We start from the raw sequence: 72089 nt of genomic DNA, 5'->3' as shown, positions 1-72089 counted from the left end.
CTCAACGTTATAGATTATTGATCAAAAGTGATAAGGATTCGTTTAGGACTTTAGTGAGGCAAAGGTGAGTGCAACTTACTCATTTTAAAATTCGATATGAGGACAACTTGCGATAAGCCAACCTTAGAGTTTTCGATCGAAAACCTTTGTATTTATTTTATGTTATATTTGTACAATGTTTTATTCAAGTTATATTTCTTAAGCTATGTTTTGATGCTTATATGAACATGATTATGAAATTGTGATATGTGAATATGTGTATACGAAAATATTCGATATGACAGTGCCTATGTGAACAAGATACACTCTTAATAATGAAATGATAAATAATTATGTGGTTAAAATCCCAAGGTATATGTATGAGTATTAGAGGTATAGTTGGCATGTGCCAAGAGTCGAGGGTTCTATGTGGTCCTTCGGGATAAAACTATGTGGTCATTCGGGACAAAACTATGTGGTCATTCGGGACAAATATGTGGCACTTTGGTGCAAATTATGTAAGTTATGGTGATAACATTAGTGCACAACCTCAATGTACTCAAATACATAGAGTTCTCAGTAGTATAAATTATGCATTTGAAAACAAAGTTATATAAATCTAACAATGTATAAAATTATACATTATTGTTAAGAAAAATAATTTGAATTCCTTATGAAATGTTTCTATGAAATGAATAAAGATTTTGTTTACAAAATTTTATTTAGCTCGTATTTGCCTCACTAAGTCATCGACTTAGCGTGTGATTGTTTCACACGTAGGTTTGAATAAAACAGAAGGTTGAAGCTAGTTGAGGACAACATACTCCCGAGAAGATCAGATCAGAACAATTTAAATGTAGGTTTCTTGTTATTTTGTAAACTGCTGGCATGTACTACTAGTTTAAATTGAAATGGTCTGATCTATTTTGTAAACTCATATTTTTTGTAATTGTGTGAATTATTAAGTGTTTATTTAAATATTAATGCGAGTTTTTATTATTTACTTTAATTCAAAGGTAACCCCATTTTAATACAAATAAAATTTTAAATTTTCTCCTACTTTTTAAGAGTCAATGTGACACCTCGGATTCATATCTGGGTCGAGTACAGGTTAAGAGTGCTACATATTTCTTCCAAAGATATTTTATAGAGAATTCGTAAGTCTTATGCTAAAATTACAGAACTATTTACCTATATTTTAGTGTGTGTTGAGATACTTCTACCTTTTATTGGCGTAGAGATATTTTGCTCATTGTCTAAACTTCTTTGGAATACATTAAATTGCCTCATCATTGGTCAAAAGAGTTTAGATATCTTCGCTATGACATTAGGAAATTATCCACTATCATTATAGAGCATTGAGATGTCGATGTTATTGAAAACTATTGAGAGATAGTTGTTATATTTTCCGCTATAAGTCCTGAATTAGGACATTTTATGACATTACCTCATCCAAGGGGGACAAGTGTTATACCTCTAGATATATCCTCCAAAAACAATATCTCTGCACACGTCAGAGCCTCGATCAATGCAGGTACACCTTGAAGCCATGTAAAAATATAGTCAGAAATAGACCAAACTGATACAGATATGTCATCTTCCGCTGATGCGACTCTTTGGTTGTCATCCCCTGACTACGAATATTTCATTCGTCGTCCTAGACGCATTGGATCAACGAAACATGGACGTTATCTAGGCGCAATATATATTTTCAGATTTCCATTTTTCGAGATTTTCGTATAGCGTATGTTTTTTTTAAATTTTTTTAGATTCAAGATTTAGTGAAAAACTAAAACCCTATTTATAGCCTTACCCCCAACATATATAAACGACTAGTATTTTGAAATCCCCGGTCGAACTCGTCACCTCGAGGTGACGAGTTCCAAGTGATCGTTGATGCCCGTATGCTCGTTGAACAACGACTTTTTTTTAATTCAAAAGAACTCATCACCTTGACGAGTTCTATCGAATATTTTTTTAATTTGATTTTATAAATTTTATTTTTTACAACTTGACGAGTTCCACATGAGGGGCCACTATGCGTGTAACACCCCTAACCTGTACCCAACCCGGATACGAGTCCGAGGTGTCACATCAACCAGTCAAAGCGTATACTTTTATAAAAACCATAGAAAATTTAAAACTTCTATTCTATAAAGTAATTATTTTACATAAACATATTTAAAACCTTAACAGACTCCATCAGAGCGTACATATATAATGACTTAGTTACATGCCAACATACTAAATTATAAGACAAGACATACTTTACAAAATATTTCTGATCTGAACTTTGCGCGGAGATATGCTGCTTTACGGATCCGAAGCTTGATCTTCTGACTTATCCACACCTACGTGTAAGACACTTACACGCTATGTAACATCACAACCTATGGGTTAGTGACTAAATTGTAAAATTTTAGAATTTGGTAATTAAAGTTGAATAGTTCAATGATTTATTTGGGAATATTTCTGTAAAGTTTTTAGTAATTATTCAAGGAATTAAAGGGTAAAATGGTCATTTATCCTGAAATATATTTTTTTCCTATATATGAATGAATCACGTGGGGAAGGGGGAAATTATCTTTTTCTTCTTCATTTTTTCTTCTCCATCGTGAATAAGAGAGCAAAGGTAAAATTTCTTAATTTTTGATTATTAGCTAATTTTTAAGTTGGGTTTTGATCATTAGATGATAATTAAGCTTAAGGAAAGCTTAGTTTGTTCTAAAACAATAAGATGAAAAGTATAGGAGAGATTAAAGATTTTGAGTTCTTGAATGAAATCTTGAAATATGGTTGAAAAGTTGAATTTTAAGTTGAATTTGATTTGTCATCTATGAGAATAAGAAGTTAGAAGTGTTAGAATTAAGTTTGGATAACATGAAAATTTAGTATGATTATTGATTTCTATATGGAGAATAGAATTTTGAGGTTTAAGATGAAATAAATTGATATAAATTAGTAAGTATGTATATTTGAGTTAAGAATATAAAAGGGGATGAAATATGAAGAATTGAAGCAAAAATAATGAATTTTCATGTAATGAACAGTGATTTCTGGGCTTGAACAAAATTTCCAGATTACGACGGAGGTATAGATTCCCCCTAGGGGATATCGATTCCCTCCTAAATGAAAAAATGGAATTTGGTTCATTAAACCGGTTTAAGTTATTAACATCAAGTTTAAAGTTTAGGCTTCTGATAGTTGTTTTGAAATGTTATATTTATGTAGATATTTAGCCTAAACAAGTTCTGGAATAATCAAAGGATTAGGATTGAATCAAAGCAAGACTAAGGTGAGTGCAATTTAATTGTACTTATGTTATCGAGAAACATTGGCTTGCGATGAGCCAGTGACGGAGTTACTATGGTAAGAAGTGATTCCTAAAATGTTATATGATTCTTATAAGTGCATTTTAGTTTATAGGATTATAAGGAAGTGGACTTGTGATAAGTCTATTTCCAATAGTTATAGTGTATGAAGTATTGATTATAAGGATGTGAATGACATGAAATGTGTGTATACTTGATTATATGAACTGATATGTGCTATGTGATTTATGTGATATGTCATATGTGAAAATAAAATATGAAACTATAGGAAAGGATTATATGAGTATGTGAAAAAGATGATTCAAAGTATATGTGACATATATATATATATATGAACATATGTGGACAAGATATGACATACGTACATGAATAAATGAGAAATGATATAACCATATGAAATGATTTACAATATTACATGTAATACGTAATTACATGCACTCGTGATACATGTTAAATGATATGAGATATATGTTTACACATACATGTGGTATGTGACAGAAGAGAAAGAACAAGTGATATGAAATGAACAAAATGATAATGCCCATGTTATATGATACGAGAGCTATAGGTGTAGTTGGCATGCCAAGAGTCGAGGGTTTCATAGGTCCTTCAGGACAATACAGTGGTCCTTCAGGACAATACAGTGGTCATTCAGGACAAATTTCATATGCCACTCAGTGCGACTTATACGAGCTGTGGTGACAGCATTAGTGTATAATCTCAATGTACTCACATACCTTCAGTTCTCAACAGTGTACATGGGCTAATAATGAAATTAAATAAATATATTAAATGTGATATGTATATGTGAATTGTTATATGAAATAAATTATGGGATTCATGTATTGGTTATATGAAAGAATATATGTTTTTAGTTATATGAATTGTATTACATGAGGTTAAGTGTGTTTCTTTATGAAATGATATATGATGGGTATAAATGATAAGTATATGATAATATGATAAAATATATTAATGATAATAATAGGATAATGATAAGGGAATAAGATAATTATATATGTACATGTGTGGATTTGATATATGAATAGAAATATGATGGAATATGTGCATGTATGCATTTTGATATATGAATTGTTTTATGGGTTTTATTACATGTTTTTATATGCCTCGTTAAGTCATCGACTTAGCGTGTAATTGTTTCACACGTAGGTTTGGAAAGTAAAAAGAGAAGTAAAGAGGAACAAGACAATCTGTCCTTATCTAAGATCAATCAGAAATGTAAATCGAATTACATGTATTTTGTTAGAAAGAATTTAGTTGGCATGTAATATAAAAGATTTGAATCCGATATGTTTTAATCAGTTTTGTAAAATCTTATGATTGAGTTTTATAATGTTTTGAATGTGAATATGTAAATGGAAATTTTATACGAATGAAACCTCATATTTTTATTAAATTTTATATTTTACAGAAGTACTGTAGCAATACTGTAGCAGGGTATCGATTCCCTGTAGCAGGGGAATCGGTTGCCCTTTTTGAATTTAGAAAATTTTAACATTCGGGTACTGTAGTAGGTATTGTTCATCACTGTTCATATGGTATGTTCATACGCATTTTACTGTTTATAAATACATTTTTGATTGGAAATTTTATACGAAACACAATTTAATAGAATATTGTGGTATTTTCTTAAAATGAGTTCAAATGTTTTGATATTTTGTAAGAAAAAGGTTTTGAAAAGTCAATGTGACATTTAGACTCGTATTCGGGTCGGATACGGGTTGGGTGTTACATTTAATGGTATCAAAGCTACGGTTTAGCCGATTCTAGGCTAAAACGAAGTCAAAAGTGTTTTAAAAAGTATACATGCCAACATAAAGTGAAAAATTTTATGATCTGATAGTGTAAGGAGTATATTGTCTTGTAAATAGAGTTAAATTATTATGTTATATTAGATGTATGATTCTTATCAAAAATTATATTAGATGTTTGATCATAAGAGTTTCCAAAGTGAAGCATAAGGCAATAGACTGAAGGTAATAGCATTCACCTGCCCTGGCAAGGTAGGGAAAGAGCGAAAAACCTCAGGGAGTGTCTGTATATGATTAGAGAATGTTTCATGATATTGAATGATATTATGATGTGTTTTCAATTTTACACTTCTATAATTCATAGAATAATGTATCGCAAAAGAGTTGAGAACACCCGAGTTCAAGGGTGATTTGAGAAATGTTCCATGGTTATGGACATTTGATTAAATGATAGGAAGATAATGTTAGAAGGTTTTCATTTCTCCAAATTGGAGAAGTTAAATTGAGTAGTTTTGTTACTAAGTGGGCAAGCTAGAAGTATGGTGGACAAATGTCACCATGAGAATGTTAAAAGACTCAGTGATGTAGGTATTATTTGTAAAAGAATTCAAGAATAAGTACATGGATGACCAGTGTATAAGACAAATGAAGCTCGAATATATGAGCTTGAAGCAAGGGAATTACACATGCATGTGTATAAGTTTAATAAGTTAAGCAGAATTATTGTTGGGTTGATTCTGATTAAGAATTATAAGAGGGATACACGTGATTGATTGTTTAAGGCTTGTGCCTTAAATTAAAATAGTGTTACTGGTTTTGAATTTGTTCTCGTTTAAAAAAATGGTTAATCGCGCTAAAGCTCTAGATAGAGCTCCGAATGAAAGGATTGGAGAACAAAAATATCAGATGATTAAGAAAATTAGTGCTTTATAAAGTTAAGCACCATCAAAGAAATGTAGAGATTCTGGTTTTCAACTTTAAACCAGATATGAATTAGTTGTATTCTCCGTCAGAGAATCAAATTAAATGAGAGTTCGACAGACTCCAGCAGTTTGGTTTGATCTTGAAATATTAAACAAGGATTTAATTGATAATAAGTCAGGGTTAAAGACAACCTTTGTGAATTGGGTTAAAAGCTCTGTTAAAAGTTATGAAAATTTAAGCATAATTTTTTTTTAAATGGATGAGATGAGTATAAAGATCTGGTAATTGTTGAAACAAGTGGAGAAAACATAAGTGTAAGAATGATAAAGAATAAGCTTTGGTGCAAGTAAAGTTGACTATTAAAGTCATGAAAATGTGATAAGGAGTGATAGTTAAGGATAAATATATGTGATATAAAAGAATATGGGAGTATGAAGGACATGATATGGTTTAGTTATATATAAGACAAAGGTAAATGAATGGTTGAATTCGAACCAAAGGAATTGTATTATAGATAAGTGAGAATGAAGGTTTGATAAGTGAAGGAAATAGATAATGAATTGTTTTGACTGAAAAGAATATGTATATGGATAATTTGATGAAAGTTTATGTTTTGATTGAAAGAAATAAGTTGAATAAAGTAGTGTGATAGTGAATGTATTAAAGATAAAGGATTTGTATGTTTGACGGAAACTAATGATTGATAGAAAAGTTAAAAGGATAAAGAATGAAAAGTATAAGTAATATGAAAGGAATGTAAAAGCATAAATGAAAAAGGTAATGAAAGAATTAAAGTAATGAAGTGAAGATTATGATAGCACGAAAGATTTATTGAAGAGGTGATATGTGAAAAGGAATATTAGAATTGTAAATAGTATTGTGTATAAACAAGAGTGTGAATATGATAAGGGATTTGCATTATAGATAGAAAGAGTTAGCAATGGCTAACAAAATTATGTGATGGAAATGTATTGGAATTATAAGATATTGTCAGGTTGATAACCAAATATAAAGTGGATTCAAATACAATGTATATGTTAATTATATAATGTGATGTAGTGAAGGAGATAAGGATTTGAATGTTCAAGAGAATATAAAGAGTAATAGAAAAGTTTGAGAATGAGTATGTCGGTGAAAAAAATTTATAAGATAAAGGAAGTTGTAACGTTTGATTTTGAAACAGAGGAAAATTTCGATGGAAAAGAATGTATATGATCAAGTTGATAAGGATTGTGTTCAAAAATTAAATGTGCAACTGAATAATGTTAGAGGATCTCCACTATCCTAAAGTGGAAAAGTTAGATAAAGTAATTTAATTGCTATGCGGTTGAGCTAAAATATGGTAAACAAATGTTATAATGGGAATAATGGAAGATTCATTGATGTGAATATTGTTTGGAAAAATATATATGATTAATTGATTAGGGCATGTGCCCTAGATTGAACAGTTGTTATTGACTAGCTGTAAGAGTAAAGGTGATAGAGTAATAAGATTGGAAGAAAATATAAAGTGAATTAATCAAGTATAATATAGATTTATATATGGTTATGTATTTTAACCATATAGATATGATGAGAAAAGTATTTATAGGTTTTAAAAAGGAGCTTTGAGGAAGGAAAAAATACAGAGTACAAGAGATGGTAAAGAATGAGGTTTTGTATAAGTGAAGTTGCTTATCAAAATTATTAAGATGCGATGAAGATTGATAATCAGGGATAAGTATAAGTAAGATAGGAAAAGAGTATGTAAACATGAAGGAAAAAATATGATCTGAGTATAAGGAGATTTTGACTTGAAGAAATAAAAAGGAAATTAAAGGGTTAAGTATGTTAAAGGTTATATGAAAGTGTAGATTATAAGTTCGATGGAGAAATAAGAAAAATGTGCAAGATAATATGAAAGATTGTTTGATTCTGTAAAATATATATGTTTAATCACAATTGAAGAAGATGTAAGGTTATGTTCTTAGTCAAACGATGATGGAATAAAAGTTTGGTTATTGTTGCAAGGTAATTAAAATTTTATAAAAAATTTGATTGATTTATGATGTTAAGTGGTGAAAATAAATGTTATTGTCTACGTGATGAGTGATATTATATGGAATTTTAGAGAGATCAAAGGAAAATGTAGAATCGAAGGAAAGAAAAGACAGAAATGGATAAGGTTACCGGTTACTGTTTATATGATAAATGACAGTAGATGAATGCATAAGGGAAACAGTTAGTTGAAGAAATAAAAGAATGAAAGATCAACTAAAGGAAACAACATGAGAGTATTAAAAGATATGTTTTTGTCAAATTGTGCAATGAAAATTCGAGGATGAATTTTCTTAAAAGGATGGGAGATTTGTAACATCCCAACCTATGGGTTAGTGACTAAATTGTAAAATTTTAGAATTTGGTAATTAAAATAGAATAGTTGAATAGTTCAATGATTTATTTGGGAATATTTCTGAAAAGTTTTTAGTAATTATTCAAGGAATTAAAGGGCAAAATGGTCATTTGTCCTGAAAGATATTTTTTCCTATATATGAATTAATCACGTGGGGAAGGGGGAAATTATCTTCTTCTTCTTCATTTTTTCTTCTCCATCGTGAATAAGAGAGCAAAGGTAAGATTTCTTAATTTTTGATTATTAGCTAATTTTTAAGTTGGGTTTTGATCATTATATGATAATTAAGCTTAAGGAAAGCTTAGTTTGTTCTAAAACAATAAGATGAAAAGTACAGGAGAGATTAAAGATTTTGAGTTCTTGAATGAAATCTTGAAATAGAGTTGATAAGTTGAATTTTAAGTTGAATTTGACTTATCATCTATGAGAATAAGAAGTTAGAAGTGTTAGAATTAAGTTTGGATAACATGTAAAATTTAGTATGATTATTGATTTTATATGGAGAATAGAATTTTGAGGTTTAAGATGAAATATGAAGAATTGAAGCAAAAATAATGAATTTTCGTGTAATGAACAGTGATTTCTGGGCTGATTTCTGGGCTTGAACAAAATTTTCACATTACGTAGGGGGTACAGATTCCCCCTAAATGAAAAAAATGGAATTTGGTTCATTAAACCGATTTAAGTTATTAACATCAAGTTTAAAGTTTAGGCTTCTGATAGTTGTTTTGAAATGTTATATTTATGTAGATATTGAGCCTAAACAAGTTTCGGAATAATCAAAGGATTAGGATTGAATCAAAGCAAGGCTAAGGTGAGTGCAATTTAATTGTACTTATGTTATCGAGAAACATTGGCTTGCGATAAGCCAGTGACGGAGTTACTATGGTAAGAAGTGACTCCTAAAATGTTATATGATTCTTATAAGTGCATTTTAGTTTATAGGATTATAAGGAAGTGGACTTGTGATAAGTCTATTTCCAATAGTTATAGTGTATGGAGTATTGATTATAAGGATGCGAATGATATGAAATGTGTGTATACTTGATTATATGAACTGATATGTGCTATGTGATTTATGTGATATGTCATATGTGAAAATAAAATATGAAACTATAGGAAAGGATTATATGAGTATGTGAAAAAGATGATTCAAAGTATATGTGACATATATATATATATGAACATATGTGGACAAGATATGACATACGTACATGAATAAATGAGAAATGATATAACCATATGAAATGATTTACTTGATTACATGTAATAAGTAATTACATGCACTCGTGATACATGTTAAATGATATGAGATAGATATTTACACATACATGTGGTATGTGACAGAAGAGAAAGAACAAATGATATGAAATGAACAAATGATAATGCCCATGTTATATGATACGAGAGCTATAGGTGTAGTTGGCATTCCAAGAGTTGAGGGTTTCATAGGTCCTTCAGGACAATACAGTGGTCCTTCGGGACAAATTTCATATGTCACTCAGTGCGACTTATACGAGCTGTGGTGACAGCATTAGTGTACAACCTCAATGTACTCACATACCTTCAGTTCTCAACAGTGTACATGGGCTAATAATGAAATTAAATAAATATATTGAATGTGATATGTATATTTGAATTGTTATATGAAATAAATTACAGGATTTATGTATTGGTTATATGAAAGAATATATGTTTTTAGTTATATGAATTGTATTACATGAATTATATGAGGTTAAGTGTATTTCTTTATGAAATGATATACGATGGGTATAAATGATAAGTATATGATAATATGATAAAAGATATTAATGATAATAATAGGATAATGACAAGGAAGAAGATAATTATATATGTACATGTGTGGATTTGATATATGAATAGAAATATGATGGAATATGTGCATGTATGCATTTTGATATATGAAATGTTTTATGGGTTTTATTACATGTTTTTATATGCCTCACTAAGTCATCGACTTAGCGTGTGATTGTTTCACACATAGGTTTGGAAAGAGAAAAGAGAAGTAAAGAGGAACAAAGACAGGTCAGTTCTCCTTATCTAAGATTATATCAGAAATGTAAATCGAAATACATGTATTTTGTTAGAAAGAATTTAGTTGGCATGTAATATAAAAGATTTGAATCCGATATGTTTTAATCGGTTTTGTAAAATCATATGATTGAATTTTATAATGTTCTGAATGTGAATATGTAAATGGAAATTTTATACGAATGAAACCTCATATTTTTATTAAATTTATATGTATTTTACGGAAGTATTGTATCAGTACTGTAGCAGGATATCGATTCCCTATAGCAGGGGAATCGGTTCCCCTTTTTGAATATGGAAAATTTTAACATTCGGGTACTGTAGCATGTATTGTTCATCACTGTTCATATGGTACTGTTCATACGTATTTTACTGTTCATAAATACGTTTTTGATTGGAAATTTTATACGAAACACAATTTAATAGAATATTGTGGTATTTTCTTAAAATGAGTTCAAATGTTTTGATATTTTGTAAGAAAAAGGTTTTGAAAAGTCAATGTGACATTTCAAACTCGTATTCGGGTCGGATACGGGTTGGGGTGTTACACGCTAAGTCATAGACTTAGTGAGACATATAAATGCACAATGCAAACTAATAAATGCATACATATATCATATAATACACATCATAATTACATACCTATTAAACCAATCATTAACATATTTCCTTGTCATTAAATCTATTCCATCATATGAGCATATATTTGACATAAACGTATAATATAACTGCAAAATACAATAATACATGAATAAATACTAATGTCATATCATACATAATTACATATCATCTCTTATCACAAAACACATATGCACTCATTATCATTATCTTATTTTATATTTTCATATGATTCTGAGCTTATCATTTATACCTGTCATATAGCACCAATATCATTTCACAAAGAACACATACATTATCATAACACATATTTATTATCTTTAAAGCCCATGCACTCTTTTGAGAACTTAAGGTATGTGAGTACATAGAGGTTGTACACAATACTGTCACCACAGCTCGTATAAATCCCACTAGGGGCACGTAGAATTTGTCCCGTAGGACCACTATGTCCCGAAGGACCACTATGTCCCGAAGGACCACTCCTTAAGAACCATATACATAATACAATGGACCAAATAAGTGTACCGAAGTACCACATATACGTTCCACAGAATTATATACATTCCACATATACAATGGACCAACTATACCTATAGCTCTCATAACACATGACATGGGCATTACTTTTTATATCTTTTCACATATTTACGTAGGAACATAGTTCACTTTCACATAGCATATTTTCATGTAATTCATATTCATTTATCACATAGCTTTTCACTTTTACTTGTATTCTTTTCACATAGTTCATAGTCATGATTCTTATCTCATAACACATGTTCGCATATATATGTTCTCATACAATCCCTTCATTCAATTATAACATTTAACCTAGCTTATTATACTAACATGTATTCATATAATTCATTTCACATACATAACATATCATATAACATTCTAATAGAAACATATGAGTCATATTACTTTCACATATATTTTATCATGTATCTCATGATCACATGACCTATTATCATAAATACACGCATTTACATAGTTCACACATAAAGATGCATTCAACAATTAGACATATGCATTTACTCATATACCATACATCTAACACCATATCACTACATGTTTATGCTTTAGTACTTATATCATATAATATTAAAATTAGACTCATCGTAAGTCTTAATTCCTTAACATAACGTACACTTACTATCATGTACTCACCTGGTCTTAATGAACACTCTTAAGCTCTTGTTTTCTTTGTGTATCTTACTCTGCCGACCTATCTAAACTTTGCTTTCGATCGATGTCTACACAATCATATATTTGTACTATCAGTATCCCATTGATATACTATAATCTATAATTTCTTAGACTAAAAGAAAGATTTATTCCATTTCCCATTGAAGTGCATCGGTACATTCTACAGTGTATCAATGCATTCTTTAACATGTGCATCAATGCACTATCCATGCATCGGTACACAAATCACCTTCGATGTTCTAATCTTAAGGGGGTGCATCGATGCACTCCTTATACATCGATGCACTAATTGCATTCGATATTCATTTATTCGAGAGTGCATCGATACACATTGAAGATGCATCGATGCACATAACCCAGAATTTCCATTTTAAGCAAGAAATTCACTCTCTTTTCATCTCAACTCTTCATCTTTCACCTCTTTAATATTCCTAACTTTCATAAACACACTTAAACTCGTTTCTACTCAATAATGATTTCTTTAAACTCAACATCCTATCCTTTATATGGCATTCAAGAATCACACTCAATTTCCAACATGTTCTAAATCTAATTCTAACACTTCATATTCCTTAATCAAGTTGGTGACAAGTCAAATTCAACTTCTAATTTCATTTAAACCCTCTTATTCTAATTTTCACTTGATCACCCCTTATATTAAATCTTCCATAACTTCTTTATCTTTAGTTTTCTATCTCCTTTTAAGTTCTCTTAATCTTTCATAATACTCCATCAATAAAAATCATTCTTTTAATTACAAGAAAATCAATTGAAAATCAAACTCACCTTAGCCATGAAGAGCTCACGTTGAGAGGAAGAAGAAGCTGAAAAGACTCTGGAGAAATTATCTCATTCCCACGTGCTTATTATCCTTTATAAAGAGAAATAAAAATCCTCCCTGTCAAATGACCATAATACCCTTATTACTTTCAAACTTTGATATTAAGTTCATCATCAAAACTTTTCATTTAAGTCCCTAAACTTTCCATCTTTTCTGAAATTGGTCACTAAATTTACCAAAATTATATTCTGGTCATTGACCCGACTTTTGAGATGTTACAAATCTCTCATCCTTTAAAGAAAATTCGTCTCGAATTTTTCACTGCACACACAATAAGAACATATCTTCTAATGTTCTTATGTTATTTTCTTTACTTAATCTTTCCTTCATTCATTAAAAATCAAAATCTCCTTTTACACAAATCATATCTTTTCTTTTATGCTCACATGCTCTTCTCCTATCACTTATGATCATCTTTGATTACTAATCTTTATCACCTCTTCATAACTTTGATAATTAACACTCTTTGCATAAATCTTATTCTTTGTAAAGTCCTTGTTCGCATCACAATACACATATCCTTAACTTCCTTCAAACATATTAATCCTTATCTCTTTCACTACATCACATTTACATAATCAAATACATAACCATTTACAAATTTACACCATACTCTGTTAGTTTTACCTAAAATCATCTTTAATCTTTTAACTACATTCTTCATCACTTAACCTTGTCAGTCCGTAACAGTTCTTCCAATCATATACACTCTTTCCGGTCCAAATTAACTCAGTATTAATTTATTTGATTCATTCAACTCACATTCTTACTCATTCACAATGCAATTTTCCTGAATTCAAACTCAAACATTTCAACTTCCTTTATCTTATAAACCAATCATCAATGTACCCATTCTTAAACCCTTGTAAAACAGTACCTATATCACTTGATCCTTTGATATGGAATGCAGCTAATTCCAGCCAAGGTTGTATTTGACACCTAAAATATCAGTTCTCTTAATGCTTCTGAACTCTCTCCTTAAAACTTTAACACTATAACACTTATTCTATCTGGGCACAAGCCATTCACAAACCACTTACATACCTCATTTTCATTTAATTTAGCCTAACAATAATTCCTTCAGCTTATCAAACTGCACTCTTATTCATACACGTTAGAATTCTCTTGTTTTAAATTCATAAACTATGTTCTCATATTTCTGATGAACTTACCACCGAGATACGTATTATCGAACTTTTCCAAACTAATAACCACATCACTGAATCTTATATCATTCTTATGATCATATTTGTTCACTATACTTCAACTCATACATATAGTAGCTAAACTACTTCATCCCACTTCTCCACTTCCAAAACAGTGGAGACCCTATAACATTATTCTAACATGCTTTCAACTTTTTGAAAAACAACCTTTATTGTTCCAAAGCATTTCCTGAGGTGTTCGCTCTTCATCCTGCCTGGCCAGGGCATGTGAATTGCTACTACCATCAGGTTCACCTCTCGTTTTCTTTGAAATTCTCATAATCAGATTTTTACTATATTAAAATAATCTTATTCTATTAGCAAGACAACATACTCCTTACACTATCATATCAGAAATTTTTTTTCACTCTGTGTTGGCATGTACACATTTTAAAACTCATTTACCTTCGGTTTAAGCCTAGAATCGGCTAAACCTTAGCTCAGATACCATTAAATGTAACACCTCCAACCCATACCTGACCCGGATACGAGTCTGAGGTGTCACGTCGACCAGTCAAAGCATATACTTTTATAAAAACCATAAAAAATTTAAAACTTCTATTCTATAAAGTAATTATTTTACTTTAAACATGTTTAAAACCTTAACAGACTCCATCAGAGCGTACATATGTAATGACTTAGTTACATGCCAACATACTAAATTATATGACAAGACATACTTTACAAAATATTTCTGATCTGAACTTTGCGCGGAGATATGTTACTTTACGGATCCGAAGCTTGATCTTCTGACTTATCCACACCTACGTGTAAGACACTTACACGCTAAGTCATAGACTTAGTGAGACATGTAAATGCACAATGCAAACTAATAACTGCATACATATATCATATAATACACATCATAATTACATACCTATTAAACCAATCATTAACATATTTCCTTGTCATTAAATCTATTCCATCATATGAGCATATATTTGACATAAACGTATAATATAACTCTAAAACACAATAATACATGAATAAATACTAATGTCATATCATACATAATTACATATCATCTCTTATCACAAAACACATATGCACTCATTATCATTATCTTCTTTTCTATTATCATATGATTCTGAGCTTATCATTTATACCTGTCATATAGCATCAATATTATTTCACAAAGAACACATACATTATCATAACACATATTTATTATCTTTAAAGCCCATGCACTTTTTGAGAACTTAAGTTATGTGAGTACATAGAGGTTGTGCACAATGTTGTCACCACAGCTCGTATAAATCCCACTAGGGGCGCGTAGAATTTGTCCCGTATGACCATATGTCCCGAATGACCACTATATCCCGAAGGACCACTCCTTAAGAACCATATACATAATACAATGGACCAAATAAGTGTACCGAAGTACCACATATGAGTTCCACAGAATTACATATATGTCTCGAAGGACCACGTAGAACCCTCAACTCTTAGCATGCCAACTATACCTATAGCTCTCATAACACATGACATGTGCATTACTTTTTATATCTTTTCACATATTTACGTAGGCGCATAGTTCACTTTCACATAGCATATTTTCATGTAATTCACATTCACTTATCACATAGCTTTTCACTTTTACTTGTATTCCTTTTCACATAGTTCATAGTCATGATTCTTATCTCATAACACATGTTCACATATACATGTTCTCATACAATCCCTTCATTCAATTATAACATTTAATAAAGCTTATTAAACTAACATGTATTCATATCATTCATTTCACATACATAACATATCATATAACATTCTAATAGAAACACTATGAGTCATATTACTTTCACATATATTTTATCATGTATCTCATGATCACATGACCTATTATCATAAATACATGCATTTACATAGTTCACACATAAAGATGCATTCAACAATTAGATATGTGCATTTACTCATATACCATACATCTAACACCATATCACTACATGTTTATGCTTTAGTACTTATATCATATAATATCGGAATTAGACTCATCGCAAGTCTTAATTCCTTAACATAATGTACACTTACTATCATGTACTCACCTGGTCTCAATGAACACTCTTAAGCTCTTGTTTTCTTTACGTATCTTACTCTGCCGACCTATCTGAACTTTGCTTTCGATCGATGTCTACACAATCATATATTTATACTATCAGTATCCCATTGATATACTATAATCTATAATTTCTTAGACTGAAAGAAAGATTTATTTCATTTCCCATTGAAGTGCATCGGTACATTCTACAGTGCATCAATGCATTCTTTAACATGTGCATCGATGCACTATCTATGCACGGGTACACAAATCACCTTCGATGTTCTAATCTTAAGGGGGTGCATCGATGCACTCCTTATACATCGATGCACTAATTGCATTCGATATTCATTTATTCGAGAGTGCATCGATACACATTGAAGATGCATCGATGCACACAACCCAGAATTTCCATTTTAAGCACGAAATTCACACTCTTTTCATCTCAACTCTTCATCTTTTACCTCCTTTAATATTCCTAACTTTCATACACACATTTAAACTCATTTCTACTCAATAATCATTTCTTTAAACTCAACATCCTATCCTTTATATGGCATTCAAGAATCACACTCAATTTCCAACATGTTCTAAATCTAATTCTAACACTTCATATTCCTTAATCAAGTTGGTGACAAGTCAATTTCAACTTCCAATTTCATTTAAACCCTCTTATTCTAATTTTCACTTGATCACCCCTTATATTAAATCTTCCATAACTTCTTTATCTTTAGTTTTCTATCTCCTTTTAAGTTCTCTTAATCTTTCCTAATGCTCCATCAATAAAAATCATTCTTTTAATTACAAGAAAATCAATTGAAAATCAAACTCGCCTTAGCCATGAAGAGCTCACATTGAGAGGAAGAAGAAGCTGAAGAAGACTCTGGAGAAATTATCTCATTCCCACATGCTTATTATCCTTTATAAAGATAAATAAAAATCTTTTCCTGTCAAATGACCATAATACCCTTATTACTTTCAAACTTTGATATTAAATTCATCATCAAAACTTTTCATTTAAGTCCCTGAACTTTCCATCTTTTCTGAAATTGCTTACTAAATTTACTAAAATTATATTCTGGTCATTGACCCGACTTTTGGGATGTTACAACGCGTGGACTGTAGCATTTACCGTATTTTGCTAAATAAAGTTTGGATAGCCAAATACCCTAAGGGTGCGTTTGGCTCACGGAATGTAAGATTACCAGTGGGAATAAAAGATTACCAAGGAATAGGATTACTGGGAATGTTGTATTTTGTGTTTGGTTGGTTTAGCATGAATGTAAGATTACCGTGTTTGGTTAAAGGAATAAAAGATTATTGGAATGTATATTTGACCAAATTGTTCTTATTATATATTTGTATAATATTACAAATTGTAAAATATTTATATATTTTCTTTAAAAAATTAAATTCATAATATTTATATAATTTTTTTACAAAATTAAAAATATAAAAAAGGTTTAATGAAAAGGTAAAAAAAATTTAACCCCTAAACTTCATATAAAATTTTAATTATAGACTTTTTTTGTAAATCTAAAATAATTTAAGGATAAATTTGTAATTTAACATTCGTAGAATTTTTATTATTCAATGACAGAAGAATGATATTTTTGAAAAAAAATAAAAATTTAAGGGCATTTTAGTCCAAAACGCCAGTAATGTTACAATACCTAAGGGAAGGGAGGTAATGACATTCCCGGTAATATACCCCAAAAATCTACTATTGGTAATAAAACATTATCGGGAATGAGATTCCCGACCAACCAAACATGGGAATGTGGGATTCCCATCCCATGAAAAATCCCACAATCCTTGAACCAAACACCCCCTAAATATTTTACCCGCCTGGGGTATTGGGCCAAAAATATCACTTTCTTCTTAACTTATGGGGTATTGGGTTTGAATCCTACCTTCTCCTTAAATGCGTTGGTTTGTTTTCTTTCAACCCGAGGGTGATATGTGTCACCCTCTGGTTGGAGGAAAGTAATTTTGTAAATTAAAAATAAATTAAAATAAATTTAGTTATCTAATCGAATGATTACACGTCATTTTTTAATTTATTAAAATGAGGGCCAAATTGAAAGAATATATAAGTAACATGGACCAATTATGTAATTATATCAAAATATTTTTCACTTTCACGTCACCTGTTCTGTTAACTACTGACGACAGGTGGCTTGATTGAAGCATTTAAATAGTTGAATGGTCTATTTGATCAAATTGAAACATCGGTGGTCAAAATGATTTTCGATCATAGTTGAGTGGTCACCAATGTAGTTTACCCAATATAATGTTAGACGTCATGGCGTACGTCGAACTTGGATCCTCGTAAACCTAGAGCTAGATAGAGGATAAGATAGAAAAGCACAAAAAGTTTTACGCACTCGCGTTAAATTAATAAACATGATTTTTTTAATAAAAGTGATAATTTGAAACACGACATAGATGGTGATGTTTTGACTCATAGTAATTTGGTTGAGCAGAAAAAGGAGAAAACAAGAACAGGATCTTTGAAACTGTTCTCACCTTATGAATGCAATATTAACATCGGATCAATCTTTCATATTCATTTCAAAAAATCGAAAACCCTATCCTCCATTTTGCAAGTGATGGATTTCATGGTGAAGCTTTCAATATTGTTCGTAACCTCCGTCAGCCTTTACTTGCTCATAGTTTTACTCAAAGTCCTCCATGAATGCTGGTGGGTGCCTCGCCGTATACAGCGTATGTTGAATTCGCAGGGCATCAAAGGGCCACCTTATGAGTTCATCCACGGCAACAATAAACAAGTTAACAAAATGAGGAAGGAAGCATTAAGCAAACCTTTGGGGTTGACACATGATATATTTCCCAGATGTTTTCCTCATGTTCGCTCCTGGCTCAACTTATATGGTGAGACTACAAAAAAAATGCATGCTTTTCGTTGTGAATTATATTTGATGTAATATTATAGATTTGAGATTTTTTGTTTTTACTTGATTGCGCATAGGGAAGAATTATCTTACCTGGGACGGTGCTCAAGCTCAGGTGGTGACTGTTGACCCAGAACTAATCAAAGAGGTTCTCAAAAATGGAGAACAAATTTTTCCAAAAAGGAAGCCCAAAATACTTGTTAGCATGCTAGTGGGGGAAGGGCTTCTTACAAGTTTTGGAGAAAAGTGGGCAAAGCAGCGCAGGTTGGCCAATTATGTGTTTCACGGGGAGAGCTTAAAAGTAAAATCTCGATCTTATTAGTATGGAGTGATTATAAGATCATATTGTTTAAAATCTTTCTTAATTTTTGACACCGTTAACCAATTGAATACTTTAAGGAATACCGGGTCCACTTAATGAGTTCAACTGGATGTCGTGTTTTTACTATATGATTGCATATGAACAGATCAAATTATTATTGTTGGCTACATTTAACAAATTGGGGCATGGTTTTTGGCTGCAGAACATGACTCCAGCGGTAATTGCTAGCGTTGAGACGATGCTGGACAAGTGGAAAGACATGGAAGGAAAGGAGATCGAAATATTTGAAGAATTTAGATTGTTAACTTCAGAAGTGATATCGAGAACAGCTTTTGGTAGCAGTTATTTGGAAGGAGAAAAGATTTTTGACCTGTTGAAGAAGCTGTCAGGAATTGTGGTCCAAAATATGTACAAATCCAGGATTCCCATTCTCAGGTATGTTTTAATTTTATGTTTTATCCGAATTTTACGTTTTATTCGATATATATATCCTTGACATCTAAATAGTATTTATTCTTTTGAACTTTATCGAGAAATTTTATAGTGATTCTTAGTGTAAGTGTCGGCTGTAGGACCATCATGATTATCAATAGATTTGCAAGCTAGATGGATACCATCATATGGCCATATATTATGTTTTACTATGTTACGAGCACCTATCAAAAGTCACAATTTACGAAAGAATGTTAGATATTCGCTATCATTTTTCAGACATCTCTCATTATGTCTAGAATTCTCTGTGTGTCAAAGATTTAGAGATACTTTTGAGTCCTCCGAAAATTATAATATACGAGAATGAGGAGAACCTTTGGCGAACAAGATTATGAATCCCATGGGTTTTAGATACAACGAAGCTTAATCTTGCAGCTTTGGGTAGTTCTATTTTGTCTTCTCCAATATATACATTGTGGTTTGATTTTGCAGCAAGTTGTGGAAAGATACTGATGAGATAGAGTCCAAGAAGCTTGCCAAAGAAGTAGAAGATTCAGTGATGGAGATTGTTAAGAAAAGAGAAAACAAAGTTGGGAGTGGAGAAGCTGAGAGCTTAGGCTGTGATTTTCTGGGATTACTAGTAAATGCCTTTCATGATTCGGATGAAAAGACGAAGATCTCATTGCAGGATTTAATAGATGAGTGCAAAACATTCTATTTTGCTGGACAAGAAACTACAAATTCTTTGCTTGCTTGGGCAGTTTTGGTTTTAGCAGTCCATGGTGATTGGCAAGAGAAAGCAAGAAGAGAGGTGATTGAGATATTTGGTAACCAAAATCCACACTCACAAGGCATTGCCAAACTCAAAATCGTAAGCAAATCTTACAACTCTTCCAAGCATTTACTAAATTCAAAGGCTTAATGCCCAAACTATGCTTTTTTTTTGCCAAATAAGTGCCTACGGTTTTTTTTTTATTAATCCGGGTGTCTAACGTTACAAACGTTACCCTTTTAGGTGCCCATGTCATCAACGCCGTTAGTTTTCCCGGTTAAATGTCACGCGTCAACATCTGGTAATTTTTAAATTTATTTTTTATAAAAAAATATTAAAAATATTATTATGCTTATAAAAAACCTTAACTTTTCGTATATTATAATACAACACAAAAATACTAAATCCTAATCTTAATCCACCGTCGGGGCCTTCTCTGGCCACCACCGCCATCGCTGATATAGTCATTGATATCATCCTAGTTATATATTGTCGTATTGTCGTCGATTCAACGTTGAAATCGTGTGGGATCACGATTTTCATCCTATGGTTTATGAGATTTAAAACATCGATTTGTGGCCGATTGATTGTCAGTCGGTCACGATTTCATAGGGGTTATGGTCGTCGGGGGAGGGGAGGTCGAGTGGGTCTTCTTCGACGGTAAAGGGTGGCGATCGATGTGGGTTTAGGGGTTAAAATAAAAAATTTTAAAGTTTAGGGGTTATTTCAAAAAAAAATTCTTTTTTAAAAATATATAATTTTATTTTTAAAATTTTAAAAATTACTAGGTATTGACACGTGTCACTTAACGAGAAAAACTAATGACGTTGACGACCTGAGCACCTAAAAGGATAACATTTATAACGTTAGGCATCCAGATTGGTAAAAAAAAACGTAGGAGCATATTTGGCACAAAAGGGATAGTTTGAGCACTTTTTTGGGAATTAAGCCAAATTTAACTTGGTTCTGTTTTAATCATCTATGTATAAAAATAATAATGATATTGACGTGTCACTATAAGATAATGTCACGTCAGCATTGAAAAATAATTTTAAAATATCATGTATGTGTCATTATTAATTTTTTAACAGTAGATAAGTGATCAAAATAGAACCAAACCATAACATTAAAGATGGTTTAAAAAATAAAATTGTGTATCCAAAACAAAAATTAAATAATAGGTGAAACAGGTAATTTACCCTTTATATTATGTAATGTTTCTAGTTTATTCGGATAATTTCTTTAAAGAAGTACTTAGCTGTAATTTTCTATTTTTTATATTATTAAATTAAAGGTATAATGTTAAAATTAGCCTCCAATTATTAAAATAGTTATTTTAACTTTTATTTGATTGAATAGTCACTTACTCTTGTTCTTTCTTTTTGAAATATTTTGACCCCAACATTTTATTTTAGGATAAAAAGATTTACATTCATATAAGAGCCTTCTTGCCTTCAAAAATGAAACGTTAGGACTAAAATAGTTAAAAAAATAAAAGTCAAAGTGATTATTTTAATAAATATTAGAGGGATAATTTTAGTATTATGCCTAAATTAAACTGATATGTGATCTTTGTTATGTGTATCTTCGCAGATGAGCATGATCATTTATGAAACTCTCAGATTGTATACTCCCGTAAATGGGCAAATTAGAAAAGTTGCGAGCGATACTCAAGTGGGAAAGCTAGTCGTGCCGGCAAATATAGAGTTTTGGATCCCAAACATGGCACTTCACCATGACCCTAATCTATGGGGAGAAGATGCCAATGCTTTCAAACCGGAGAGGTTCGAGGAAGGGATTGGGAAAGCAACCAAGTATAATGCTGCTGCCTATATCCCATTCGGAATGGGACCGAGAACTTGTGTCGGGATGAGCTTCGCAATCAATGAAACAAAGACGGCTCTTTCCATGATTCTGCAGCGATACTCCATTGCTCTCTCCCCCGCCTACGTCCACTCCCCGCTGCCTCTTATCACGCTTCGCCCACAACATGGGATTCAAGTCCTACTCAACTCGAATCCGTCAAGTAACCTCAATGATAAAAATAAATGTTCTCCATAGAAATTTTAGATTCGAACAACTATGTTTACAAGGTGTGTATACTTTATCAATTAGTTGAAAATTCTAAACATATATTATATTATAATCACCGTGTCTAATGCTTGTAATTAGATAAATATTTGGATATGAATACGAAATTATCTTCTAGTATATGAATTAGTTAAAAGTATTTTTTATCGTAATAAACTTAATCGGGATACGGTATTCATCTTCCAATTTTGTAGCATGACAAGAAAGAAGTAGCGTAGATAATAAAACTATAGTCGATAAGTTTTAGGTAAACTACACCACTTACCATTAAATTTTGACCGTTGCTCGTTTATATTATTGAACTTCTAATTTATCAAGTATAGTACTAAAATTTAGTTTTCAAATGTCACTCCAACATTGAGTCAACAACAAAACGATCACATAACTAACGATTGCTAACGTGATTGGCACACCAAAATGACGTTTTGCTCGAGAAAAATGGTTAAAATGTTAAGTTTGAGAGGATTCAAACTCCAAACCTTTCAAAACAAGAAAATGCCCACATAAATGTATCAGAACAAACGTTGAAAACTTAAGCAGTAACAACATAGGTTTTAAACCTACAAACTTAGTAAGTGCACCAAACCGTTTTATTCATCTCTGCGATATCATGCCATCGTCATATCTGCTCCAGAATAACCTCGGCACCAGAAACCTTGAAGTCCGATGGGGCACCCTCCACGTTAAATGCTTTAACCTTTCCATCAACTACGTAGGCTGACCATCTGTATTAAACCGGCAGATAAATATCCAAGAAATTGTTAGTTTCTTTAATATGGAAATGATAACGAGACAGGATCGGTTCGTTGTCTAGAAGAATATGTAAAACAAAATATAAGTATATTCCAAAACAACGCCCGGGACAGATTCACAGATTAATTTGGTCCAAGACAATGATCTATATGAAATTCTAATAACAAAAGCTTAGTTCTGCAAGTACCTCTGAGAGCGAGGCCCGAGCAAAGCAGCAGAGAGATCTTTTCCCAATTCCAGGCTCTTGTGGAAGCTTCCGTCGAAGTCGCCATAAAAATCTATCTGTAAAGAGGATTAAAAGGTGAAAATGTGATGCTTACAGACACAATAATGCACTTCAATAGCAAAAAGGCGAGTGGGGAATACTATCTTTCTAGCGCACAGAGAGAATCACTACATCACCACTGAATGATATTTAGTAATCAGTTGTACGAAAAAAAATTGATAAATCCTAACAATGATGTAGACCTGTCAGCAATAAACTGAACGGCATAAGGAAGAAATCATACAATACATTGTTAATTTGGAATGACTTACCACATCTTTAGCTGTCAATTTGCATGCCCAGGCATTCATAACATAAGGATCATTAACGGCAACACAAATGACAGAGTCGATTCCTTTCGCCTTGAACTTATCAATGTTCTTCGAGTAACTAGGCACATGCTGTTGTGAACAAACACCTGTGTATGCTCCCTATACGCAATGCCAAATACAGTATAAATCCAAGTTTCAATGAATTTATACTCCAGACAATAACATCAGAAATAGCAAACTAAACAGATCCACACTCCACTTTATTTTTTCTTATTTTTTTGTTTGATTTTGGAAACCAGGTTTGATCTTTGCTATTTAAAATACGAAAATCATGCACCTTATATTACCCAGACTTTTGATTATCGTACTCATGTTGGACACTTACATCAGACACATATTTGGACGTGAATATGGGATCATGATCATCTAAACATATGTGAAAGCTTAAAAAATCAGGTATAACATACTTCATATCCGACACTCAATACGAATTCCAAGCAACACAGCATGTTGCAAACTCTAAACCAAATGCAAGGGACCATCCACGTTCTTCTTTAGATGCTTGTAAACTGTTTTTTTATTAAAAAGATATAGTGAAATATTCTGCATCTGAAAAGCTTTCAAAATTTTCATTCTCTAGACATAAACTAATTACTCCATTGCTATTTTCAGCATTACAGGAAATAAGAATCATAGAGAGAAATCCTCCAGAATTAATTAATATACATTTTTAAGCTCTGGTTTTTCAAACACAATCTCATAAAATCAAATTCCATTTCTTAATTTGCATATATAGAGAAATTCAAACAGTCAAAACAGAGAACATGCTTTTTGAAGAAAAAAAAAGGGGGACTACAGAAAAACTTACGGGCAACCCAAAGATGACAACTTTCTTGCCCTGAAATGAAAATTTCAAAAACAAAATTAATAGACTGATCAAATATTTTTCCCAACAGAAAACTATGCAACCAAACCTTGAAAATGTCTTTGACAGAAGTAGTGGAGAAATTGGAAGAAACGCCTTCGTCCCAGCTCCGAGCTTTCTGAAGACTGACACCGTGTGCGGCCGACACTATGTCAATCCCCACCGCAACCGATGCATAGCTTCTTCTCGACGTTCCGGTGAGGAGACTTCCGGTCTTTGACGTTATAACGGATGAGGCAGCGCGCCTTAGAATATTGGTCGCCATCGGCTTACGGTTCAGTTGTGGGTATGGGATTCTTGGTCGCTTTATCTTGCAGGATGAAGAATTTTTCTACAGTGGGTTCGCAGAATTGTAGGGCCTAACCGGGTTTAACCATTCTCTATTGGGCTAATTTTTGGTGATAGAAACAGCTTTTATTGATATTCAAACCATTCTCTGCATTTATTTCCCGGTTGGGGTCGAGTATCGAATCAAGCGGAGTCCAATTTCGACTGTTCCCTCAACCCAATCCATGAAAACTAACTGGATTTGAACTAATAAAATTATGTTCGTTTCATCTAAAAAAAGGTTATGTTTGTGTTTTTTTATTGATTTTTGAAGGCATTCGTTTTCGGTTTGTGTCCCTTTATTTATTTTTGAAATTGTTCGTGTTTGGTTAATTTAAATATTCACAAACGCGTAAATATGTTCGAAACCCTTGACAACAAACACTCTCTTTTTATCTTTTTATTTGCAAGCCAAAGAAAAATATTGAGACTGTGTAACTAGTTCATAAGCTCCTTAGGCTTTAAAGTTTGAACCCCTAAAATTTATCGTATGTTCAATTTAGTCCATACCTTCATCAATATTTAAAATATATACAAAAAAAACAACAATCGATTGGTTTAATAGGATAAGACACTAAATCCCTTAAGTAAGGTCAGGTTTTCAAATCTTGGCATTTGTGAATGGGGCAAGCTTAGTTGGAAGGGTTGCCCCCACTTTGCAATACTCAATACAATAAATCATATATGGGTGATTATACTAAAAAAATAAAAGGAAATAAGGAGAATCGAGTAAACGAGTCAACACACGAGCTTTCAAAGGAGTTTGTTCGTGCATATAAATGAACCGAACACACCTTTATTCGTATTCATTTATTTATTAAATGAATATAAAAAATCTTACATACTCATTTGTTTAGCTTAATAAGCAAACATAAAAAATGTTATACGAATGATTCAACGAATAATTTATCAAACACCTTATTTATTTACGCTTTTAATAATATTATTAAGTCGAGAAAGTAAAATCCGGGAATAGTGGTGTGCCGTGAATTGTGGGACTGAAATTATCAAGTTTTAACAATTTTGGGAATGCATGAAAAAGAAAAAAAGGAACACGTAAAAACATATGGTGGCATTGGAAGGCCAGGAGAAACAATGGTCCACTGCACTCAATCTCTTAAATTAAATGCATGGATTTAGCCTTTCCCACAAACCGTTCATTTAATTCTTTTGCAGGCTACCCATCAAACCAACACCATGCATTCAACATATTTTCATTTAGGATAAGTTACGCATTTAGTACTTAAACTATTACTTTTATTATGCTTTGGTACTCAAATTTTATTTTTTAAATCATGCATAACGTTTAGTTTAGATTTCAATTTAGTACCTCATCATTAAAAAATTAACATAATTGCTGACGTTATATGTTTTTTAATGATGATGTGGCATTCCTTGTATCAACACATCAACATCGCCGTTAAATTTTTTTAACGGCAGAGTATCAAAATGAAACCTAAACTACACGTTAGGTATATTTTTTAAAACAAAAATAAAGTTTAGATACCAAACGAAATAAAAGTAATAGTTTATATACTAAACGTATAGTTTAGCCTTTCATTATGTCTTTTCTCATTCTCAAATTATTCATTATTCTTAATTAATTTAGTGATTCTACATATAAACTGGATCAGATTAATTTTGGACTGGTTTTAGGTAGATATCATTCTTCACATTTCTCCAACTTCGACTAATCTTAACGATTTAAACCTGAATTTATGTCCAATATTACTTATTTTAAAACATGCTTTTATTTATATAACTACGCATGAATGCTACGCTAGTGTACTTATTTTTTGCTTATTTTTAAGTCTAATATCATTATTCATTTATGACTTAGTGTTTGCCTAACATATAATTCAACGTATCATTATTTATACTATTTATATATTAATAGCTTTAGGAGCATTTAAATTTCGGTTTTAGCCGAATTAATCGATCGAATTAACTAAAAATATTAAATATTTAATATATAATATATAACGTTCAAAAGTTTAGATAATTCGGTTAATCGACCGATTAACCGAACTTTGTTTGGGTCGGTTAATTATTTTTCAAAAAATTTCTAGGAAACATAAGTTTTGAGTGCAAAAATGACCAAGTGAGTATTGAGGGAAGTCCGACTGAGTTTAATAATATTTAAAATATATTTTTCAAGTTGATTTCGAAATTAAATTATTTTTGAAAAATTTTAACAGATTTAATCAAGTCTAACATTATTTACAAGCTGAACAAATCTCGTATTCCTCTCGTGGCTGTGCCTAACAATTTGCCGATAATTTCTCTCCTTGGAGTTGAAAGAAATGTAAATTCTGACGCCGTAATCAGAACCCCCCACTAAAATATCAAAAGAAAAAGTGGTGTCATCAATCTAAAAACGAGGCTTGAAATTAAAGCATACTTATGAGTTGGATTTGAACTGAAAATAAAATTGTTACCAAAAAACTATAGAATAAAATGTCTAAAACAGCTGGGGAAGTTAGCAAAATTCAACGAACTCCTACCCATAGTTGAAATATATCACAAGTAGCCAAAACCAACCTTTGCCCTTTCTATCCATTCATTAACCTCTCGTCCACTAAATTCCTTAATGAGCTGAAAAGATGATGCATTAATGATTTATTTTAAGGCCGGATATTTGTACAGAATTAATATAAAAATATTTGGATCGACATCAAATAGCTTGAAAATTTGGTTGATTTCAATTAAGGATGGTAGTTTAGATTGAGACGGGTGATGTTGGATGGGCCATAGATGTGATAGGGATGTTTCATGATAGGCATACAGTTTACTCAGATAATATAAGTAATAAATGCCTTTTTTGTATTGTAATATATTTTGAATTATAAATAAATTTGTCCTATTCTTTTAGTACTAATTCAAATTCTTCCGAGATTGCAAACAATTCAAATCTGAAATCTTCACCTCCAATTCCCACCATTCTATCTAGGGGTGTATTCGGTTCGGTTCGGTTTGATTTTTTACTAAAAACTAAACCGAACCGAAATAAACAGTTTTTTAATATTTAAACCGAAATCGAAACCGAATAGTTAAAAAACCGAAAAAACCGAAACCGGTTTTTTCGGTTTGGTTCGGGTTTTTTAACGGTTCGGGTTTTTCGGTTCAGTTCGGTTTGATTTTTCGGTTTTTCAATGAAAAAATCACTTGAAACTATAATTTTTTTACAAAAATTGCCTATTCGGTTCAATATGAAACAAATGGGTTCTATATGGAAAACCCGAACCGAACCGAATCAAAAAAATGAAGCCTTTAAACCGAACCGAAAACTAAACCGTTTAAAGTCAAACCGAACCGAACCGAACCGTTTTACTCGATTCGTGTCGGTTTTTCGATTTTCTCGGTTTCGTTGCTCACCCCTAATTCTATCCCATTGGAAAAAAATAAAAGTTTCTAATTTGTTTTCTTTCAATCTTTTAATATTATGTTAATATTTAAAAAAAGAATAATTTTTTATATTCAATTTTATTTTTTAAATTAGAAGTATAATTATGAGGGTAAACTACCTATTTAGTCACCCACTTAGTTTTTGTTTCTTCACTCAAGTATTATTTTTTTCAAAATTACGTCTAACATTACATTTTAGTTCTGTTTTGGTCACCCGATGTTAATTAATGGTGATATTAACGTGTCACCATAAAATAATGTCACATAGGGATGACGATTTAACTCAAAATCAACAGATTCCGAACCGACCCGAAATGGTCATTTAAAAAAAAATTGGGTTCGGGTCAGGTCAAATTTTATAAAAGGAGTGAGGTCGAGTCGAGTTCATGTAGAGGTTGAAAAACTCCGACCAAACACGACCTGAAGGTAATAGTGTAATTTCTTCAAACAAATTTATGGATAATTGTCATAATACCCCCTATCTCTATAATTTTTTAAATTAAGTCTTTATTTTATATTGGGTCGAGTCGGGTTAGGTAAAATTAGGGTCAAGTCATGTGAAGGGTATATATTTTTTGGGTCGGATCATGTTAGGTGGAGTGTATATGTTTTTGATCATGTCAGATTCGGGTGGAGGGTATATATTTTTCGAGTCGGGAGGTATTGATAAAAAATCTAACCCAACATGACCCGTTGTCATCCTTAATGCCACATCATTACTGAAAATTAATAAAAAAAATGTCATATCAATATCATTACTAATTTTTTAACATTGGATGACTAAAACAAAATAAAAACTTAACATTAAGTGTGGTTTTAAAGAATAATAATAATTAACAAAAACATTAACTAAATAATAGGTGGGGATACTAAATAGGTAGTTTACCCTAATTATTATCACAAGTAATGATTATAAAATACAAATTCAAATAATTATCACAAAAATTAATACTTATAAAATATAATCCAAGTAATATAGAGACCAAACCTGGGGTTTGGTGAAAATAAAAAGAAATGTATTTGGTAAGGATGGGGTTAGGTAAACTATTTGTCTTTTGATTGATTAAAATGTGATTCCTTCCTTATATCTATTTTTTTTTCTAATTTTAGTTGAAATCTATTTATTGTAACATATAAAATGAAAATATCATTAGCTGACCTTATTCTCATATGTAATGGGGTAAAGGGAGGTATGATAGTAGGTTGCTCCCAACGCCAGGTTGAGAGGAGCTTCCGTGGGAGACATCCAACAATCAGAATTATGAATTGCCCACCGTGAGACTCGATCCCACGATCACAAGGTTAAGAGCATTGCGCTCTACCAACTGAGCTGGACATGCAATTCATAAAATGAAAATATCATTGCCGTCATCAAATCATCATAAATTTATTTTCAACGGTTTGGTATAATTGCTTCATCAACTTAACTAAGATCCATTTATTCCATTAAAATTTATTTTTTTGCTCCAACTTTCTATTTAATTCAAATGTACTACCTAAAAAAACTTTTTCAATGATGAAATTATGTATCATACGCATATCATCCAATTAAAATATATACCTACTATAAAAGTAGGGTAAACTATATTTGTAGTACCCCCCAACTATACATCTTTGTTTATTGTTGGCCACTTAACTATTTTTTTTTCAAAATCATACAAAAATATTTAGTTTTTATTTCATTTTGGTAGCACGCCATCACTGAAACAAATAAAAATGTCACGTTGATAATTCTATTAATTTTTTAACGTTAGATAACCAAAATGTACTGCTAGGTATGATTTTGAAAAAAATAGTTGGTGACCAGAACAGCACAAAAGTGACATTTGAGGTACTAAGCTTGTATTTTATCCAAAAATACAATTCATATATTAGTAATATTGTTTGATTAATATTGGCTTGATGCTAATGTGAACCATCCAATCCAAGTAAAATTGATGACGTGTTGATAACGAGAAGTTTTGGATACAACCGTCACAACAACAGAAAACATCCTTTTCCGTTAACAACTCATGCTTTGTTAGATTTATTTGTATTAATACCAGGCGTACACGAATCGAATTACTTGATTTTATAATAGAATTCAAACTTTCATATTTTTTTTTATTTAAAAAAAGGTTTCATTTTTTATCTATTATAATTATTTTTAATATTCAATGTAAGGATGAATAGAAGTTTGTCAAGAAAATTTTAAATTATTATATATTTTTTATATTTATATTCAAAATTATTTTATGTTTTTAAGAATTTTATAGGTTCGAGTATTTCTAAAATTTTAAAAGTTCACCAATTATAAAATTATGTCTTCATTTTTGTTTAATACTGGGTTATAATTATGAATTATATCTAATATTAAAGAATAAATTTATCATGGGGTAACTAACTTAAGGCGGGTTTTAACTTAAAATTCTATTATGTTCAGACTAAAAAATTATAAATTTATAATTTTTACTATAATTGAAAATATTATATTACGGTGGTTTTAAGATTTACAACTTAAAATTATATAAATTTATAGCATTTTTTGTTCAATCCAAAATATTATATTGTCTAATCTAATAAGTTACGTTGTATTTTCAACTACAACCAAATTTTATCAATTTTTAATCTTACATTAATAAATTATATTTTAGACTCTCCCAATATTAATTAAAAATATATGAATCAGCCGAATCCAAAAAGATGGTATATTTGAAAGATGGAAGAGGAAGAAAAAGATAAAAAGGACATTAATTGCAATTAAACTTATTTGGGGGACAAAAGTCAAGATCAGCAATAGTATGTAGTAGCCCACTAACATAAGGGTACCCACTTATACTATTAATATACAGTTAAAAAAATATTATTAGTTTTATTATTATTTAAATAGTAAAATCAGTAAAAAAATTACTTAAAATATTATTATTTCTACTTAAAAAATTAATATTTTTAATATTTTTGGTAAAATGTCAAATAATAACAAAACCGAAACACCTAATAATAATAAAACAAGTAGAAATAATAATATTTTAAGTAATTTTTTTACTGATTTTGTTATTTAAATATAACAAAACTAGTAATATATTTCTTCAAAGTAAATTACCCACATCGCCCACCCTTTATCATCCTAACATTCTTATTTTTTAATAATTTAAATATATCCATTTTAATTATTAATAATGTATTATACTCTACATAAATAGATACCTGAATCTATGACTTTTAAAGAGAATAACATTCTCTTTGATCATTAAAATCAATAGTTGTTTTATGATTTCTATGATTTTTTAGTAAATATTTTACTAATATTATTTTTTTAATATTTTTCACTCTCAATTGTCAGTGTTCCTGGCCATGGGGAAGGTATCCTCTGCAAACATTTAACTTCAAAACTATCTGAAATAAATTTCTTCACCAATTTTCAACATTCAATTCCTATAAAATAAAAATTAACTTTGTAAAACAAGTAAATTTATCTGTGTAGACACTCATTTTCGTCCAAATTGTTTATTATTTTATTTATTATTTTTTATATGTACATATATTAATATAGTATAATTTTTGAAAATACTTTTGAAAAATATAATATATAATTTTTTAAAAATGGTTTTTGAAAATATATATTTATTATATAGTTTGCATATGATTTTTGAAAAAATATATATAATATATAGTTTTGAAAATATTTTGAAAATATATAATATATAATTTTGAAAACATTTTAAAAATATATATAATATATAGTTTTCAAAATATTTTTTGAAAAATATATAATATATAGTTTTTTAAAATATTTTTAAAAAAAGTATATATAATATAGTTTTTGAAAACATATGATATATAATTTTTAAAATATTTTATTTTCTGAAATATAATATATATTGTTTATTTATTTATGATTATTTATGATTTTTATATTACTACTTATTTATTTTTATTTTTTTGTTTTTTTACAGGTCCAAAGTCCAGGTTCGGGTCAAAGCCCAACCGAGCCGACAAGCCTGACCCAGCAAGCAGACTCGGTGGAAGGCCCAAAGCGTGCAAGCCTAGCAGAATAGAGTCCATTAGAGTTTCATCTTCAAGTCACTTGCGCAGCCATATCTAGATCGTTGGATCTAACCAAATCCAACGGTCGAGATCAAATCCAGTAAGGTTCCAAAAGATCAAAAGTCACCGACAACAGCTCGTGGACATCACGCGCTGATAATATTACCAGTCGGCCGAAGATTTTGGCGATTTGTAGCACAAAAATCGGAGCTATTCGGACTGAACCATCCGAGATAACCGCGAACAACCCCGAGATAATTAGGAGCAACCCCAAAGCAATAGGAAATGGCCCCGATGGGGGCCTATAAATACCTTGCAAAGCCACGGTGAACGGGGACACAATAACACAATCGAACCACAACAGAAGCAACCAAGATTGAATAAAAAAACAAAAAAAAAACAACACAGAGAACACAATACCACGATCCAACGATCAGAGAACCAATCAACAACCAAAACAACAAAATATAGAGAGACCGAAGCTGAAAAGACACGACGAAAAGGTAAAACATCAAGAGCTTTATCTTTAGATCTACGCTGATTGAGGATTTTTTGTGGTAATCGGACCTTGGATTTGTGTTCACGGGACTGTGAGGATCATTTTGAGGTAAGTTTGGATTTTTTGACCGCCGCTCGACGGAGGGGGCTGTTGGAGGTTGCCCAGCCTTCGGCCGGACGGTTTTGGGGAGAGGATTTGGGAGAGTTTTTTTTGGTGTTTGGTTAAAATGATTTTTTTTGTTTTTTTGCCTATTTAGAGGGGAGAGACCTTATTGCAATTAAGATATTATTAAATTATTTCTACAGTCCCTGGACTTTTAAAGTGAAATTCATTTTGGCCACCTATTTCAATTTTATCTCTAAATTTTCAATTGATTCAATTTAATCCATGTTTACATTTCTTATTTTTTGCAAATTGACCCTCTAACTTTTTATTTTTTTCTTTTGCAGTTCCTTTTTAATACCAATTTAATCCATTAATTTCATTTTGGTCCTTTTATTTTTTTAGTTATTCATTTTTTTTCTTTCTCTTTTTTAAAAAACATTTTTTTATTATTAGTATTCGTTTTATGTTTTTACTTCTTATTATTTTTTATTACTTTTAAATTTTAAATTTAATTTTTTTTATTGTTTTCTTTTTTTCCCTTTTGATTTATTTAATATTTTACGTTTTTTATTACTTTTATTTTTATGTTTTTATGTTTTTACTTAATTTTATTTATCTTTATTTATCTATTTTATTTATTTTATTATTATTTTATTATTTTTTCTTTTCTTTTTTATTACTTCATTTTCATTATTAATTTATTATCCCTTTTTAATTTTTAACTTATTTTATTATTTTTAACCTTTTTTTTATTTGATATTTCTTTATTATTTTTATTTTTTAATTTAACATTCTTTTTACCTTTTTCAGTAAAAATCTCAACCGATCAAAGGTAAGCAATTCAAGTTGAATTTTTAAGTTTTAATTTAAATTTTAATTTTCGCAATTAAAGGCAACCGACTAGTTAATTGGTACCGAAAGTGCAATACAAGGGTGTTAATCCTTTCTTGACTGTAACCGACTCCCGAACCCGACACAAAACGCAGATCATGTAAGATGGTGTCCGATCCACCTAAATATTTTTAAAATGATCGGTGGCGACTCTAACATTTTATTCAAGTCGAAGTCCAATTCTGAGCCCACCCGAAAGACGGTTGCGACACCTGTTAAAATAAATTGGAGGCATTTGATATCCCAAAATTGCAGAAACCTTCGTTGTTAAAAAAAAAGGAGGGCATTCAATTTCCTCAAAAATGGGGAAACCTTTGTAAACAAATGGAAGGACAACATCATTAGAAAAAAAAAATTGAACACCATTCCAACCTCCACAAGCTCATCCCTAACCCAAATCTAGCTCTCCTCACTGTAATTTCCATCCTCTTGTAAAACATTGTAAACAACAACACTAAATTTCTTATCGATCAATTTTTTTCCTTCATGGTTTCGAAGGCAAAAGCAACGAGAAGTGGGAGTCTTGCCTAAGAGAAGACTTGAAAATTGTAATGGGTGAAAGTGGAGTGGTGGTAGAGCTTGGTTTTGAGGAAGTGGAGAAGGGTTTTGGGGTTAAAGGTTAATGGTTATCGTTACCATGGAAATTGTTTACTGTCGGGGAAATTATTGTCACCGATAAGTGGCGATTACTGACGTGGTTAGCCCTCGTCGGAGTTGGCAGTGACATTTTGTTGTGGGATTGGAATTTTTTTTATTTGGGAAATTGAAGTTGGATAATATTATTTAGGATATTTTATTTTTTAATTATTTTATTTTTTATCTGTTTTTAATGATTAAAATAATATTTATTTAATCCATGTCATAAGATCGTTAGAAGGTTAACAGTAGAGTGACAAAAAAAATCAATGTCTAAAGTTTAGTAAGTAAATTAAAAAAATTGAAAGTAAGGTGAATGAAATAGGAGAGAGAGTAAAGTTGAGTAGAGAAATTTGTAATTTACTCTTTTTTTTTCCTTTTTTTCCATGTAAATGTCGGCTTACTATCGAGTAAATTAGCAAAAATTTACACGTAACAAAGTATTAGGGTTTAAAATTCGATAATAGTAACAATGTAATGTTAAAAGTGTATAGAAAAATGTATGAGAGAAGAAGAGAATTTTATTTATATATATCGAAAAACTAATTATTTAAGTAATATCATTTGTATATTAATTTTTAAAATGATACATATTTGAACTGTTAAAAGAACAAGTGTTTACTAATAATCGTGTTTTATGGAAAACACGTTATATGATCTTTGCCTTATATGGTAAACTTCTAAAAGTCGTTTTTCATCAAACACGTTTTATGAAAAATTGCATGATTATTTTAAGGTCACGAGTTTAGGGTTTTGGTCAGAGGCGGTGCTTTGGACAGCGTAATGTGTGTGACGGAACATGACCCCAAAATAGTAAGGGTCCAAAAAATTAGATTTATTACTATTGTTACAATAAAAAAACAAACAAAGTATTTTGGATCAATGGTAAAAATTTTGGGCTCAAAACCACAGAATCTGCGATCGAATCTTGCTGAAGTCATATGGGAAATACCAATAATTAGTACTGTGCTACAGCTGTAAAGCTTATCTCATTTTTTGGGTCTAACTCCACCTTACGAAAAAGGAGCTCATCTTCTTTAATGCACTTTACCAAACTTCAATTATTTATCTTCCCTCGTTAATTTGCATTCCCATCATAGTCATAAATTTCTTACCTTCCTTTAATTAATTAATTCCGTTAATCTCAATTTTCCAACAACCACACTATTTTTAAGAATTTGCACAGTGCCTCCAACGTCCTAGTCCCGACCCTAGTTTTGGTGTTGGTTGATTTCAAGATCGTTAAGAGTTAGGGTTTATTTTAGAGTTTATTGTAAAATGATTTGATTTTAATTGTTATTTCATCAATTAATGATTTAGATTTTTGATTATCTTTATAAGAATACGAAATAAAAGAGAAAATGATCATGATAAAGTTAAGATTTTAAATGTAATGAAACTATTGTACAAGAAGATGTGTTAAGAATAAACTTATTTCGAAAAATAATATTATAGAAAAAATTGTAAAATATAGAATGGGATGTTATTTGTGAAAGATTAAAATAGAAAAAGACATAATTTTCATTATTGATCTATGGGTGAAATTAAAAGGATTCTCATTTATTAAAGGGTACAATAATTCACCTTCCCAACTAAACCAGGTGTTTTCACATTCAATGCTTACTTTGTTGCTTGGCAGTTATACACCCGGAAAGTGAGATCTCAGATTTGTTGGTCGATAATCACATAAAGGTTCAGTAATATTCACTGTTTTGAATTCGAGCAGTTTAAGGTTTCCATTATTTTAATTTGAATATTTTTTTTTAAATTAATGGGTTAAAAACGGAATAATGCTGTATGAGAACTAAGAAAGGTATAATATATGATTATCGATTGTAATTTCATATTTTAAAATTACATTCCCATGTTTGGACAAAGCTATTACCTTAAGCCATCTAGGACATTTGAGCATTCTTTGTTAGATGGTTGAGAGTATTTAGAACAAATATTACCCATTGTAATCATCATAGATTAATAAAAAAAAGATTTCTTTTAAACTACGTATCATTCACCTATATTTATGGTTCTGTTTTTGGACTATCCTTTTTAAATCATATCTAGCGTTATGCTTTAATTTTATTTTGGTCATATATGGTTAAAAAAATTGAATAAAATCATTGTTGTGATAATTTTTTTTTCCAATTATGACAACACATTACCTTATGGAGATATGTCAGCATCAATGTTATTTTTTAACAACGGATAACTAAAAGTCTAAACCAGAATGTAACGTTAGATATGATTTTAAAAAAAGAAAAGAATGGTAAAGTGACCAAAATAGAATTACATGAATAGGTAGGTAACTAAATACAAAATTTATCCTTTTTCAATATGCATGGTAATCTAGTACTAACTTGTGTATTTTAAGATCAACTTAGTATCTGGTGATGCGATATTTTACAATTTTACTCCATGTTTAATGATTTTTCCATTTTACTTGAAACAAAATAAAATATTAATAATAACCAATGAATCAAATTCTAAAAATTCTTTTGAGAAGTTTGATGACACTTTTTGTCTTTGAACTTTAAAGGGTAATAATTTTTTTTTCATTTTTTATTTTTGAATTCTATTTTTCATTTAAGTGAATCAATTAATAAAATATATAACAGTTTTAATGAATTTTTATACTTTTATAAATTTACATTTTTCTTTTCTATAATCCCGTAGTCGAAGTAATCGGACAGCTGAATTTTACATATCTAGAAGTAGAAACTTGGTACAGAATTTAAAAATGGAAAACCAATAATAATACAAGGGTAAATTACAGTTGTGGTCCTTTTATTTTTGTTCTATTTTATTATAATTGTTGATTTTGTAAAACTTATTTTACTTTTATTTTTATTCGTTTTATATTGGTTACCGAGTCGTTAACTCATGTTAGTTTGATGATGTGGTATGTTAATAAAAGTGTTTAAATTTTAATTTGACCCTTAAATTTTAGATAAAATACTAATTTGACCTTAAACTTTAGATAAAAATATTAATTTAACCCTTAAACTTTAGATAAAATATCAATTTGACCAATGAATCTAGTTAAAATTTCAATCGCTGACCATGACTCATCACCTTTATAAATCACCACAGATAGTCATCACTAATGATTGTTAGACCTAAAAATTTTTAGTTCACTCTTTTTTACCTCATGAACACGAATATTACGCTCGTTTCACCGTAAAATATCCCGAACTTCACAAACCTAGTCTAAAACCTTTCAAATTCCTTTAATAATAAAATATAGGGTTAATTGCATGCATGATCGCTTATGTTTGTATTTTGTCCACTAATTTCAAAAAAACGTAAGATATGATCAATTGGTTCTTGTTATTTACATATTATCTCAATTTAGTCATACTTTTAGTAAATTAAAATAAATTTAATCCTCCAATCGAATGATGACACATACCATGCCACATGTCACATTCGATTGGAGGGCCAACTTTATTTTAATTTAATATATTTATTTCCACAATCAAAGAGCGACATATGTCACCTTCTGGTTGAAAGAAAACAAAGGAAAGTAAATTGGGGCAAAAAATATTCAAACCTTTATCACTTAGGAAACTAAACATGTATCCAACTATTAAGCCAAGAACACTGCTTGGTTTGAAGTAGACAACATGGTGCACAATATTTTGTATCTTAATGTATAAATACATAAATTCATAATATTTTATATATATTAACGTAAAAATATTTTTATATTAACTTAATTTTAAAATATTTTATTTTTATTTTTATTTTCATTTTAAAATATATATTTTATGTTAAAATTTATTTAAAAATATGACTAAATTGAGAGAATATGTAAATAACAGAGATAAAATGTGTGATTATACCATCTATCACGTCACATATTCTATTAATTGTTAACAACAATTAACTCGTGACGATCACATCTTAATTAAATAAAAACAAAAGTAACCATATCTTAATTAAATAAAAAATAAAGTTATAATGTCTTATGTTTTTTGAAATCAATTACCAAAAGTTGACAAAACACAAACAAAAGTGATCATTCGAGAAATTAACCCTAAAATATAATTATAAATTCATCATTATTTCCTTTAAAAATAAGAACACCAACAAAAAATTTATATCATAATATATTTATATTATTATGATGATAAATTAACTTATAAATTTTTAACAAATTGTATATTATAATTTTTTATCATATCTCAATCAACATGCTAATATCTAACTCAAAAGATTATCAATTTTTTTAACGAAAAAGGACGAGTTTAAAATATTTGAATAGTTGGACTATTATTTTGTAACTTTTAATAGTTGAAGGAGTCAACAAAATAAAATCTATAGTTGAGGGACCATTTTGTAACCTTTAATAGTCAAAGGAATTAACAAAATAACAACATATAGTGAGGATCGTTTGTGGATTTTACCCATAATAAAAAGAATTTTTGAAGGACTTTCCACGCGGTTCAAAGGTGGTTCAGTGTGAAACCATGTCGGAGAATTCGATGAGTTTGATTGTTATTGTGGTTCTAGAAAGAAAGCAGAGATTATTAATTTATTACTAATCTGATTTCGAGAAAATAAGATTATTCCTTTACTTGGTTTCATCACCAAAGGAGCTTCCGAGTTTGATAGCAATCCAATTCAACCATGCAAACCTAACAACGTTGAATAAATCCACTCATCCTTTCACAACATCTATATTAAATAACCCACAGATTAATTTTCCTTCATTTTAATCTCATCCCCTTCATTTCATGTTCAGCTACTTTTCATCTTCCTCGCCATGAAGGTAAATCGACTTTGCTTCATTTTACCAGCTGATTTCAATGAAATCGCCCCTCTGGACTACCCCAAAGCTGGAGAACCTGTTCAAAAAGAACCCAACAAACACCCGCACCGTGATTGTGGGAGTCAGGTTCTTGGTTTCGTTGGGGATGCTTTGCGCCGATGGGTTTATTTTTGTCATCATGGTAAGCCCAGGAGACGCCAGTCCAGCGTTTTCCATGACCTCGAAGGAGTTCAGATGTCGGAGAAAGTCGGCGGGGAGAATCCCAGGATTTTTAGCTATGCCGAGCTTTACATAGGCTCTAATGGGTTTCATCAAGATGAGATTCTTGGAAGTGGGGGCTTCGGGAGAGTTTATAGAGCGGTTTTACCCAGTGACGGAACGGTGGTTGCCGTGAAATGCTTGGCGGAGAAAGGGGAGAGGTTTGAGAAGACTTTTGCGGCGGAGTTGGTGGCGGTGGCTCATCTCCGTCATCGGAATCTTGTTCGGTTGAGGGGTTGGTGCGTTCATGAAGACCAGTTGCTCTTGGTGTATGATTATATGCCGAACCGAAGCCTCGATAGAGTACTCTTTAGAAGGCCGGAAAACATGGGGAAACCGGGTTTAAGCTGGGACCGCCGGAGGAAAATCGTTGGCGGCTTGGCGGCTGCTTTGTTTTATCTCCACGAACAACTTGAGACTCAAATCATACACCGCGACGTAAAAACGAGCAACGTGATGCTGGACTCGCAATACAATGCCCGGCTCGGCGACTTCGGATTGGCACGGTGGCTGGAACACGAGCTCGAGTACCAAATCAAGACACCGGCGACGAAGAGACACCAATTTCGTCTGGCTGACACGACGAGGATAGGCGGGACAATCGGGTACCTCCACCAGAGAGTTTCCAGAAACGAAGCGTGGCGACGGCAAAATCCGATGTTTTCAGCTTTGGGATTGTCATTTTGGAGGTGGTTTCGGGGCGGCGAGCGGTGGACCTTACATTCCCCGACGACCAAATCATTTTGCTGGATTGGATCCGTAGGTTGTCCGATGAACAGAGGCTTTTACATGCAGGGGATAGTCGTCTTGTAGATGGTTCCTACAGGCTAGATGATGTTGAACGGTTCATTCATATAGGGCTGCTTTGCACGCTTCATAATCCATTTTTGAGGCCTAATATGAAATGGGTTGTTGAAGTTCTTTCCGGTAATATTTCAGGGAAGCTTCCTGCTTTGCCATCATTTGAATCCCATCCTTTATACATCACACTGTCATCTTCATCCAACAATAGTGGAAGCAAGAGCACCCCAGTAGCCGCTCATCCACCCCGACCACCACCGCCACCGCTGCCAGCATCGACATTATCGTCTCCTTTGCTTCATCCAACTATGTGACTGCCACTGAAGAAACCATGTATGAAACTGCTGAATTCGGAATCAATGGTTCCAGTTTATCCGGCAACGGCAGTAGCCGACCGACAAACTTCTTTATGATCGAAACACCTAGGGAAATACCTTTCAAGGAACTCGTTGCCGCCACCGATAATTTCGCTGAATCACGGAGGGTGGCGGAGCTCGACTTTGGAACTGCTTACCAAGGTTTCCTTGACAACCGTCAGCACATTCTTGTGAAGAGGCTTGGCTGGACTAAATGCCCTGCATTGCGGACAAGGTTTTCGAGTGAACTCCAAAACTTGGCAAGGCTCCGCCACCGTAATCTGGTTCAGCTCCGTGGATGGTGCACTGAACAAGGAGAGATGCTCGTCGTATATGATTACTCGGCGAATCGATTGTTGAGTCACTTCCTTTTCGACAATATAAAGGGCAGCTCTGTTTTGCAATGGCAACACCGATACAACATTGTCAGATCCCTTGCTTCGGCCCTTCATTATCTCCACGAGGAATGGGATGAACAAGTCATTCATAGAAACATTACCTCTTCAGCCATCATTCTTGATCCTGACATGAATCCGCGGCTTACTAGTTTTGCTCTCGCCGAGTTCTTGACTAGAAATGACCATGGCCATCACGCATCCACCAACAAAAACAAATCGGTTCGTGGAATTTTCGGTTACATGTCACCAGAATACATGGAATCCGGAGAAGCAACCCCAATGGCTGATGTCTATGGCTTTGGAGTGCTGGTGCTTGAGGTGATCAGTGGACGTATGGCAGCCGACTTTAGGCGGCCTGAGGTATTGTTGGTGAAACGGGTACACGAATTCGAGACACGAAAAAGGCCGCTCAAGGAATTGGTCGACATCAGGCTGAATGGGGAATACAATACCGAAGAACTTGTGAGACTGACGAAACTAGGAGTTACCTGCACACGATCCGACCCGAAATTAAGGCCAAGCATGAGGGAGATTGTGAGCATACTGGATGGAAATGACAAAAGCCTGATGGTAGAAGGGCAACGGAAGGAGGGTAGGGAGGAATGGAAACAGAGATATGCTTGTTCTCTGTCATTGGTTAGGAGAATCCATGCTTTGGGATTACATTGAAACTCACTCGTACCATACAGGACAGGCAAGTTTCTAGTTAGCAAGTCTTTGTTTTCATTAATGTATACTAGTAAAAGTGTAGCGTCTATGCTTTTGGATGTATCTACTTAAAAATTGAGATGCTAATGTTTTATATGTATGGCAGTGGTTAGAAAGATTTTATGTTCGATTTGATTTCGAGTTCGATCTGCCGAAACTCGGACCATTTCTTGCCATGTTCTCTGCAATGAATTCGTCGTGCATGGTAACTACAAAATGAATCAGATGGACATATTCATGTTTCCATCTCCATTCTTATGGAGAAACAAGAACGCTTTGACGATAGTATCGAAAGTGGACTCGAGCTGCGGTTAATCCATCTTCAATGTCCCAATTCACACCATTAAAGACTTATTAGTGCTTTCTGACTCGACATGCTATATGTTCTTAGATATGGAAAAGAAACAAAAATAAGATCACTGTATCAGGAGAGGTGGAAGGTTTGATTAGGACATAGAAGCACAATAAACTCGTTGAACTGTATCCCATTTAAGGACTAAATTATAAAGGATTAAATTGAACAAAGTGGTCACATTAAAGGAGTTTGGGAAATTAGGACCTTTTGAGAACGATCTGAACTCGGGTGCCCCATTTTTTAAATCTATGAAAGTGTAGGGGTACTCCCTGTAATGTTCCCTAAATGTTAGTGATATATCAGACTTTTAGACCTCTAATGACTCTTTTCCTCCATTTTCTTCTCAGGCTCATCCCACGGGGCCGGCTCTATGGGGGATCCCCCAATTTTTAATTTTTTATAATTAGGGTCTCCAATTTTTTATTTTTATAATTAGAGTTCTTAATTTTTATAATTTGATAAATTTTTTAGTTTTTACCATCTTTTTCTAATTCTCTTATTAATTCATTTAATTTTGAATTAAATTTTAACCAATTTTTTATATTTATAATTAAGAATCCTAATTTTTATAATTTCATAAAATGTTTAGTTTTTTATCCTCTTTTTCCATCTCTCTTATTTATTCATTCAATTTTGAATTAAATCTAATCATTTTCTCTCTTTGTTTCAAATCTTACTCTTCAATTTATCTAATATTATTTATTTTTTTAGTCTTCTACAATCTCAATCTAACAATAAAATAATATGCAGTTTTATTTATTTATTTATTATTCAAAATCAAGCTAGGTATCACACAACATTCAATTTTTTTATATTTATTCCCTTTTAGTTGTATTTAAGATGTTTTCTTAATAAAATAATAAAAATAATATATTTTCACAAAATTTAATCATTTTTCTACAATTTATTTATGTGATATTAATTCAATTATTCAAAATAATGAAATATAATTTTATTTTATAAAAATATTTTTTTAAATTTTCACTCAAAATATCGAAAATGTCTGAAACGGCACTGTCATCCCACCCCGAGCTCATCCCCAATTACCATTGCCTTGGCCCAACACCTTCAACCTCAACTCGATTGACCCATTTAATTGATACATTTGACTGGACCTATTTGACCTAACTAGTCAATCGTACATGTTGACATTATCTTTTGAATCGTTTCATATTTGATCCGACTTATAACACGAACTATTGACTATTGATGTTGATCATTGACCTTGATTGGATCTATTGACATTGATTCTGAAAATTTAATCTGTTTTTTTATTCTAATATGTAATTTTTCGTTACCAACTTTTGTAATTATTTTTATTTAATGAAGATATCCAATCGATTATAGAAAATGTGTTATTTGAATCAAGTAATGTATATGAGATTTTAAACCACACTGCACTAAACCCAATTTGATTAATCATTTAATATGTATATTCTCTAGTTATTTTTTGTATTTGGAGATCACAATGAACTTTATAGTTCATTGCTCGATTTTATATTTCCTTTCAGGCTGTCTCATTCTCTTGGTTTGGATTCGATATCGATGGAACTACATAATATATTTATAATGTTATTTCTTTTACAAATTATTTCTTAAAGCATCGATGGATGTATAATAAAGAATTGATAAGAAAAAATAGATTAACAGATCGATTACTACGAAAAGCATATAAAAAGAGACATGCATCCCGTGGAAGGTACCATAATATTATACTATCATACATATATTCTCACAATTATGAATTTTAATTCGATATTGAATTTTGAGAGGATCCGCTTTAATCATATACAGAGTTGATACATGCAAAAGCGAAAAGCATTTAGATTAACAGAACAAAAAGAAAGAAATAATAATAATAAAAAGAGACAAGGTACCATTTCTATGGTGGAAATGTCCTGAAACTCAACTAATATTAGGCATCCCCCATTCTATTTCTTACCTTATACTGTCATCCAACGGCAATGGGTCTCCGTTACCAAACACGGGTCTCGCCCTCTTCTTCATAATACCGACCTGGGATCCCCATAGGAGAAACCGGGCTTCCGCTTGAAGTCGGGCAGCTTTCGACTGAGCAATCACTGATCCGGCATGGCATATTGGAAGTAACATTGTTCTCTAGAGCTACTGCAAGTTCAGACAAGGCAGGCAGTTTTATGTTACAGTGAAGGATCATCCCCTGACAATCATTGGAAACCTTTATAGCCAGTTCCATAGCTCTTCTCTCGCTGCTTCCAGCCCAGCGGAAGCAGCGACTTGGTCATTCAAAGCTTTACAGGCTTTCTCGAGTATCGACTGTAGGTATTTGCTTTGCGCTTCAATCCGAAGTTGAAGCCGACGCTGTACCTGCTAAGTCAAACCATTAGTATGCCTAAAAATGACACCCCTATGAGGTCACTGAAATTTTATATTTCGGCAATTTGCGTTTGAAAAGTTCACTTTATCGAAGTAGCATTTACCGATCAATAATTAACTGTACAAGAACTGAAGAAAACCAAAAAAGTCAAGGCAACTATAACCAACTTCCAACTGTTCATGTCTTCGTTGCACTTCCATCTGCAGTCGTAGAGCTTCGGTTACCTGGTAACCACTGTAAGGAAGAAGAAATTCAGCATTCATCCAAAGGCCAGGAAATTAGATGTCGCAACCATCTTTCGGTTGGGCCCCGGAATTGGACTTCGACTTGAAAAATATAGATTGAAGTTGCCACCGATCATTTATTTAAAAATAAATGGGTTGATCGGATACACTATTTCTTACCTGATCTGCGTCTTATCAGAAATATGTCGGGCTCGAGAGTCAGTTACGGTCAAGGAAGGATTAGCACCATTGAACCGCTCTTTCGGTACTACGTAATTTCCAGTTGTCTTAATTAAGAAAATTGTAATTTTAAACTAAAAGGTAAAATTTGATCATGAATTACTTACCTCTGATTAATTGACAAAAATACCCTTAAAAAGTCATAAGATGTTTTAGAGGGAAAAAAATATATAAATGAAAAAAAAGGAAGAAAAAAAATAAGTAAAAAAATAAAAAATAAAAAGAAAAATAAATAAATAAATGAAATATATATATATATATATATAAATGAGTAAAATAGAAAAATAATAATCATAACAATAATGATAGTAATATGAAAATATAATATAATATAAATAAATAAAAAAATCAAAAACAAAAATAAATAAATATATAAATCAAATATAAAAGTATACATATAATGATAATTGGCTTATAAATAAACTATTAAAACATACATATATACGTATCATGATAAAGTAAAAAAAACTAAATAAAGATAATTACAATATATATATATATATATGGTAATAATACGCTTATAAATAAAATATTTAAAAAAAGTATATATATAATAATAATAATAATAATATTAAAAAATAACCAAATGAATATAAATAAATAAAAATATATGTATATATAATAATAATATATAGTGTAAAAAAATCAATTGAAAATCATTAAAAAACATACGTATATATATTTATATAATGACAATAATGTAAATAATAAATAAATAAAAATATACATACAATAAATAAAAGGACTAATATAAAGAAAAATAAAGATTGAGGCCAAATTTAAAAGACAATTAACGTTGATATTGCGCATTAGGGGGATAAAAAATGAACACGCCTCGGGGTAGATCTAGGTTCGAAACTTCGAAACTTCGAAACTCCACCTATTTTTTGTCATCGGCGCAACCCATGTTTTGGGTTATTCGAACCAAAACTCAAGAAAAATAACGTGCACATGCGAGAAATGAACGAATCAAAAAAATGCTACCTTTTATTTTCTTTTCGAATCGTTTACAATATCTTTGCCTTTGTATTTTTCGTGTTTTCCTCTATATTTTGTCTGTAAATCGTGTCTTACAATAGTGAGTTACAATAGCTATTTATAGTGCTTGTGGATCATATCTTTAGGAGTTTAAATCATAGTAGAACTCTATCCTATTTTTAGGAGTTTAAATCCTAGCAAAATTATATCATATTTTTAGGAGTTTGAATCCTAGTAGGACGAAAAGGTGTGTTGACAGCTGCCCCTCTTTGCCCATAGTCGTGTAATGAGGATAGGGCAAAGATTAAAAGACACACTTTTCGTTCGGTGGAGTTGAAAATTGACTCTGATGTTTCAATAACTCCCTGTCGAATTGAGTTACGGATGACTCCTCCGTCGTGAAGCCGAGTTCATCTTGAAATGATATGAAATTGAAGCCGTAGTTCGGAATTTGAATCAGCACGTGGCTTCTCGTTGCCCTTCGGTCTTCTTCTCGGTTTAAAGACCTTGGATCGGAATCGAACTTAGAAATCTTCATTGACATATAGCTTTTGCTTGAAAATGGTTGATTGTCACTAAAGCACGGTTAACCCAGGTTCTCTTCTCGACTTGAAAACCTCGACTGCAACCGGAAAGTAGTGCGATTGATGTGTCATCGAGTTGAATGGAATCGAACTCGACAATTTTGATGGCAAATAACCCTTTTAGCCTTGAGTTATGCTGTAAATGATGTGCCTTGGAGCTGAGCATAGTCGAACTCGAAGGTCTTTGTTGACAGATACTCCTTCTTTGAGTTGGATATCCTTCATTGTGAAGTTAAAATCCAATCTAAAGATGGATGATGCTTGTGTGCACGATTCCCTTCGTCGTGAAGTTGAAACCGCGGGTGGCCCATTCGTCGTGAAGTTGAGCCTGAAATTGGATATCCTTCGTCGTGAAGTTGAAATCCAAGTAAGTAGCATTGTTCTGAGTCCAATATCCTCCGTCGTGAAGTTGAAATTGGCTCTGGAACTGAGAAATTGTTTGTTGACAACCAGCCGTCCCTTCGTTGTGAAGTTGAACTTGTGTTGTCTCAAGTCCAATATCCTTCGCTGTGAAGTTGAAATTGACTCTTAATAAAATTTTGTTGACAATCAACCGCCTCTTCGTCGTGAAGTTGAACTTGTGTTGCCTTGGGTTCAAGATCCTTCACTGAGAAGTTAAAATTGGCTTTGAAATTGGGAAGTTGTTTATTGACAACCAGCGGTCCCTTCGTCGTGAAGTTGAACTTGTGTTGTCTTGAGTCCAATATCCTACGCTGTGAAGTTGAAATTGGCTATGAAATTGGGAAATTGTTTATTGACAACCAGCGGTCCCTTCGTCGTGAAGTTGAACTTGCGTTGTCTGGAGTCCAATATCCTTCGTTGTGAAGTTGAAATTGGCTCTAAAATTGAGAAGTTGTTTGTTGACAACCAGCGGTCCCTTCGTCGTGAAGTTGAACTTACGTTGTCTGGAGTCCAATATCTTTCGCTGTGAAGTTGAAATTGGCTCTGAAATTGGGAAGTTGTTTATTGACAACCAGCGGTCCCTTCGTCGTGAAGTTGAACTTGCGTTGTCTTGAGTCTAATATCCTTCGCTGTGAAGTTGAAATTGGCTCTGAAATTGGAAAATTATTTGTTGACAACCAGCGGTCCCTTCGTCGTGAAGTTGAACTTGCGTTGTCTGGAGTCTAATATCTTTCGTTGTGAAGTTGAAATTAGCTCTGAAATTGAGAAGTTGTTTGTTGACAACCAGCGGTCCCTTCGTCGTGAAGTTGAACTTGCGTTGTCTGGAGTCCAATATCATTCGTTGTGAAGTTGAAATTGGCTCTGAAATTGAGAAGTTGTTTGTTGACAACCAGCGGTCCCTTCGTTGTGAAGTTGAACTTGCGTTGTCTGGAGTCCAATATCCTTCGCTGTGAAGTTGAAATTGGCTCTGAAATTAGGAAGTTGTTTATTGACAACCAGCGGTCCCTTCGTCGTGAAGTTGAACTTGCGTTATCTGGAGTCCAATATCCTTCGTTGTGAAGTTGAAATTGGCTCTGAAATTGAGAAGTTGTTTGTTGACAACCAGCGGTCCCTTCGTCGTGAAGTTGAACTTGCATTGTCTGGAGTCCAATATCCTTCGCTGTGAAGTTGAAATTGGCTCTGAAATTGGAAAGTTGTTTATTGACAACCAGCGGTCCCTTCGTCGTGAAGTTGAACTTGTGTTGTCTGGAGTCCAATATCCTTCGCTGTGAAGTTGAAATTGGATCTAAAATTGGGAAATTGTTTATTGACAATCAGCGGTCCCTTCGTCGTGAAGTTGAACTTGCGTTGTCTGGAGTCCAATATCATTCGTTGTGAAGTTGAAATTGGCTCCGAAATTGGAAAATTATTTTTGACAACCAGCCGTCCCTTCGCTGTGAAGTTGAACTTGTGTTGCCTTGAGTGGCAAGATATCCTCCGTCGTGGATTTGAAATCGTGGATGTTTGGCTTCGAGCTAGATATCCTTCGTTGTGAAGTTGAAATCTACTCTCGAGCAAATTGTGAGTTCGAGAGAAACTTTCAATCTGTCGAGTTGGTCGAAGTGTAGCTTCTTGCTGTTGAGTTAAGCAACAAACATGAATCTTTAAAGGTGCTTTTGAATCGAGTATCCTTCGTCTTGAAGTCGAAACTTGACTCTAAAAGCTGCAAAAAATTATGTATGTGGAAAATGATAAATATGATGCTCTAAAATGTATGCATAAGATGCATGTAACATGAATTGGTTATATTTTATCTCCTGAAAAAGGTCTGATAATTTACGTTAGGATGTTGAATCCCCAAATGATGCCCCAATATCCAAAAATGTCCCAATATTTGATGTTGAATCTTCAAAGATACCCCAAATGTTCCTCATTTCTTGCTTCAGCATTGATTCTGAGCATGAGTTTTGTGTCTAAAAGTCACATGTCATTTACCAAGATCCACTCTAGAGAGACTGTCTTGTTTGAAAAAATTGTTTTTCTTTCTCTTTTATTTTCAAAGTTATGAAAATATCAATTAAAAGAGTTTTGAAAAATATTTGATCAAAAGTTTTGAAAATATTGTCTCTTTCACGGTTTTACAATTGAGACGAATCATAAAACTAGAGTTCATTGGATATCAAATGTTTAATTACAATGTTAATCCTTCAATAAATTATAGCTATTTGACACGTGCCAAGATCAAAGCTATCTTTGGGAAATGGTTAAGTAAGGAAAGGATAAAAAGGTCTCATGTTATTGTGTTTGGTCAAAGGTTTGACATTTGATGCTCAAAGGTTTGGCATTTGATGCTCAAAGGTTTGATGGGGTAGTTTGCATGCTCCTCTACGGGAAGTGTTCTCCGACTCACAACTTTCATAGTCATATCTGGATTGTGCGATGCCTTATCAAGGAATTTGTGTGATCGCCTCAGTTGCATAATTTTTATATTCGAGCCGCCTTTTCAGGTTTTTAACTCGAATCCTCCTTTGGTTTCAAGACGTTATTCAGGATTTACGTCTTGAACCCCCCTTTATTATTTTTCTCTACCATTCATTAATTACATTGTTTTTTGCAAACAAAGATTAATCCTGACGGGCGGGATGAAATCTGAAGATATTCTCTTTTGTTTAGAAATCCATGTATGATTAGAAGGGACTTTTAAGGCACGTAATGTAGGCCAGGGTTCATGGTTATGAAAGAAAAGGATAAATAGGCCCAAACAAATGTTTCAGGGTGTTGAACCAAGGATCAATTCATTCTGATGCCTTCAATCTTGCTCAAAATGTTTCCCTCTCTTGATGCTCTATGATCTTCGAGTGAAGTGATTCAGAGATTCGAGAATGATTGTGCCTAATCAATCTCATAGTTTGAAGCTTGATGTGCCATTTGTCTTTAGGGAATCTTTGCATGTGCTTTTTGCCCTTTTTCTTTCAATTTTTGTTCTTTATTTTTGTTCTTTTGTTTTTTCCTTTTTTCCTTTTTTGCTTCTTTTCTTTTTTCTTTTTGCCCTTTTTGTTCTGATTGAATCTTCGCACTTGGCGTTTGGTTCACCTTTCGGTACCTCATCTGAATCAATGTCTTCACTCATGTGAGCAGATTTTCTCCACCTTGCCCCCCAGTGTGGAGGGTGATCCTTGGTTAGGGTTGAATCAGAAGAAAAATACTATAAGCTCAAAAGGGGACACAAGAGATATATTTTTTCTCTTGTTGTGAAGGGATAAAGAAAGAAAGCCATTCATCATTTCATACATGAAAGTCCTCACAGAAAAGGTATCCCCAGGGGGATAGATATCCCCAATTAATTCTATTCACATGAAAACAGTGTAATTAATGCATGATAGAATTATTTCGAATGAATTCTTCTTCTTTTTTCCCAGATGTCTCAATGTTCAGGCTCCCCGCGAGATGCCCCAATTTGGTTCTTTAGAATAATGCTCATGTTAAAATGAACAACTCAATGCATTGGGTTTTAATGGTAAGAAAGGTTATTTTTGAGTATAAAAAAGACAGTGGTGTGATCTTATTGACTCAAAGAAAGGTATGAGTGTATCAAAAAGATAAAAGCAATGTTCAAAAATTTCAAAAGGAGGTAATGTCAAAATTTCATCTTTTGGTAATGACCACAAGTTGTTTTGGGCAAAGAATCGAGGTATTTTATTCTGGGGTTTGAGACAGGGTAAGAAAGGTCTAATATTTCCATATGTCAAAAATCTATAATTCTTGAAGAATTAAAAGAATCATTAATTCATTTAATATTCGAAGAACTAAAGATTAAAATTTGTTCAATTGCTCCACCTTAGAAAGCAGCATAAATTCAATCATTTAAAAGATTAAGCAAACATGAAAGATCAAAGACGTGTTCAAACAAAACAATCTTCTATGTGCAAATGGTATATACCATGCCCCCTTCTTCGGCAAGCGCCTTACAGTTTTTAGAGGAATGTTTGGGGCTTCTTATGTGGTAACAGCTAACAGCTTCAATATCGTAGCCCTTAGGATATGGGGATTATTTTCTTAGATCATCCTGGCAGGCTTTGTCCTACAATCAGCTGATCAGGCTCCCACTGTATTGTTTTCAGTTTTTTTCTTTTGATGTTACAATCTTGCTTCCATTTGGTGTCATGTGGTTAAAACCACTTCATCGAATCCTCCATGAAGAAATTTCATGTTTATGAAAATGCTTAAAAATGAAATGTAGATGCACAACGCAAAATGAAAAAATTGCATGAAATGTTCGAGGCATTGATCCAAAAAAATGCCAATTATTATAAATAATCCTTATTTCGACAAAAATGTTTTATCTTGTAAGAGACATAAAAACAATCAAAGGTACATTCGAACTAAATCCTATAGACCCCGAAGAGCTTCCAGCAGGTTGACAAGTCTTCTGTTTTCATCTGTCACTGGTTGTATGCCTTGTTGGACCACTCCAACTTCCCTTGCCAGGCCGTATATATGGCGAGCTGCCTTCTTTCCTTGATCCAGGAAATCTCGGATGACTGCGTCTCTGGCTTTCACCCTTTGTTGTACTTGCTCCCAACGGAAACGCCACTGCAAACCCCCGTCGAAGGGCACTATCTGAAGCTCACTCGCCTTGGAAGTTGTTCAAATAGTTCTACTACGACTGCGTCGATGCACCCCAAGGTCTTCAGAAAAGATAATCAAACCGTACAGACCCAGTGCAAAAAGATCTATAGTCTTCCATTCATCAGGATGGTTCTTCATTAGTTGCTTTATATGGATCCACTCGATTCCTTCCCCGTTACCTTTGTGTCGAAGTTGATCAGTCACCCATTTTTCATCAACCCCTGCAATCTTAGCTAGTCCGTTCTTGAAAGGCTAACTCTTGATGTGTTTGATATATGGCCTCTCTAGTCTGATGTTTTCGCAGTGCAGTAGGGTAGTATACTCTTCAATTGTGGGCACCATGTCCTCCCGGTTAAAGGTGAAACAACTATATCCCGAGTTTCAGAATTGAATTAATGCTCGGACCAGGGGCTCATCAGTCTTGACATGGAGTAAGAGGGCAATATCACCATATCGTTGGCTGAACTTCTGCTTTCTGTCATTCCCCTAACTGTCCCAAATATTTCGCAGTTCTTGGACATCATTTTGTTTCAGGCTGACAGATGCGTAACTAACAAGCTTTGATACATAATTTCCCTGAAGACTGTCTCCCTTCTCTTTCTGAGTCTTCTCGGACCATAGTCATGCCTCAGCATTTTTAATCTCTTGTATTACAACAACTTTGTCCATTAATTCAGATTTATTTTGTGTTTAACAAACATTTTTTAAGGATCAATAACCTCTTGTTATGATGAAAATGCTAGAAAACAAACACAAAGGCAAAAGGATTAGTAAAATAAAAATAAAAATAAAATGACGAAAGAAAAAAAACACAAAAAAGAAAAATGGTTAGGGTAAAAATATCTTAGGTTTTGGAATGTGGTTTCGGGGTAGGCTCTAATTCTCCATGGTTTTCCGGTTTAGGTTCTAAAAATGGTACCCGAGTTCTCCTTGCTGGTGCCTCCTTGGGCTTGCCAGCCCCTTAGTCCTAAACCCATCACAGGCTTGTGTGGACTAAGTTAAACTTGAGAGGACACATTTCCTTATGCCCGCACGGTGAATAAATTCACACGAAGACATAAGGTATATGAATCCCGAAGGCTACTTGCTAGGCCCGCACGGTGAATAAATTCACACGAAGGCGTCGCTTTCACCCCCACTTAAGACAGGGTTTATAGCTCGGGTATAGAGCCTTAAATGAAAAAGATTTGAAGGCTGAAATCACGAGAAAACTATTAGTACAAATATTTACCCGAAAATATAATCAAAAGTAAATAAAAAAGGATCGAAATGTTACCTTAAAATTTAAACTTATCCTTTTCGTCAAAAAGACAACTGAAATTACCTTAGCATGACTCACTTACCTGTCCCCAGCGGAGTCGCCAAGCTGTCGCAACTGTCTTTCCGTTGGGCCCCGGAATTGGGCTTTGACTTGAAAAATATAGATTGGAGTCGCCACCGATCATTTATTTAAAAATAAATGGGTTGATCGGATACCCTATTTCTTACCTGATCTGCATCTTACCAGAAATATATCGGGCTCGGGAGTCAGTTACGGTCAAGGAAGGATTAGTACCCTTGAACCGCCCTTTCGGTACTACGTAATTTCCAGTTGTCTTAATTAAGAAAATTGTAATTTTAAATTAAAAGGTAAAATTTGATCATGAATTACTTACCTCTGATTAATTGACAAAAATACCCTTAAAAAGTCATAAGATGTGTTAGAGGGAAAAAATATATAAATGAAAAAAATGAAGAATAAAAATAAGTAAAAAAATAAAAAATAAAAGGAAAAATAAATAAATAAATGAAATATTAAAAAATATATATATATAAATGAGTAAAATAGAAAAATAATAATCATAACAATAATGATAGTAATATGAAAATATAATATAATATAAACAAATAAAAAAACCAAAAACAAAAATAAATAAATATATAAATCAAATATAAAAGTATACATATAATGATAATTGGCTTATAAATAAACTATTAAAACATACATATATACGTATAATGATAAAGTAAAAAAAACTAAATAAAGATAATTACAATATATATATATATATATGGTAATAATAAGCTTATAAATAAAATATTTATAAAAAGTATATATATATATAATAATAATAATAATAATAATATTAAAAAATAACCAAATAAATATAAATAAATAAAAAATATATGTATATATAATAATAATATATAGTGTAAAAAAATCAATTGAAAATCATTATAAAAACTTACGTATATATATTTATATAATAACAATAATGTAAATAATAAATAAATAAAAATATACATACAATAAATAAAAGGATTAATATAAAGAAAAATAAAGATTGAGGCCAAATTTAAAAGACAATTAACGTTGATATTGCGCATTAGGGGGATAAAAAATGAACATGCCTCGGGTAGATCTAGATTCGAAACTTCGAAACTTCACCTATTTTTTGTCATCGGCGCAACCCATATTTTGGGTTATTCGAACCAAAACTCAAGAAAAATAACGTGCACATGCGAGAAATGAACGAATCAAAAAAAATGCTACCTTTTATTTTCTTTTCGAATCGTTTACAATAGCTTTGCCTTTGTATTTTCCGTGTTTTCCTATGTATTTTGTCTGTAAATCGTGTCTTACAATAATGAGTTACAATAGCTATTTATAGTGCTTGTGGATCCTATCTTTAGGAGTTTAAATCATAGTAAAACTCTATCCTATTTTTAGAAATTTAAATCCTAACAAAATTATATCCTATTTTTAAAAATTTGGATCCTAATAAGACGAAAAGGTGTGTTGATACTAGAGAAATTGTCAAACAAGACAAGAAACAACATACTCATTAAAATCTTGTGCTACCATTCTCGATGATGATGTTGTAGACGAACAAGTGTCCTGACTTTCCGCGACACAAGAGGCTGAAACACCGACACAGCCAATTATCAGTCATTTATGAATATGATAGCTTATCATCTGGCATCTATCAATTGACAAGTCAAAAAAGTGATTCACATTTTGATCATTTGTCAAACTCCAAAAAGTTGCGTTTTCAGTCTTCCCGAGCGTAAATACTTCTAAACCGGGTGGGTGGGGGTTTACAATAGAGACCGTTCTTAAAAGGCCTCTTCTTGGCAGAGTCAAAACAGTAAAATCGCTTGCTACTTGGTCATGAACCATAAGTACATCAAAGGTACAGTACTATAAAAGGTATAAGTCATCATATTTGTTATTGAATGTGCAGGCTCTAAAGTAATAGTTATTTCGAAGAGAATAAGATGCATACCGTCCTTAGAGTTATCAGTTGATTCCTTGCCGGATTGCTTCCCGAGCCGATATTTCTGTAAGTATGGAGCAACAGTGTGAATGAAAAACTTTGACATGCGATATTTATGGGGGGCACAGGAAATCAGAGAATAAGATTATAAAGTCATTGTTGGAAATCGAGATCCATCTTTGACATATAAACGAGATGGGCCGAAGACATGACGGCACCAATATAAAGTAGGGAAAACAACAAACCTGAAGATGTGATTTTACTCCCATTGCTCTCATAATAGTCTTCGGGGTTGCTTCTGCAGTGGATATCTAAACAAAATAAGTTTCATCGAGATTTATAACTTCAGAATAACAAAATGCATGAACATTAACTCTTATGATGCCATTGTCAATCAGCAAAGTTTGCTTCACATAAAATCACTCGGGATGCAGGAGAAGCATGAGCGATCAGCCTAAATAAGACATTATATTAAACAATGAGACAGTTATCTTTAGAGAAGTTATGATGATAATCATCTATATCTTTGGTTGACTATGGACCATGCTATCGCCTGGAAATGATATCCCAACTTCCAACTCCAAGAATACAGGTCGTTTTTCTCAGCTGTGAACGAAACATAAAGATTCTGGGAAGAAAGTTTAACAGTCAGACATTAGTTGCTAACTGGCCATGACAAAATCACTCGTAATTTGTCTTAAGTTGTTATGTATATGATTTTTACTGCACTCATACAAATATGCTGCTGCCTTGTCGGCAAATCATTCCAAAATCAACTATTTTTCTGCTGGTTTCACACATCATTGACCTCGCACAATCAAGATGATAACAATTTTCGACAAGCACAATAATTGCAATTGGAAGTATATGGATAACCACATGAGCAATATTCCCAGATATTCACATTAGACAAAGAAATGATTTCACTCTAAGCATTTCATTTAAGTGGAACGGTGCATCATTCGGAAAACAAGGAGAGAAAATTATGGTAAGACTTATGTACAATTATTTCTAACAATCAATGTTTGAACAACATAAAGAATCTTAATCCTTAGGCATAATTTTTACACTGTAGAAAACACTAATATCAAGAATATTCTTCCTAGGCCAAGACAAAGTATCAATTTACAACAGGTGACCAAAATGAATTATGCATCAAAATATCAGAGATTGCAGAAATAATTTAAAATTTTAGTATTTACACAGGCTCTCCCTATAAATAGCCCATAAAACCCAAAAAAATTCATTTCTAAAAAATAATCTCCCCTCTATCTAAAAATGCTCTCAACTTACCCTAACCGACCAATGGCCAGCTCTCGCTCCGGTGTAAACAACCGTCGCTACCCTACCACTCCGGGCACCGCCTCTGGTGGCCTGAAAACCCTAAAACTACCTCAAAACACTCCCTTCAACACCCCGAAGCCAAAGCCGAATCACTCAAAATCACCCCTAAACGGCATATATCAAAACTTTTAGGTTTCAATATTTACCCTTAAAATCAACGTCTCTTGAGTTCTGGCGACCTTTCTTTTCCCGGCGAGGCTCTTGCGTGACTCGACCGATGCTTTTTTTTTATTCTCAATGGGTGTTTCAAATATGTGCATTTTGGGTTGTTTCGATGGATTTTTACTTTCCTTGCTTGGTTATTTTTGTGCTAGCTTTGTTTTCTCTGGTAGATTTTGCCTTTTTTGTTGTTGTTCGTTGTTGTGCTCTTCGATTTCTTTTTGTTTTGTTTCGATGATTCTCAGGTTTTATAACCCCGCTGGTGGTGGTTGTTACTGATTAAAACGGGATGGTGCAATCTCGATTTTGTCGGGATTCTCTTGCATGCTCGGTTATGGCCAATTTTTTGATGTTTTTCTCAACTTTTGATGCTTCATCAATTCGTGGTCGTTGTTCAGTTGGTGGGTGTCTTTCGGTTTTCTCGATCCACCATTGGATCATTTTGACCAGATCCAACGAATGTCACTCCTTTGTGGCACTGGTGCTAGGGTTGAAACCCTAGTTGTCTTTGATCTGGGCCGTTGATTTATCCTCGATCTAACGGTTGTAAACCGTGTGACACATCTGGTTAAACACAAAACCCTAATCCTCTACTGGATTAGGCAGACTGGTTTGGGTTTTCCACCGGGTTGGCTTGCTGATTCGTTGGCAATAAAAAAAAAAAAAGAATAAAAATAAAATAAATCAATAAAATAAATAAAATAAAAACGGAAAATAAAATACTAATAATAATATATATTATATTTCAAAAATAATGTTTTCAAAGAAACTATATATATTATATATGTTTTCAAAAACCGTTTTTAAAAAAACTATCTATTATATGTTTTCAAAAATACGTTTTCAAAAACTATATTATATATATGTTTTCAAAAAACCCATTTTTAAGAAAACTATATATTATATGTTTTCAAAAACGTGTTTTCAAAAACTATACTATATATTTTCAAAAACTATATATGCTATACAATGTAACAAAGACCCCGAACGAAAATAAATATCTACAATTTCCTTACGCATGTTAGTCGAGGAGCAGTCTGAGGGCTTTTTGACAGTAGTGATCCAGACCCAGATAGTGTAAAGTAGGTCGCGAGTTGATCTTTAGAGAGCATGTATAATTGTAAACCCCAATTTGTATATTTTTGTATGTGTCGTAATCATTTTAAACTATGGTATGTATGACTTAAATATTATTTTCGGAGCTCCTAATGTAAACTATTTTATTTAAATTGTATTTGATTTATTTTAGCATGAATGGTTACAAATGGTAATTTTTTAAAAATGGAAAATTTATATAAAAAAACTAGTTAGCCACTCCTGTGGTTCTGTGTGGCATTATGATCGTTCGACTGTGTGTCGTACTAGTTTAGGGTATTACATGGTTCATTGGGAACTCATTCTCCCCATTAACATTCGCAAGCATCCAAGATTCATCAAGCATATTCATAAAGTCATCCATTTTATCAGCAACAATTACACGATTCCAATAGCACGAGTACCCTGGGCATTTTCGAAGACATGAACCATGCTTTCATCCTTACATTACATAATCGAAGTAGCAGACGATGCTAAATGCTACGAATCGTTCCTCATTGGTTAATAATTTCCCATTAAGTGCAAGCCAGAAAAAGATTTTAACCCGCTGTGGCACTTTTAGACTCCAAACCGATCTCCACTTATTGCTATCCTCCTAGTTTAGGACCTCTGAAAGATTAATGTAAGCTGATTTTACATTAAAATCGTGAGTTAAAGTCCACCTCCGGCATGGTCTATCTGTAACATCCGCAATACCGGGTTAGTGACCAGATTGTAAAGTTTCAGAATTTGGTGACTAAAGTATAAGAATGAAATGGTTCAATGATTATTGGATATATATGATGAAGGTTAATTAGTAATTATTAAGGAAATTAAGGGTTAAATGGTCATTGACCAGAAAGATTTTTATATTCCTTTTTAAGGGTAATATAACGTGGGATAGTGAGAACCATCCAGAGTGCTCTTCTCCTTTCTTCTTCTTCATACTGGGAGAGCAAGGCAAGGTAAGTTTAATTTCAGTTTGGTTAATTCTTGAGTTTTAAGCTTAGTTTTGATTCTTTGGGTAAATAAGCTTAAGAAAAGCTTATATGAGATTTAAAATAGATAAATGAATTATGAAGAAATTTGCAATATGATTTTAAGATGAAATTTTGATATGGTAAGGTTTTTGAAATTCTAAGAATGAATTTGACTTGTCATCAATCTAATTAAGAAGTATGAAGTGTTAGAATTGGAATTAGAACACATTGAAATTTGGTATGATTCTTGAAACTCATATGGAAGATAGGATTTTGAGGTTTAAGATGAAATAAATGAATATAGATTGGTTTAAGTATGTGTACTAGAGTTAAGAATGAAAGGGGATGATATATGAAGTGTTTGAGAGAAAATGAAGTATTTTCGGGTTAAAATGTGATTTCTGGGCAAGGGGAATCGGTACCCATTCAAGGGGAACCGATACCCCCTCAAACGAACATGGAATTCCAGAATGCCAGAGGGAACCGATACCCCCACAGGAGGGAACCGATTCCCCCCTAAAGGAAAATGTTAATATTGGTTTAATAAGTTCGTTTAAGTTGCTAGTATCCAATTAAAAGGTGTAGGTATCTAATGATTGCCTCAAAATGTACATTTATGTAGATTCTACACATAAAGCATTCCGGAACGTTTGGCAAGTAGATCGATCAAGGGGAAATATAAGAGATTGGAATTGACTAGTGAGGCCAGGTGAGTGCATATTCAATAGTATACGATGTGCGATGGGAATAAGACTTGCGATGAGTCTATTTCCTAAAGTGTTACACATGAATTCATGATTAAAGTCATGAGTGGAATATGCATGTATGTATGCTTGATTATATGGATTGATCTGTTCTTTTATGTGTTAGATGAAAAGTATAAGTAATTACATAAGAAAGGTTATGAAGTTATATGAGAAGATTATAGGAGTTATATGAAATTGATTTAAGTAAACAGATTAGTATATATATAAAGAAGTAATAGAAGTGAGAGTGTGTATAAGTCTGCCATAGATGAATATGAATACAAATTTAAGAGTGCTATATGATTTATATTTAGGATAAATCGTGAGGATATATATATATATATATATATCTAAGAGAAGGCATAAGAGTAAGATATAAGCAATGTGACTATAAGTATATGTGCTCTAAGTGATATGACTTATAGGTATTTCTATTATGTTACATGATATGTTATGTATGTTAAATGATTATGTGATGGTATAAGAAATGATATGAAATATATATTTGAAAACAGTACATGTTATGAGATAAGACCTACGACTATAAGCTACGTGAAAGTGTTCGGTGTTTCTATATTATATGAAGTATATGATCTTATGTGAATAAGATATGATAAGTATGTTTACATGAATACATGTGATTGGGTGAGAAATGATAGAATTATATGAAAACATGATACGTGACATGTGAATTATATGGAAATGATCTACGTGTAAGTGAACTACGTGACTATGTGATAATATGAAAAGAAGCTATGTGATACGTGATATGGGAAAGTGAATTACAAGTTTATGTGAATATTTGAAATGAAATAAATGATAACGCCCATGTTATGTGTCATGAGAGCTAGGGGTATAGTTGGCATGCCAAGAGTCGAGGGTTTTACTATGTTCTACGGAACATATGGACAATTTTACCTATGTCTTTCGAGACATATGGACAGTATACCTATGTTCTAATGAACATATGGACAGTTTACCTAGGTTCTTCGGGACCTATGGACATTACCGAGGATCTTTATGACCTCTGGACAGTTACCGAGGATCTTTATGACCTCTGGACAGTTACCGGATCTTTATGACCTCTGGATAGTTACCGGGTCTTTGTGACCTCTGGATAGGTCCTTCGGGACATTTATATGAGCTGTGGTGACAGCATAGTGGTGCACAACCTCAATAGACTCACATATCTACAGTTCTCACAGGTGCACATGGCTAATAAGAGATAACATGGAATGTACTGTATATGATATATGTGTGTTAGTGATTATTGTATATGCTATAAGATATATGATATGAGCTTAATTGATTATATGAAACAAGAGAATAGAAATATGAAAGGTGATAATATGATAATGATAGGAAAGAAGATAATTATATGTATGCGTGGATATGAATATATATATATATATTATATATATATATTATATATATCTATATATATATATATATATATATATATATGAAAGGTGCATAGTAGGAATCATTACATGTATATGTGGGTATGACGCTGTATGTGATATGTTAGTAGAAATTGTTCAAGCATGATTACGAGTTAGAGTTTTATTATATGTTTTATGCCTCACTAAGTCACGACTTAGCGTGTGATTGTTTCCCACGTAGGTTACAGAAGTGAGAAGAGTAAAGAGCTAAGAGGAGCAAGACAGGTCAGTTCTCCTTACCCAATTGTCAGATCAGAAAATATATGTACGATATATAGAGTGTAGTTGGCATGTAGTCTAAAGATATAAATTGTATGAACTCTGATATTTTGTAAACGTTTTGAATAAGTTAAATGTTATCCAAGTTTTTGAATTACTCACTATTTTATACGAATAAATTTGAAAAGTCAATGTGACACTTCGGACTCTTATCCGGGTCGATACGGGTTGGGGGTGTTACTTTAATGGTATCAGAGCTATGGTTTAGCCGATTCTTGGCATAAACCGAAGTCCAAAGTGTAATAAAAGATGTACATGCCAACATAGATTGAAAAATTTCTGATCTGATTTGTAAGGAATATGCTGTCTTGCTAATAGAATAAGAATAGTTTAATACAGTAGAAATCCGATCGTGATAATTTCGAAGTAAATGAAAGGTGATATTCCTGATTGTGATAGCTATTCACCTGCCCTGGCCAGGCATGATGAAGAGCGGACACCTCAGGAAATGCCTAGTAAGATCAAAAGTTGATTTCAGAAAGCTGAAATCATATCTGAATAATGATAGAAAGTTTTCATCGTTTGGAATCGAAAACACGATGTAGAGTAGTTTTTCTATTATGTGAATAAGATAGAAGATGGTGAACGGTGTCACCATAAGAATGTTAAAAGATCAATGACGTGATGATTACGTATAGAAGAACTCAAGGATAAGTGCATCAGTGACAAGTGTATAAGATGTATAAAGTCAGTGCTTATGAGTTTGAAACAAAGTGATAGTATAGCGCATAAACAAGAGTATGTTTATGATAAGGGTTTGCAGTAGAGATGGAAAGAGTTAGCATTGGCTAACTAGAGTATGTGAAAAATGTACTGGAATTATAAGATTATAAGATATTGTCAGGATATGATAACCATATCTGCAATGGATCTGGATACAGTTGCATATTTGGATCATAGTAATGTGGTATAGTAAAGGAAAGGAAGTAAGAATTGGTATATTTAAGTAAAGCTGAGGATTGATAAGAAGAGTTTGAGAATATGTATATCGATGAAGATTATAGGACAGGAAGTCAGAATGTTGAGATAATTTAGATTGGAAAGGATGTATATGATTGGTATAATAGGGCTTGTGCCCTAGATTGAACGAAAGTTATTATATAGCTGTCAGAGTAAAGGTGCTAGAGTATAAGATTGGAGGAAAGATAAAGTGGAGTTAATTGATTATGATGTGAATTTGAATATAGTTGTATATTCTGAGCAGATAGCTATGATGTAGAAACTGGGATAAGTATTTGCATGGAACCTTCAGGAAGGAAAATACAAGTATAAGAAATGATAAAGAATGAAATTATGTATAAGAAATGGGTTATCAGAGTAATGAGGATACATGAAGATGGTACTAAAGATGAGTATAAGTGATAAGACAATAGTATGTGAATATGAAAGGAAATATGATTTATATATAAGGAGGAAGGAATAAAGAAATGAAAGGGATTGATTTAAAAGAATCAGATACGATAAATATGGAAGTACAGAGGACAATTGATATAGAAATAAGACAAGTGTGCAAGGTAATGTGAAAATATTGTTTGACTCCTTAAAGTATATGTTTAATCACATTAAGGAAGATTTAAAGTTGTGTTTTGGTCAAACGATGACGAAATACAAGTTTGGTATGGTTATTGTTGATATGATAAGCAACAGAGGATGATTGTATAAACGAAAAAGATAGTCGGAAAACTAAAGGATTAAAAAAAAAAGTTTCTGATGATGATAAGAAAGAATAAGTCAGGGAAGCAACATAAGAACATTAGAAGATATGTTATTACTAAGATGTTCAGTGAAAAATTCGAGGACGAATTTTCTTAAAAAGAGGGGAGATTTGTAACATCCGCAATACCGGGTTAGTGACCAAATTGTAAAGTTTCAGAATTTGGTGACTAAAGTATAAGAATGAAATAGTTCAATGATTATTGGATATATATGATGAAGGTTAATTAGTAATTATTAAAGGAAATTAAGGGTTAAATGGTCTTTGACCAGAAAGATTTTATATTCCTCTTTAAGGGTAATATAAACGTGGGATATGTGAGAACCATCCAGAGTGCTCTCTCCTTTCTTCTTCTTCATACGTGGGAGAGCAAGGCAAAGGTAAGTTTAATTTCATTGGTTAATTCTTGAGTTTTAAGCTTAGTTTTGATTCTTTGGGTATTAATAAGCTTAAGAAAAGCTTATATGGGATTTAAACAATAAGATAAAGGAATTATGAAGGAATTTGCAATATGAGTTTTAAGATGAAATTTTGATATGGTAAGGTTTTTGAAATTCTAAGAATGAATTTGACTTGTCATCAATCTAATTAAGAAGTATGAAGTGTTAGAATTGGAATTAGAACACATTGAAAATTTGGTATGATTCTTGAAACTCATATGGAAGATAGGATTTTGAGGTTTAAGATGAAATAAATGAATATAGATTGGTTTAAGTATGTGTACTAGAGTTAAGAATGAAAAGGGGATGATTATGAAGTGTTTGAGAAAAATGAAGTAATTTTCGGGTTAAAATGTGATTTCTGGCAAGGGGAATCGGTACCCATTCAAGGGGAACCGATACCCCCTCAAACGAACATGGAATTCCAGAATGCCAGAGGGGAACCGATACCCCCACAGGAGGGAACCGATTCCCCCTAAAGGAAAATGTTAATATTGGTTTAATAAGTTCGTTTAAGTTGCTAGTATCCAATTAAAAGGTGTAGGTATCTAATGATTGCCTCAAAATGTACATTTATGTAGATTCTACGCATAAAGCAATTCCGGAACGTTTGGCAAGTAAGATCGATCAAGGGGAAATATAAGAGATTGGAATTGACTAGTGAGGCCAGGTGAGTGCATATTCAATAGTATACGATGTGCGATGGGAATAAGACTTGCGATGAGTCATTTCCTAAAGTGTTACACATGAATTCATGATTAAAGGCATGAGTGGAATATGCATGTATGTATGCTTGATTATATGGATTGATCTGTTCTTTTATGTGTTAGATGATAAAGTATAAGTAATTACATAAGAAAGGTTACGAAGTATATAAGAAGATTATAGGAGTTATATGAAATTGATTTAAGTAAACAGATTAGATTATATATAAAGAAGTAATAGAAGTGAGATGTGTATAAGTCTGCCATAGATGAATATGAATACGAATTATAAGAGTGCTATATGATTTATATTAGGATAAATCGTGAGGATATATATATATATATATATCTAAGAGAAGGCATAAGAGTAAGATATAAGCAATGTGACTATAAGTATATGTGCTCTAAGTGATATGATTTATAGGTATTTCTATTATAATGTTACATGATATGTTATGTATGTTAAATGAATTATGTGATGGTATAAGAAATGATATGAAATATATATTTGAAAACAAGTACATGTTATGAGATAAGACCTACGACTATAAGCTACGTGAAAGTGTTCTAGGTGTTTTCTATATTTATGAAGTATATGATCTTATGTGAATAAGATATGATAAGTATGTTTACATGAATAAATGTGATTGGGTGAGAAATGATAGAATTATATGAAAACATGATATACGTGACATGTGAATTATATGGAAATGATCTACGTGTAAGTGAACTACGTGACTATGTGATAATATGAAAAGAAGCTATGTGATACGTGATATGGGAAAGTGAATTACAAGTTTATGTGAATATTTGAAATGAAATAAATGATAACGCCCATGTTATGTGTCATGAGAGCTAGGGGTATAGTTGGCATGCCAAGAGTCGAGGGTTTACCTATGTTCTATGGAACATATGGACAGTTTTACCTATGTCTTTCGAGACATATGGACAGTATACCTATGTTCTAAGGAACATATGGACAGTTTACCTAGGTTCTTCGGGACCTATGGACAGTTACCGAGGATCTTTATGACCTCTGGACAGTTACCGAGGATCTTTATGACCTCTGGACAGTTACCGAGGATCTTTATGACCTCTGGACAGTTACCGGGGTCTTTGTGACCTCTGGATAGGTCCTTCGGGACATTTATATGAGCTGTGGTAACAGCATAGTGGTGCACAACCTCAATAGACTCACATATCTACAGTTCTCACAGGTGCACATGGGCTAATAAGAGATAACATGGAATGTACTATATATGATATATGTGTGTTAGTGATTATTGTAAATGCTATAAGATATATGATATGAGCTTAATTGATTATATGAACAAGAGAATAGAAATATGAAAGGTGATAATATGATAATGATAGGAAAGAAAATAATTATATGTATGCGTGGATATATATATATAATATATATATATATATATATATATATGAAAGGTGCATAGTAGGAATCATTACATGTATATGTGGGTATGACGCTTGTATGTGATATGTTAGTAGAAATTGTTCAAGCATGATTACGAGTTAGAGTTTTATTATGTTTTATGCCTCACTAAGTCAACGACTTAGCGTGTGATTGTTTCCCACGTAGGTTACAGAAGTGAGAAGAGTAAAGAGCTAAGAGGAGCAAGACAGGTCAGTTCTCCTTACCCAATTGTCAGATCAGAAAATATATGTACGATATATAGAGTGTAGTTGGCATGTAGTCTAAAGATATAAATTGTATGAACTCTGATATATTTTGTAAACGTTTTGAATAAGTTAAATGTTATCCAAGTTTTTGAATTACTCACTATTTTATACGAATAAATGGTTGAAAAGTCAATGTGACACTTCAGACTCTTATCCGGGTCGGATACGGGTTGGGGGTGTTACACTATCGTTTCCCAAAGCCGAATGGGGAGGGCAAACTGCAACTATGCGAAGACAAACATGCTCAGGTACCAAAGAATACAAGATATTCCAGTTCCACTCACCTGATCCTGTAACCAAAGAGCTCACGGTCAGCGGGGTAGGATCCGTGCTGGACAAACTATGATCTGCTATGGGACCGAATCCATCAAGCCGATTATCGTACCAAAAGTCTGTTTGTTGGTCATCTTGAACATTCCAAAAAACACTTGGCTTCATATCATTCCAAACACATACCAAATAAAAAAAATGAGACAAACTAGCCACTTAAATGAAGAAGATTCATAATTTTATTTAGTATAACCGCACATGCTTCAACTCAAATAACAAACTAGCCCCTTAAATAGGACAAATAAAAAAATGACGACCATTGGTCAAACCTAATCTAGGATTGTAATTTAATATAATTATAATTAATTAATATATTTTATTATTATTTAAATTTATTGATGAAATAAATGAGTCACGACAGTTATAAAAATTCACTGCTTCTAGTTTGAAAGAAAAATATCAATGGGTGATCAGACACGAACAATCGATATCAAAGTTTTATGTCTCCTCTAAGTAGGTAGAAGAAGGATAAATGAATAAAATGTATTTTAGATCTTCTTTTGGTTATGATCGAGAGGTTTTATAGTGACTGTCAGTGTTGACATCAGACGTAAAGTCGTTACGACTATACTTAAGTTAGTACGCTCAATAGCTATGATCAATTGACATTAGATTTAATGTTGATAGGTCACGTGAGCATATTAGAAATCATATCAAGAATGTACGACTTTCAAAAAGGTGTCAAATATTCAAGATCCTTCATTTTATTTTATTTTTTAAATTCTTCAAAAACCCTAACATACAAAGATAATGTATAAAATCAATTTTATCGAGGACATACAATATGATTATATATCATTATTTTATAAAATAATAATCATGAATTTCATATTGATTGATTCGGGTATTCAACCAAATCAAAATTAAAAAAGGGGCAAGGAAAGGAAAAAATGTGGATGGAATAGGTGAAATGAACCCTTCCCAAAAGCAGTTGGGTATAGAGACAGAGAGGACCCAAAATGGGGAAGGCAAACATATGAGGCGTGGTAGTCAATACTACAAAATCCTTGATTTCTGACAAGTCAACCCCTCAGTACTGCCATACAAAGGTCGCCTCGTTGACCTTCCCTCCTCTTAATCATTTGCATATTTCCACTCATATCTTTGCACAATCTTGTCTCTTTCCTCTTTACCATCCACATACAATACAATTATACATGTCTTCATCAAAACCAAAAGTACAATCCATGTCTGGTCCACAGCATCTACCATAAAACCCTCATAATAATTACTGTTTCTATCCTGGTAAAACCAAAAGGGATAACCAATGTCCAGTTGGAAGTATTAAGATAAAATCCTTATAACCTGTACACTTTAGGAAATAAACTTGTATGTTCACGCACGAATCGAACCCCATTGGTAAAAGGATGGTTGTTATCTTGGTTGTCATCTCTTGAGATATTGGGTTCAAATATGATGTTTGTGCTTAATGTATAAGATTTTTTTGTCAAATGATTGAAAGACTTTCAAACAAATACTACTTTGTAATCACCTACGTTAATTAAAAAAACTTGTATCTTCGCTCTTATGAAAATAAAGTTGGCACTTCATTCAACAGCTTTTGTTATTTTATTCCATTGTTTATCTTATCAGTCAGTATTTTATAATTTTTATGCTTTGTAATGGAATCTTGTGTTGCGGAAGACGGCTATCGGATAGGGCAAAATCACAACTGATAATTTGAGAAAATAAAAATGAAGATAAAGAAGACACAAAATTTACGTGGAAAACCCCTAAATTATATAGGGTAAAAATCACGGGCAACGGTAGAAGAATTTCACTATGAGAAAATATGAATTACAACCTCTCTCGATCTACCAAGGAGAAAACAATGATAATTCTCTCTTGATAAAAAGGAGAAAACAACTCTCAATAAACTCTCTAAATTCTCTCTAGTATTGGAAGAAAGCTAGAATGCTTTGGGATGATTTTGAAGCTAAATGAGCTAGGGTATTTATAGTTGAAGCTTAAGGACCAATCTTGTAAATACCCTAAAGTACAATGACTTAAATGTGTAATTTTGCCATGTCACTTTTCAACCATTATTAGTGTCAACTATGAACCATTATTGTTGCCAACTTACAATGCATTATGAACCATTATTATGCATTATGCAACTATTATTAGTTGCATGACAACTAATAATCTCTCACTTGAAGATTTGATTGGAACAATCATATCTTCACACCATTCTTTCTACCTTGTACCATCATGTTGCTTATGTCTCTGTCAGGCCACAAGAGGATCGGCACCAAGTAAATTTATCAGCATTGATCGCTTTGGTCATGAAATCTGCTATGTCGTCTTTGGTATGGATCTTTTGCATATCTACCGTCCCTTCTTCTACCTTTTCACGAATGAAATGGTACTGAACTCGTATGTGCTTTGTCCTTGAATGAAATGTTGGATTCCTTGCTAAATGCAAAGCGCTTTGACTATCACAAAACAAAGAGACATACTCTTGATTGTGCCCAAGCTCCTCCAATAGCATTTTCAACCAGATTGTTTCTTTACTGGCTTGTGTAGCTGCTACATATTCTGCCTCTGTTGTGGATGTAGCCACAACTGACTATAATTTTGAAACCCAGCTTACAGTTCCACCAGCAACTTTGAACACATATCCTGTAGTAGATTTAGTTTTATCCAAATCCCTTGCATAGTCAGAATCTATATACCCATTGATTAGTAAGTTTGATCCTCCGTAACATAATGCTATTTGAGGTCCCTTTGATGTATCTCAGGATCCTCTTTACTGTATTCCAATGCTCTTTGCCTGGATTCGCCATGTACCGACAAACCACTCCCACTGCTTGTGCAATGTCTGGTCTTGTGCATATCATAGCGAACATTAAACTTCCCACTGTTGATGCATACGGTACTCGAGACATTTCCATAATCTCTTCTTCACTGCTAGGACTCATACTGGAGGATAATTTGAAGTTAATAGGAATAGAGGTAGAAATTGGCTTACAATCTTGTATGTTGAATCTTGACAAGATATTCTTCAAGTAATTCTTTTATGAAAGCCAAATCTTCCTATTACTTCTGTCTCGGTGAATTTGCATCCCTAGAATCTTGTTTGTTGATCCCAAGTCCTTCATTTCAAATTCCCTAGCTAGTTGTGCCTTCAATTCATCAATATGATCTTTGTTGGGTCCTACAACCAACATATCATCCACATACAACAGCAAAATAACAAAATCGTTATCACCAAACCTCTTGAAATAAGCACAAGGGTCTGCATTAAGTCTGTTGTATCCAAGGCACATAATGAAGGAATCAAATCTCTTATACCAACACCTCGGCGCCTGCTTTAGACCGTACAGAGATTTGTTCAACATGCAAACCAAGTTCTTCTTTTCTTTTTCTTCAAAACCTTCAGGCTGGATAATGTAAATCTCTTCTTCAAGATTTCCATGAAGAAAAGTTATTTTAACATCTAACTGCTCTAGATGTAAGTTCAATGTAGCACATATTGCCAAAACTACTCAAACTGTTATTAGTCGAACCACAGGAGAAAAGATTTCATTGAAATCAATACCTTCTTTTTGAGCATATCCTTTGACCACCAGTCTTGCACGATACCTCTCAACTTGATCGTCACCATTTCGCTTGATTTTGAAGACCCATTTGTTACCAATTGGCTTCTTTCCTTGTGGTAGTGGCACAAGGTCCCATGTATTATTTTTATGAAGGGCTTCAATTTCTTCTTGCATCGCCATCATACATAGTGAAGCATCTGAGTTGTTTATTACCTCCTGGTATATTGATGGCTCACCGCCCTCTGTTAAACGGCAGTATGCAATATTTCATTCTATAACATAATCTGAGTGCCAATTGAGACGTCTTCTCACACGACCTGATTGACGAGTTGTTGGAGCTTCAGAACTCTCTGGTTCTTGTTCATCGTGTGCTGGTTGTGCTTCAAAAGAATCTCCTTGTTCAACATCCTTTTCCGCATGTATCTGTGTAGTCTCTGACTTTTCAGTGCTACCATCTTCTTCTTTTCTTTGTAGTAGATTTTCTTTTTAGTTTATCTTCTACAAAGATAACATCTCTGCTGATGACCACTTTGCGGGCAGTGAGATCCCACAAGCGATACCCCTTTACACCATCAACATACCCCAAATTCATGGAGTTGTACATCACATACACAATACTTCCAGTTTTGAGATTTGTTGGGAGTTGTACATCACATACACAATACTTCCAAATACATGGAGGTTTGAATAATCAGCTGATTTACCAGTCCACATCTCCATTGGTGTCTTCAGCTCTATTGCAGTTGATGGAGCTCGATTCACCAAATAACAGGCGATATTGACTGCTTCTGCCCAGAATGATTTTTCTAGGCTTGCATCCCTCAACATTGCTCTTGTTATTTCTAACAAGGTTTTGTTCATCCGCTCTGCCACTCCATTTTGTTGAGGAGTGTTCGCCACTGTGAACTGTCTTTTGATGCCTTATTTCCTACAAAAGTCATCAAATTCTTCACTTGTGTATTCTTCTCCATTATCTATTCTGAAACACTTGATCTTATTTCCAGAATCAAGTTCCACCCGCGCCTTGAAGATTTTGAAAGTTGAAAACACGTATGACTTCTTCTTAATAGGGTACACCTAACATCTCCTGGAGTAGTCATCAATAAATTAGACAAAGTATTTTGCTCCGCCTAGGGATGCAACTGGTGCTTGCCATACGTCAGAGTGAACCAATTCTAGAACACTTTTGCCTTTAGAATTTGATTTGTTGAATTTCAATCGGTGCTGCTTACTTGTTATGCAATGCTCACACAAAGGAAGTGTTACCTTTGTTAAGCCTGGAAGTAGCTTTTTCTCCACAAGGACTTTCATTCCTTGTAAAATGTGAACTACATGAGGCAACAAAGGCTTCAGCTTCTAGTAAAGTCTCTCCCTTCAGCATATACAAGTTTGCTGCTATATTTTTACCTTTCAGCACCACAAGCGCTCCACGGAACACCTTCATGATTCCTTTATGTGTTTCAATCTTGCTTGCATTATTATCCAACAATCCGTAGGATAATAAATTTTTCTTCAAGCCTTTCACGTGCCGCACATCTCGAACAACTTTAATTGTTCCATCATACATCTTCAATTTGATGGTTCCCACACCAATGATCTCTAAGGCATGATCATTGCAACTATACACAGATCCTCCTGAGACATGTTCATAATGATGAAACCATTCTTTCTTGAGGTCATGTGATATGTTGCTCATGAATCAATGAGCCATATATCTGCAAATCTTTTTCTACCTTCCACGGTGGTTGACGCTTCACAGCATAAAGCATCTCCATCATCTGAAGTGTTTGCTGTATTGCCTTGTGGATTGGAGTTTTTATTTAGACTCCAACAATCCTTCTTCAAGTGGCCCTTCTTTCCACAGTTGTAGCACTTTAAATTCTTCTTGCTCCTCAACTTCGATCTACCATGTTTGTGACTGCTGCTTTGGCCACGTTCTGTTGATCTCCCTCTCGTAATTGTCAACGCCTCTGCTTGTTGCGGATTTACTTATCTTTCTTCCTTGTTCTTGCGCCGATTTTCTTCTTGTAGAATAGCAGCTGCAACGTCATCGAAGACTAGACTGGTGACTTTACTGTTTGTCAAGTTGATGATGAGTTGATCATACGAATCTAGTAGACTTTGAAGTAGAAGTTCAGCACGTACTTGTTCTCCTATTTTACAGCTTAAGGATGTAAGCTGAGAAAATAAAGTGTTCAGTGTATTTAAGTGCTCCGTCACTGAAGTAGATTCTGGAATACGGAGAGTGTATAATTTTCTCTTAAGGAAAATTTTATTGTGCAGCGATGTGGCCTCGTATAGTTTGGTGAGATAATCCCATATCTCCTTAGTTGTCTTCTTCTC

At 32.7% G+C, this 72089-nt stretch overlaps 3 protein-coding genes and 1 pseudogene across 3 annotated transcripts; 2 read left to right on the top strand and 2 right to left on the bottom strand.

Annotated features, from left to right (window-relative positions):
* Positions 1–18852: 18852 nt before the first annotated feature.
* Positions 18853–22951, top strand: LOC120201793 (cytochrome P450 CYP749A22-like). The gene is made up of 5 exons (XM_039202332.1): positions 18853–19257; positions 19355–19578; positions 19802–20034; positions 20524–20902; positions 22397–22951. Exons 1-5 carry the CDS (start codon positions 18975–18977, stop codon positions 22862–22864), a joined length of 1587 nt encoding a protein of 528 aa, XP_039058263.1. The 5' UTR covers positions 18853–18974; the 3' UTR covers positions 22865–22951.
* A 382-nt stretch (positions 22952–23333) lies between these two features.
* Positions 23334–25433, bottom strand: LOC120201919 (peroxiredoxin-2F, mitochondrial). Its single transcript, XM_039202434.1, has 5 exons — positions 25159–25433; positions 25053–25082; positions 24185–24343; positions 23835–23929; positions 23334–23619 (listed from the first exon to the last, which is right to left on the bottom strand). The coding sequence occupies exons 1-5, from the start codon at positions 25372–25374 to the stop codon at positions 23514–23516; spliced, it is 606 nt and encodes a 201-aa protein (XP_039058365.1). The 5' UTR covers positions 25375–25433; the 3' UTR covers positions 23334–23513.
* Positions 25434–39617: 14184 nt separating this feature from the next.
* On the top strand, positions 39618–42414 carry LOC120201918 (receptor like protein kinase S.2-like). The gene is given in 3 exon segments (XM_039202433.1): positions 39618–40631; positions 40634–41050; positions 41053–42414. Coding segments are annotated over 3 exon segments (2484 nt in total). The 5' UTR covers positions 39618–39760; the 3' UTR covers positions 42249–42414.
* A 2133-nt stretch (positions 42415–44547) lies between these two features.
* LOC120201966 lies at positions 44548–66312 on the bottom strand (annotated as a pseudogene).
* Positions 66313–72089: the final 5777 nt, after the last annotated feature.

This window comes from Hibiscus syriacus, unplaced genomic scaffold (assembly GCF_006381635.1).
Source record: "Hibiscus syriacus cultivar Baekdansim isolate YM2019G1 unplaced genomic scaffold, ASM638163v2 tig00008013_pilon, whole genome shotgun sequence".
NCBI classification, from domain to species: Eukaryota; Viridiplantae; Streptophyta; class Magnoliopsida; order Malvales; family Malvaceae; genus Hibiscus; species Hibiscus syriacus.
This window is presented reverse-complemented; position numbering and strand designations above follow the sequence as displayed.

What these genes read in the sequence shown, in the direction of transcription:
- LOC120201793 (XM_039202332.1), top strand. Translation starts at nt 18,975, where the DNA reads ATGGATTTCATGGTGAAGCTTTCAATATTGTTCGTAACCTCCGTCAGC. An exon ending in CTCCTGGCTCAACTTATATG is followed by an intron (nt 19,258 to 19,354) that starts GTGAGACTACAA and finishes GATTGCGCATAG; the next exon opens with GGAAGAATTATCTTACCTGG. An exon ending in TTCACGGGGAGAGCTTAAAA is followed by an intron (nt 19,579 to 19,801) that starts GTAAAATCTCGA and finishes TTTTGGCTGCAG; the next exon opens with AACATGACTCCAGCGGTAAT.
- LOC120201919 (XM_039202434.1), bottom strand. Translation starts at nt 25,374, where the DNA reads ATGGCGACCAATATTCTAAGGCGCGCTGCCTCATCCGTTATAACGTCA. An exon ending in CTGTCAAAGACATTTTCAAG is followed by an intron (nt 25,083 to 25,158) that starts GTTTGGTTGCAT and finishes TTTTCATTTCAG; the next exon opens with GGCAAGAAAGTTGTCATCTT. An exon ending in AATTGACAGCTAAAGATGTG is followed by an intron (nt 23,930 to 24,184) that starts GTAAGTCATTCC and finishes TCCTCTTTACAG; the next exon opens with ATAGATTTTTATGGCGACTT.